The sequence below is a fragment of the Adiantum capillus-veneris genome, chromosome 4 (genome assembly GCF_014529385.1).
Source record: "Adiantum capillus-veneris isolate H3 chromosome 4, ASM1452938v2, whole genome shotgun sequence".
NCBI classification, from domain to species: domain Eukaryota; kingdom Viridiplantae; phylum Streptophyta; class Polypodiopsida; order Polypodiales; family Pteridaceae; genus Adiantum; species Adiantum capillus-veneris.
Window position 1 is genome coordinate 18,606,770 of NC_140934.1, and position 72,089 is coordinate 18,678,858.

General features: G+C 40.2%; 1 protein-coding gene across 2 annotated transcripts; it reads right to left on the reverse strand.

Moving 5' to 3' along the window:
- Positions 1 to 29,829: 29,829 nt before the first annotated feature.
- LOC147458811 (FT-interacting protein 3-like) lies at positions 29,830 to 34,477 on the reverse strand. 2 transcript variants are annotated; one of them, XM_086510245.1, is made up of 3 exons: positions 34,065 to 34,477; positions 31,085 to 33,803; positions 29,830 to 30,599 (listed from the first exon to the last, which is right to left on the reverse strand). In XM_086510245.1, exons 2-3 carry the CDS (start codon positions 33,799 to 33,801, stop codon positions 30,308 to 30,310), a joined length of 3,009 nt encoding a protein of 1,002 aa, XP_086366371.1. In that variant the 5' UTR covers positions 33,802 to 33,803; positions 34,065 to 34,477; the 3' UTR covers positions 29,830 to 30,307. The 2 variants fall into 2 exon arrangements, with proteins under 2 accessions (XP_086366371.1, XP_086366372.1); XM_086510246.1 differs by having other exon boundaries at positions 31,085 to 33,719; positions 34,065 to 34,288.
- Positions 34,478 to 72,089: the final 37,612 nt, after the last annotated feature.

Below are 72,089 nucleotides of genomic sequence, written 5' to 3' on the forward strand. Positions count from 1 at the left end.
TAGGGGGGAAAGGTAGTCTTACATCTCTTAATGGCTTTGTACCTAGTGAGAGGGCGGGAAGGGGGACCACTTTGGCCTCATTTTTCCCTCTTTGGTTCGGATTTAAAAATACTCTTTAAATTATTTTGAAAATTTTCAAAATTCATATTTTCCATCCTTATAATCTCCACATCTATTTTAAATCAAAAATGCATTTGATGACCTGCTTTTATTTTCTTACACACATAAGGGTGTTTCTTTCAAGTGCACACTAGTTTTCCAAAATTTAAAATACTAGCTTTCTTCTCTTGCATTTCTTGTTGGTGAGTTGGGGGTGAGTCATAACCACTCTCTCCAAAGACAATGGAGCATCCATCAATGCAAAGAATTACTTGCACACATAAACAACTGCTTGCAATAACCTAGCAAGCTTGCCTCTTCTCTCCCAACATATTGAAGAAATGTCAAAAGGCTTTGAATGTTGAATGCAAGCGGCACGTAGGGTTTTAAGGGCATAAATGACCATCCACTCAAAGGCCAACATCAATATCTCTAGCAGCAGAACATTGTTGTGCATAAATTTAATGGACATTAGATTGACAGATATATTTTAATGAGTTAGGCAAAATCAAACAATAAAGAGGGTTAGTCAAAGATTGATAAACATATTTTACATGACTTGGGAAATATCAAACAATAAAGTGGGTTAGTCAAGAAATATTTTGATGAATAACATTTAGAACCTAGCCATACCGCTAGAACACCTATCATATAAGAGTTTGAGGGTTTGGTTCCTAGATGGCTCCAATAGAAAAAAAAATCAAAAGGAGTGAAAAATAACTAACTGCAATAGACCTCCAGTGATCTTGCATATAAAGGTTTGAAATTGCAGCATAACATGAATTATATAGGTGGTAGCTCTTATGAGAATATTACTAGCTATAATGCATCAAATTAGAATCTAGTGCATCTAGAAAGAGAAAGACAAAAAGAACAAGAAGAAAAAAAATTGGTTTCTTGTCAACTGCAAGAGTTGGCATGCTAGAGGTGGCACACATGAAAGTAGACAAATAGTATGAGTTGTTTAAAGTACCTATGATGCAGCTTTTGAACATGTTTGGAGTAACCATAAATCTAGTGTAGCTTTTAGGCAAAATACCAATATCTCTATGATGGTAGCAAACTCTTTAGATCCTAAGAAGGATGAGAAAATTAAACCTACCTCGTTGACATCCACTACAAGGGGTGAATCACTTGTTGTGTCTTGTAGAAGGAGAAGATTAAGTGTAGATGGAGGTAGCATCCAATTTGCAAGTGGAAGAGGCTGAGGTCAAATGGACTGCAACTACTACAACTATGGGGGAACTATGGTAAGTATGGCAAGTTTGTTGTGGCATTTCTTAAGTCTAAAAACTAGCTAAAGAGACAAAGCTATAGAAGTTGAACTTATTCAAGTTAGGGTAGTTATGTAAAGCTAAGGTGTTATCATAGAAAAACTTATTAAAGAATCTAAGAAACTAGCAAAGGTGAGCCACACTAACAAAAAGCTGATGCCTAGGAGACCTAGTGCAATATCTGCCCTTGGAAATCCAAGGGCAGATATAAGGTTGTTGACATATGGGCTAAAGAGAGGATATTGGTAGCCATAGTATCACTAAGGATGGGTTTAAATCTACCATAAACATGCACACTAGCAGGGATTACATGAGTAGAAGAAAGTTCTACTTTGCACCATCTTGGTTGGAAAAGGTGGGAGAAAACCATCACTTCAATCTTTGCTTGTAGTGCTTTGAATGTGCCCAAGAGTCTTTGGAATGTCTACTCCTCCGCCAATGTAGATGGAAAATGATTGCACAAGCAAGTAGACATACAATCAAGAGAATGAAAGGCCCTCCCATGTGATACCACACAAAACTCCTTGTTGTCACATAAGAGGTACTCCAATGTGGTTGAAATGCCCTTTTGCATGCTTAACAATGAGAAAACAAGCTGCACAATGGCTACGGTCCCCATGTCCTTTTGAGTTTTAAAACCAAGGATGGTGGTCCAAACTTCCACAATCACCAACGTGATGGGGACCAAAAGTAGATGGATGGATGCATGTCCAAGCACTTCTGGTGAAGTATTGTTGCACCCTTACCATTCACACATTCATTGTATGTTGTGGCATACAAGTCCCGTGATCTCTCAACCACCTTTGGGGAGTAGAGGTTCCCATGTAGTATGTGTGAAGCAAAGTAAGAGGAGGGTTATCATGTCATATATACAATTAAGGATCAAGGAGCACACCTAGCATGCATAGATAGTGTTGGAGGTAGTCATAGCATAGACCTAATTGCAACCCAAGACCAACAAAATAATCAATCCGTAATGCTATAACTTGGCTAAGTCTTGGAGGCATGAGCGTCATCCGATGCATCAAAATAGAGGATTCAAGGGATCACTCTACCCATCATATAGAGAAGCCATAGTACGGGCTTCCTCTAATCGAACATGCAAGCCTACTTACTAATCACTTTGCACACATTATGTGATTAAAATTAACCTCTATATTAATCACCCTATTCACAACTCTCAATCACATGCATTTACAATCAATGTAATTAACATGTCTACTTCACATTAGTGTGGAAACTCCGGGCCATCCCCTCAATGCTACTTTGCATGCAGAAACACCTATTACATACTTTGTAGAGAGAGAAAGAGAAGGAAGGCATAGCCCTTACATACCATAACCAATGGTGTGGCTAGAAGAGATTAATTAGAGAGAGCTTAGAGATCTAGAATTCACTAATACAACTTCACATGCACATAATTAATAACAAAGTAAATTACAAGAAAAAATGATACTTTAATTAAAAGAATCAAGAGTTACAAGGGAGAAAGCCCAAGAACTACAAAGAGAAAGGCTCACCCAAGAATGCCTTATCTTTAAGCATAAGCTACCTTTATAAGCATGGACTCCAAGAATTTCTATAATAGAGTTAAATTGATCCCTTTAGCTTATAGCTTAATACAAATTGGAACTCAAATGAGCCCATGACTTATACAAAATAAGTAGAACATATTATGGTGCACATCCTTTGCTTGTGCTCAATCGCTTATGTGTTAGCTATTGCTGCTAACATTCCTTCTTCTCCTAATTTGGTGCACATCCTTGTGTGTCACTAAAGCAGATCACAGTGACATGATGGAAAGTATGTCCTTGGAGGAACGTTGAGATATCAAGAAATAAAGGAATTTGTAAACACCAAAGGCCGACAATCATACATAGGACATGAAGTGAATGAGCAATCATGCAAAGTAAATTTGTTTTCAAAAGATGGATCCAATCATAACCAAAAACTAAATAACATAAAGCGAAAAAATGTATAAACTATTATGAAGAGTAAACCACTAAAAATAAATTTCATATTTATGAATGTAACATAAGTAATCAAATATGAGGCTATGCTAATGCAAGTTCATAAACCTACTAGTCTAAAAACTATATACTCATTCTTAATACAACAACCAAGTCTATGCATGTCTATGGGTTTCAAAGGAGCTCAAAAATCTATTAGTACACTATCAATCACTAAGATTGTGTGCTTAGCATTTCATAGAAAAATAAAAGCATGTCACGAGGAGACCACCCCAAGGCAAGTCAAGCTATGACTCTTGGCTCCTTGAACCCTCAAGGTGTCCCAAAAGTCTACTAGCCTACCAAGGCAATGGCTAATCCCTATCAGCCTAGGATAGTGGTTTAGGGCCTTGACCAAGCGAGGCAAGGTGGTTCCCCTCACCTGCAAAGTGCCAATAAAGTGCTAGGCCTAACATAGATGTAAACTTAACATAAAGATGTAATTTTCATTGTTTAGGGTAGCATTTGTGCTACTCTTTTGAGAAACATTTTCAATTCATTTGTTTGTTTTTTAGCACTTTTTTATTGCTTCCATAATGAGAGATGCGCATGACCAATGGACTAATGGAATAAAGTCAAGCATAGCCCTAGGTCATGTTAGAAATGAGAGAATATTAAGGTGGTCATTAGGAGTTTAAGACTAACAAGAAATGATCCCATATTAACCAAAGATCAAGGTGGTCATTAGGATTTTAAGACTAACAAGAAATGACAGAATATTAAGGTGGTCATTAGGAGTTTAAGACTAACAAGAAATGATCCCATATTAACCAAAGATCAAGGCCCATTGCCTATGGTTAACAAAAATAAAGTAATATTTCTAATGAGTTTAATTTTTATAAAGCCAATCGTTGGAACTTAGTGTATGCCCAACCTTGGGAACAACCAGAGCCATAGCTAGAAGCAGCTTCACTTGATCCAAGTAAGCAAGGAGATGTAGAGATAAGCAAACGATCAATCAATGAAATCGAAGGATTTCACATATTCATGCTCTTTTGAGCATCCTTGAGCAAAGCATCCATCTTGTATAGAGAGCTCTTGATTTGTTTTATTGCAAGCCAAGTTTTTTGAAGCAAGCATTAAAGAAAACACAAGCTCCACAAAATTGTTGATTGAAAGTCAAACACAAAACACACAAAAAATATTATTAAAAACCTAAAGCTAGGGTCTTTGCATAACCAAATATGCCAAGGGAAAGGACCCTAGGGGGAAAAAAGTGCCTTTGGCTACACACATGATGCTCTATTGTAGAAAATGTATGCATATATATCAAAAAATGAGAGAGATAATGCTTCTACATTAGAAAGTTTGCAATGTGAAAGTCTCTCATGCACAATTAAAAATTGGCAAATCACTAGCCCAAGTGAAAAAATATCATTCTAGACCAACCTAAGAGCCAAGGCTTATATAGGTTTATACAAATGAAATGAATTAATAGCTCTAGTCAGCCAAATATTACCATATATTGCGATGCTCTCCGTTTTTCAAGTCAATTCCACTTGTGCCCACAACATTCAAAACAAAGCTCAATCATTAGTGATATATAATCGTATGGTCATTCAACACAAGCACTAAAAGACTTCATGACCAAGTACAAACCCAGAAGTTTAATACTATCTCATGGTCATTCAAACAATCTCAATGGTTAGTGCTATGCATTGTTTTTGCATTCAAATCCAGCACTAAAATGCACAATCAATACAAAGCCCAAATTTTAATGCACACACTCCAACCAGCATGAATGCATCGTTCGATAGATCTCAAGCCCTCATGCATATCAAAAGAATTTTGCACATTTAGTGCAAAGAGAATCTTTCTGTCAATCCAAGCACTAAACTATGCATAATTTCTGCAATGAAGTTCATTTATGCATGAGAATCTTCACATGCTCATAGCACACACTCGATGCTCACATCCTAGTTCTCACATAGCAAACATGACATACATAAAAGAAAGAGACTGTTTAGCATGAAGCAAAAATTGCAATTTGTATCTCTCGTAAATGTTCAACACTAGCTAAGAAGAAATTTTGCAAGTTTGAGATTGAATGTGTAAGCTAGAGATGACATCAAATATTGACAAAAATTGGGTAGCTCTTGACATCTAAATTTGTGAAACTTTATAATATCCATTCCTCTACAAGTCCAATAAACTCCCAAGTGTCAGCAACCATTCCATAAAATATAAATTATTAATGCAAGAGAAGATTTTTCATTCAAACCAAGGACCAAAATGTCCAAAATCATTACAACGCATGGTGCAAAGTGTAATCTCTAATTTGTGCAAAATCAAATGGCGCTTGAGAAAATCCCTCATCTCAAATGAAACAAATCCTTTGAGCCACATAAACAAACTTTTTGTTGTTTTTTGTTTTTCTTCATCTCCATTTTTGTGGCCTAAAGTCTACTCGAGGCCCCTTTGAGGCTTTACTTTGTGTATTTTTTTCTTCTCTTTTTTTGTGTCAAAAAGGAAGGGTGGGAACCTCCCCTTTTTCTTATAACAAAAGGTACCTTTTTTATTAAACAATCTTTTATTTTATTCCCATGCACATGGCTGCAGACTTGGGAAAGAGCAAGAGAAGAGGAGGCAAATAGAAAAAGGAAGAGATGGTGGGATTGGTTAATTGTCTGTGTCACGGTGTGTTGGTGCAATAGGAAAAAAATTAGAGACTTTGAGTCCAGGATGAGGGTGGGTGTTGACCATGTGGTGGGCTCACTCATGGAGCCAAAAGATGAGGGTTTCCGGCTCAATGGCATGGCATAATCGAAAGCTTGTGGGAACGGTAGAGAGTGCGGTTTAGCCTTGGTGGGTTGTTTTGCAGGCAAAATCTTCACAAGCCTATTAAAGGCATGATTTTAGTGACCATATTAGCGCAAGATCATGGACCGTGGAGGTAGGTATTCATGGGCAAGCAAGCTTGGTTGGGCCTAGCGAGATGCACGGGATGAGGGGTCTAGCCTTGAACATTGAGGGTGTGTGTGCCGCTTGAAATCCGGAGGGCGGGGTGGTAGTAAGAGGGAAGGGTTTGGAACCAAATTGGTAGGAGGTCGAAGGTGAGCATCGGAGCAAGTATGTGTGTGTGAGTTGTGCGCAGACCCGGATGAGAGAGAGAGAGAGAGAGAGAGAGAGGAAGGAGCCGGGATGAATTTGGACCATGAGGCTTTTGGCTGCTACCTGCATCCAACATGAGACCAATAAGTAATTGAGTGTCTCGGTGAGTATGAGTGGGTGAGTATGAAGGTCTCGGTGAGTATGAGTGGGTGTGTGTGGGTGTGTGTGTGTAGCTATTTTAATTTTTATAAATACACACCACGGAACAACATTCAAAAGACGACTAGCTAAAGATGTTTATGCAAACATTAGTACAGAAACAACTCAGTCTTTGATTCATAAATGTACAACATAATAAGAATGAAGTATCATTCCAAATGAATTTATACAAAGGTATCAAAACTATCCCAGTTGAATCATCAAGTGTTTTCAAAGTCGGACTGCAGCAAGCTAAACCTTTTTACGCCAAGATAGAGTTCTCACGTGCATCCATATAGTCAAGACAACAAATATGTCAGACTTGGCTACGTATGGCAGGCTTCAAAGAACCTATCAGTTGTTATCCATGTCAAACTTAAAAATTATTAGACTAGCTATTGTCCTATACAAAGTAATCCTATCAGAATTCCTTCATATGTTAAAAAAGTTCTTCTTTAAAATAGCCTTTTACTGTGAGAGGAAGTTGACTACTCCATATCATCTTATGTAATTCCTTAGTTTAAACATTGTATGAAAAAAACCCAGGTTTAGGTCAGCCAGCAAGAACCTTAGTTAAACGAGTAATCTTTTGCAATAGACCTGCTTACCTATCAGGACCCCGCACCCATTTAAGTACCATAAAGAGATTTTCTTTGGTATCAAAACAGCAGTTGGATTAAACTTCCCAGGAAGTATCAGCCAGAGTCACAAAAAATGGAGCTCATTCTCAATGGTAAAAAAAGCTTTCAGCTTATCCCTTAATCAGTGCCACAATGAACCATCAATAAGGTATAACAACGAAAGTTTTTGGATAGATTTTTACTCAAGCTTTAGTGAGCATGCCCGAAGTATCATTATCCAGATTTCAGCCATAGTTGGCCAAAAAAATTACAGCCAGATGTAGTGAAAAAAGGACTAGTATTAAGCCGACAATCTAAGTACCAAGCAGAAGGTACAAAATCTGGCTACAACCAGTTATGCTCAAACCAGACCAGATCAGTATTCACTAGTTGTAGTGGCATATGTATGTAAAAAACCAAATCCAAGACAGACATCCAAGCAGCAGCTGAAGGTCAGATTTTAAGTCAAAATAGTCTCCCCCAAATCATAATACCATAACAAACTTAGGTATTAAAGCACCAAAAATCATATCATTATCCATAAGTAGAGACCAGGATTAAAAGACCAGCAAAATGAGTTGTAGACCTTTAAGGTACAGAGCAAATACTAGGACCTATACACCCATCAGCATCACTCCAAGTATTATAAAGAGTTTCCCGTGGCATCCAAGTAAGGCTGCAGTAACAGCCCAGAGCTAAAATTGAAATATCATCCCAGAGCCAAAAATTGAAATATCATCCTCAAGTAACATCCGTAGTCCAACAATGTACAATTAAGAAAATTTATCTAATCCATTTAGTTTAGTCAAGCCCAGTAAAATGGGAAGGAAAAATCAAACTCTGCCTAGGTCAATAGTCCAGGGAGAAGAACATCATTTATCCAATTAATAAAATTCAACCAGAAACCACCTTTATGAAGCAACTTGTGGGTAATCTATGAAGCCAGCAGGCTTGTAGTGATATATGAAGCAAGCGAGTGGGTATAAAGCCGAACCAGCTAACATACCTTAGAAATCCCAAAAAAAACCAATGTTAAATCAATAAAGTGAGCCATTCTGATCAGTTATGTAAGCAAAATCAACTCATCCAATTTGACCATCCTCCGAGTTATTCTAGAACAATAATTATCAATAAGTAATCATTCAATATGATGATAGCATGAGAAGTAATCTATCAAAGCAAAACAAGCTAGGGCAAAACAAACATCACCATCAATCAAGTGCTACATTACACCAGCTATCTTGAGTTTTTTCTTTTAAACTTTAGTCAGCTCCGAAACCAAAAATTTGCAACCAAGCTAAGTGAGGGATGAAGAATCCCTCACCTTGTTCTTTACAGGAAAAGGTAGGAGAAAGTTCCTCGGTTGTACTACCCCAGCCACGCCATGAATCCAATCAGTAGTAGTATGTGTGGGGAGGAAAGAACCTCTATAAGTAGCATGCCAAGATGTAGAGCTTGTAGCCCAGAGATGTAACCCCATGTTGTCCCATCAACTCGCCAGCCTACTGAAGAGTAGCAACATGATATCAGAAAATGGAAGGGCTAAACGCCGCGCCTAGCCGCCCACCATCATGCCAAGAAAAAACCATGAGAGAAAGGGGTAGGGGAACAGTCACGATGGCGACATCTTGCAATAACCTTGCATTGGAGAGGATACCATAAATACGCCATTATGAAACATAATGGAAAAGGGGTTAACCCTTCCATCATGCACCCTTTAAGGGTTAAGGCATTAAGGAATTGCTCCCACGGAGCCCTTTTCACTGAAAGGTGGTATATTAAACCTTGCATAACCCTTCAATCATGCACCCTTAAGGGTTGAGGCATTAAGAAATTGCTCCCATTGAGCCCTATTCACTGAAAGGTGGTATATAAAACCATGCTTACCAGGGTAACATAGCCCTAATCTATAACAATAACTAAAGAATAATGTTAGTGTAGCTAGATGCCACAATCATAATTATATAAAGCTAATTAAGTGTGTGTGTGTGTGTGTGTGTGTGTGTGTGTGTGTGTGTGTGTGTGTGTGTGTGTGTGTGTGTGTGTGTGTGTATCTTGATAAATCCATCTTAGTCAGATGCAATGATTGTGTGTGTGTGTGTGTGTGTGTGTGTGTGTGTGTGTGTGTGTGTGTGTGTGTGTGTGTGTATGTGTGTAGCTGTTTAACTTAAATAATTAACACACCAATGAACAAGAAGTTCAAAAAGGCGACTGGCTAAAGATGCAATGTAAAGATAAGTACAAAAACAACTATGTCTTTGAATCATAACTGTACAACATAATAAGAATGAAGTATCATTCCAAATGAATTTGTACAAAGGTATCAAAACTATCACAATTGAATCATTAAATGCTTCTGAAGTCGGACTACAACAAGCTAAACCTCTTTAAGCCAAGATAGAATTCTCACCTGCATCCATATAGTGTTGCATCAAGACAACATATATGTTAGACTTGGCTACGTATGGCAGGCTTCAAAGAATCTATCAGTTGTTATCCATGTCAAACTTAAAAAAAATTAGACTAGCTACTGTCGTGCATATTAAAAATCTCCATCATATTACAAATAAATTTAGCTTCTTGTCAAATAATATCTGTTAATGTAAAAAATGTCAACTATTCCATATCATTGTAAGTAAAAATCTTTTGCAAGCAAAGCTTAGCTAAGTAATTTTATCCTAAAAATGTGTTCCGATGTCGAGCCCTTCAAAGCAAAAAATAACCATGATTATCTTTTGACCAAGCAAGCCATATCCAGAGACTAGGTAAAAAAAGAAGAGTGTATTGTAGATCACTTATCCCGCAAGATCTTGGAAGAATCCGTAATACGTATGATTATCCAAAAACTAACAAATCATCAGTAGCAGTTGGGTTAGTTTTCCAAGTATTCCCAGTACTATCATGCTATCAAAGAAAAACACGCTAGGACCAAACAACTATCTATCAGTTGAGAGCAACTATATAACCGTTATCTTGAGTCATTTCCCAAAGTAGCTTAGTTAACTCGATGTCAGTTCTAAGAAAAGAATCCACCAGAATGTGACCCATATAACATTTTGGTAGCATAACAGCAGTGCCACCAAGCTTTCAACATAAAATTAACTAGGGTTATCATTCATCCAAAACTTAAACCTGATGTCAATAAGTTAATCAATAGTATGCACCAGGTAATTCATTTTTTTATTATATTCCTAGAATGAGTTTCTTTTGAAACTTTAGTAAGAGTTGAATCATTAGTCTAGAGAAGTATCAACCAGAGCCTCATTATACTCATACCGGTCATAATCATTTTTTATGCCCAAATTTAAGTGAGGTTTTAAAGGCAGTAACATCAACAAGAATAAGATGGTGTAAGAAAGACCAGAATTAAGCCAGGCAACCAAGTAATAAGCAGAAGCCGGCAAAAACCAGGTAATAGGATTGTAAGTCAGCATCAGAGCCAGATCCGGCTATCCCCAACCATACCCAAGAGAGTAGGATCTTGTTTTTTTTTTTAACCAGGATCGTACCACAAATCCAAGACCCAAAAACCAGCTGGTGGCCAGTAACCAGGCAGTATAGTTTACCAGACAGTGGGCAAAATTTTAACAAATTTCTACATTCAGTGAGCAAGACTGGAAGCCAGTAAAAATAATCATATTCTTTCACTATGCCGAAGTAAAAAACCTGTCATCATTCTCAATAGAGCAAGATATGTCTAGACCTCCTGAAATTTTGAAGGAATGTGGAGCTAGTGAGCAGCAGTAAACTCACAATAGTCTCCTAGGAGCCAAGATAGGTAAAAATCCAATGACAACTACAACTATAACTATCAGAATATGGCAGCATTCCGGTAACCAGAAAATCCATGCAAAACCAGCACCACCACCAGGCTTTTATTCTTTATACTCACTATCTGATTGAAAACAAATCCAAATAGTATATATATGATAAATTTGATGTCATATTCTAGCACAGTAGCAACCAAACAACTAGAGTGAATGTATGTAATCAGTACCATGCAAAAAGAAGGCCCCATTTGTGAAAATCATGTATATCATCCCAGCTTTGTTTAATGGAAGAACCAGAACCATCTACTATTCAATCACACCTAAAATTAAGCCTGAAGATGTAGAGTCTATGTATAACCAGCTAGACCAGGACAAGTATAAGCTCCCCCCCCCCTTTTTTTAATTGTGAATGTAACATAACCCACTGCAACCATCAAAAAATTGCAGTATGACCAGTATCTCTCCTTCCATTAAACAGAAAAAGCATGTATAACTAGCACCCCCACCAGGCATTCAGCCTTTGTATTCACCATCAGTGTCAAAACACCAAAATAATAACCATATGTATGAAAAGATTTGACGTCATCTTCTAGTAAAAAAGCCATCAGAAAAATGGTCCCAACCTATGAGGCACCGAGCGTCCAACACCATGTATTCAAGAGATGAACCAATAGAACAAGCACCATTCCTTCCAACCAGCCGATGCAACCCAGCAACTACAAATGAAAAGAACAGAACCTCGTTTAAGTGAGGGGAAGAGCCCCTCACCTTATATGGTAGAGGAGGCAGGGAGGATGTACTCATATGCGGGGGTGCTGCATCAACCGAGAATCATTCATCCTTAATAGCTACATGTCCCTCCAAGTGAGGTAGGTAGAGACCTCGAGCCAGGTAACCCTAATATCCAGCTCGGTTAGCAGAGCAAGTGTTATGCGCGCCGCGATATAATGATAGAAATGCATCGAATAAAATCACCACACACCCAGGTAAGGGCCTTAAAAGGGTATTAAGTGAAATTGCTTGGAGCTAGAGTAGAAGCCGATACCCATAAAGTAGCATTTTATCAAACCATGCACAAAGTAGGTTAGCAGTACCCATTCCAAGTTCTTTTTGGAATCCTTTAGGCTATGAGTAGGTATACTATGGTCAGCTATTGTGATAAAGTGTGTGTGTGTGTGTGTGTGTGTGTGTGTGTGTGTGTGTGTGTGTGTGTGTGTGTGTGTGTGTGTGTGTGTGTGTGTGTGTGTGTGTGTGTGTACACGCCCTATCCCAGGCGCCATACACAATGGGTTTCGGCAGAAGGCCCATTGTGTATGGGCCTACTGCCTTATTAGAAAGATGAGTTTTAAAATTCTTAAGCATAGAAGTGCTAAGTAGGAGAGTCCCTGAAGAGGGTAGAATTGTATGTACTAATACAATACCAGATATCGTCTTCAAGAAAGACATTACTCCTGTAGGAGTTTTAAGAATTTCTCAGCTAGTTTGAAACAAGTATGGTTGTCATTGAGTAGTCTTTGGATGATAAACACCAAGCTTGTCCTCTTGTTCCAAAAAGCCACCATATGTGTAATAGGTAGCATGTTCCTATAATTGTCAAAATAAAATTTGCTTAAGCATAGGTGAGTAGAATTGGATTAACCTGCTACTTAAAACCGACTGAGCCATAAAGACTACAATAGTCGTGAGTAGGAATCCAGTCTATAGTCAAGGAGAGACCGCCTAACACCTGTCAACAACCAATCAAGGAATTATAGATAGTGGGTCAATCCAATCCTATAGACAAGAAGTATCCAAAGCCAGCGTCTCGGTCCACCCAGTTGCCTGGGAGGGCCTAGTGTTTAGGTGTGTGTGTGTGTGTGTGTGTGTGTGTGTGTGTGTGTGTGTGTGTGTGTGTGTGTGTGTGTGTGTGTGTGTGTGTGTGTGTGTGTGTGTGTGTGTGTAGTTGTTTTAATTTTTATAAATACACACCAAGGAACAAGACGTTCAAAAGACGACTGGCTAAAGATGTTAGGCAAAGATTAGTGCAGAAACAACTCATTCTTTGATTCATAATTGTACAGCATAATAAGAATGAAGTATCGTTCCAAATAGAATGCCATTAGACATGCTCAAGTCATTTTATTCCATAGCCGACAGTGTCAGACTAATCCCCTCCAAAAAAGATATAACATACAAAACCAGTTTTTTCTTTCCCCTTCCACTGATTTCACGGACCCATACCACATAAGTCAAAGCAAAACCATAACTTGCATCGATGACAAAGCAAGCCAATCTTATATCTCCTCTTACACCTTTTACACATGAAAGCTCAATATCCGGCAACGATTTAACTGGGTTTTTTTTTAATTTCCCAAAAAACAGTCTCAGCAAAGCTACACAGTGTTTAAAGAAATTCCCTAGAGCAAGACAGAAAATTTCTGTTAACCTGAATATTAGGAGACAATGACGCCTCCATAATGGCTTTCTCCGATTTTTTCAACATCTTTGAGCCACAGCAACCAGTAGATGGAATACGCACATTTTTGAACTTACACACGCAGAGAAATGATAACAGAGACACAGCTATGTGAGTATGATACCTCACCTTAGAAGTCATGTTTATATAGTTGATGCTCCTCTGCAGCAAACGAGACAGTCGAGTTGGACAGGTTATGCCCACAATCGAGGACGTCAGTCCAGGCACGTACACCAGTATCCCCCATAGCCTAAGATCCAGAGGCAGAATCCAGAGGTTTAGCAGGTAAGATTCCACAATATCAGCACCTAATGCTCAAGAAAAAATGGCGGGGAAGATTGTCATCGCAGACCTTTCCTCAAAAACCTAAGCGGTGGCGTGCAGTAGATGCAAGAAGGACCACAAGCCACGCTTACAGAAAATTAAAGATTTGTACTGAGACCAAACAATGTGAAGCCAAGTCGGACAGTCCACCTCACCCTAAGGTATAAGATAGCATATATTCCCATAGTCAAAGCCCGGTTTTATCTACTAGAAGCGATATATTCGGTGTCGGGTATTTACACCCCAATAGGTATTTTTATCTGTTGTCCTAGCCTGACCTTAAGTTTTAGCATTTCCTTAGTGTAAAACACCTTTCTACACTGTGAGTATATGATATTTTTTTGGGAAAACTTTCCAAATCATAATACGTCTCAGGAGTTAATAAACTGTTTTTATTCTAAATGGTTGGTTAAACAAACGAATCTCGAGTATCATTTCCAGAGTAAGTGGTTTTCAACTATTTTGTTTTAATTTAAATGTAAAGCCCGGTCAGACAGACTACATCACCCCAAGGTAAAATTTAAATAGCAATGATTCCCATATTCATACCGAGGTCTCTAGACTCATAGCTAGTAAGCTGTATCAGGTCTCGGGTATATATACACAGTAGGTATTTATACATGCTATCCATGCCCTATGCAAGGCTTCCACCCGCACAATAGTGTGAAAAAAAACACCTTTTAAAGTGTGAGAGACAACACCATATTAGGCACACTTTCCTATTTCAAAAAATGGTTGTATTAGAGATGGTTGGTCAGATATAAAACCCCAAGTATAGAGTATCATTTCCAGAGTTTGGCATTCTTCATCTATTTTGCATCCTTGGTGTATTATGGCCTACTGTCATGACCAGGTTTTTTTCATAGCAACTACACATCTCTTTATGTCAAATGAATCTATACGTCGAGCAACATTACTCCGTTATGAACAGCATCTATTCCCGCAATTAGGAACCTCTGTTTCTCAAACAAAGTGGTGGACATATCGGGACCGAGTGACCAGAGTGACACTTTGGGGTCGTGAACATTTCAAGAATAATATCCGATTGGCGATGCTTACTAAAGTAGTGGGTCTAGGGCCTAAGTATTATTATATCGAGCATTCCATAAAGCCTAGTTTTTCAGATCGGCTATATCTGTTAGCCCAGTTTCTACCTCCTCAGAAGATTTTCTTATATCATAGTTATGGTCATCAGCTACGACGATATTTTAACCGTACTCACCACACTCGGGAGTATGGGGTAGCCTTGGCGACTCGTATCGTGCATTTGGCAGAGAGGCCAAATACTTGCTTCTACTGTGATAGTTGTTTGTGTGATCATGTGATGGGCGGCATAATAGAGATGTAGCTGCAAATCTCACTAGCTAAGCTTTTTTTTGTCCCGTGACATCTTTTGTGTGTGTGTGTGTGTGTGTGTGTGTGTGTGTGTGTGTGTAGATGTTTTAATTTTTATAAATACACACCAAGGAACAAGACGTTCAAAAGACGACTGGCTAAAGATGTTAGGCAAAGATTAGTGCAGAAACAACTCAGTCTTTGATTCATAACTGTACAGCATAATAAGAATGAAGTATCATTCCAAATAAATTTATACAAAGGTATCAAAATTATCCCACTTGAATCATCAAATGTTTTCAAAGTCGGACTGCAGCAAGCTAAACCTTTTTAAGCCAAGATAGAGTTCTCACCTGCATCCATATAGTCAAGACAACAGATAGGTTAGACTCGGCTACGTATGGCAGGCTTCAAAGAACCTATCAGTTGTTATCCATGTAAAATTAAAAAATTATTAGACTAGCTATTGTTCTATACAAAGTAATCCTACCAAAATTGCTTCATGTTAAAAAAATTCTTCTTTAAAATAACCTTTTACTGTGAGAGGAAGTTGACTACTCCATATCATCTTATACAATTCCTTAGTTTAAACATTATATGAAAAAAACCCAAGTTTAGTCAGCTAGCAAGACCTGTAGTTAAACGAGAAATCTTTTGCAATAGGCTTGCTTACCTATCAGCACCCCGCACCCATTTAAGTACCATAAAGAGATTCTCTTTGGTATCAAAACAGCAGTTGGATTAAACTGCCCAAGAAATATCAGCCACAGTCACAAAAAATGGAGCTCATTCTCAATGGTAAAAAAATATTTCAACTCATCCCTTCATCAGTGCCACAATGAACCATCAATAAGGTATAACAACAAAAGTTTTTTAGATAGATTTTTACTCAAGCTTTAGTGAGCAGGCCCGAAGTATCATTATCCAGATTTAAGCCATAGTTGGCCAAAAAAATTCCAACCAGATGTAGTGAAAAAAGGACCAGTATTAAGCCGACAATCTAAGTACCAAGCAAAAGGTACAAAATTTGGCTACAACTAGTTATGCTCAAACCAGACCAGATCAGTATTCACTAGCTGTAGTGGCAAATGTATGTAAAAAACCAGATCTAAGCTAGACTTCCAAGCAACAGGTGAAGGTCAGATTGTAAGTCAAAACAGTCTCCCCCAAATCATAATACCATAACAAAATTAGGTATTAAAGCACCAAAAACCATATGATTATCCATAAGTAGAGACCAGCATTAAAAGACCAGCAAAATGAGATGTAGACCTTTAAGGTACAGAGAAAATACTAGAACCTATACACCCATCAGCATCACTCCAAGTATTATAAAGAGTTTCCCGTGGCATCCAAGTAAGGCTGCAGTATCAGTTTAGAGCTAAAACTAAAATATCATCCCAGAGCCAAAAACTCAAATATCATCCTCAAGTAACATCCCTAGTCCAACAATGTACAATATAAAAAATTTATCTAATCCATTTAGTTTAGTCAAGCCCAGTAAAATGGGAAGGAAAAAGCCAACTCTGCCTAGGTCAGTAGTCCAGGGAGGAGAACATCATTTATCCAATTAAAAAAATTCAACCAGAAACCACCCTTATGAAGCAAGTTGTGGGTAATCTATGAAGCCAGTAGGCTTGTAGTGATATATGAAGCAAGCGAGTGGGTATAAAGCCGAACCAGCTAACATACCTTAGAAATCCCAAAAAAAACCAATGTTAAATCAATAAAGTGAGCCATTCTGATCAGTTATGTAAGCAAAACCAACTCATCCGATTTGACCATCCTCCGAGTTATTCTAGCACAATCATTATCAATAAAGTGATCATTAAATATGATGATAGCATGAGAAGTAATCTATCAAAGCAAAACAAGCTAGGGCAAAACAAACATCACCATCAATCAAGTGCTACATTATACCAGCTATCTTGAGTTTTTCCTTTTTAACTTTAGCCAGCTAACTGAAGTATGTCACCCATGACAAAAAACCAGAAGCACTTATGAGAAGGACATGTGTGTTTAGGCAACACGGTAGAGCTTTTTTAGATTCAAGCTAAATATTCAGTTAATAAGCATATTCAGTTGAGAAAGAAACCTGATACAAGGAAACAATCTCAACAAGTTCCCTATTAGCACAGGGATTGATTTCATCAGTAACTACTTTACCACATTCTCTCTCTCTCTTTTTCTCAAGAAAGACAAAAACCAAAAATTTGCAACCAAGCTAAGTGAGGGATGAAGAATCCCTCACCTTGTTCTTTACAGGAAAAGGTAGGAGAAAGTTCCTTGATTGTACTCCCCCGGCCATGCCTGAATCCAATCAGTAGTAGTATGTGTGGGGAGGAAAGAACCTGTATAAGTAGCATGCCAAGATGTAGAGCTTGTAGCCCAGAGATGTAGCCCCATGTTGTCCCATCAACTCGCCAGCCTACTGAAGCGTAGCAACATGATATCAGGAAATGGAAGGGCTAAACACCGCGCCTAGCCGCCCACCATCACGCCAAGAAAAAATCATGAGAGAAAGGGGTAGGGGAACAGTCACGATGGTGACAACGTGCAATAACCTTGCATTGGGGAGGATACCAGAAATACGCCATTATGAAATATAATGGAAAAGGGGTTAACCCTTCGATCATGCACCCTTTAAGGGTTAAGGCATTAAGGGATTGCTCCCACGGAGCCCTTTTCACTGAAAGGTGGTATATTAAACCTTGCATAACCCTTCAATCATGCACCCTTTAAGGGTTGAGGCATTAAGGGATTGCTCCCACTTAGCCCTATTTACTGAAAGGTGGTATATAAAACCATGCTTACTAGAGTAACACAGCCCTGGCTATAACAATAACTAAAGAATAATGTTAGTGTAGCTAGATGCCACAATCATAATTATAAAGCTAATCAAGTGTGTGTGTGTATAGCTTGATGAATCCATCTTATTCAGATGCAATGACTGTGTGTGTGTGTGTGTGTGTGTGTGTGTGTGTGTGTGTGTGTGTGTGTGTGTGTGTGTGTGTGTGTGTGTGTGTGTGTGTGTGTGTGTGTGTGTGTGTGTGTGTGTGTGTGTGTGTGTTTGTGTGTGTGTGTGTGTGTGTGTGTGTGTGTGTGTGTGTGTGTGTGTGTGTGTGTGTGTGTGTGTGATTCAGAGCACGATCAGAACCCCTCTAGATGCTATCATGGCCAGATGTTGTGACCAAGTGTGTGTGTGTTTGTGTGTGTGTGTGTGTGTGTGTGTGTGTGTGTGTGTGTGTGTGTGTGTGTGTGTGTGTGTGTGTGTGTGTGTGTGTGTGTGTGTGTGTGTGTGTGTGTGTGTGTGTGTGTGTGTGTGTGTGTGTGTGTAGTAGTAGTAGTTACAAATAGATATATATTCACAAAAGAACACTACCTGTTCATTTTTTTAAAAATGATTTATTTGCTATTTTAAAAAAACAAATGGTACAAAGATGAGGGGAAACCCAGTGGGTAAAGGACAGAAGAGATCTTCCTAGATGGAGTCTTGCCACTCCATGATTTTAAAGAAGAACTTCAACTCAACAACCATAATAGAACAGTATATGTTTTCCATTAGAGAAGGTAGCCCTCACCTGCACCCATAGAAAACAACACAACAGTCTGTTAGCATTGGCTCTGTATGCAGGTGATGCATGGGCATCCCAGTTGTTATCCATGTCACTGTGATGTAAAAAAACAGCCTACTGTACGTAAAGTAAGAAACCATGTGTTAAAAGAACTTAGTCTCAAATTGGAGAATCACAACTCTTATGTCGTAATTGCAGCTATTAGTAGCATAATCTAACAGAAAAAATTCCATAGATTTACCAAATCTGACACATAGTAGTAGACCATATTGGTATCCTATATAGCAAAGAAAAGAAGTTCTTATCTAGACGCATCATCAGCCAACTTCATTTCGTTAGCTAACTCTTCTTACAAGCCAAAGCTACTCTAATTATCAGTAGACAATCCCTAAGACTTCCAGGAGAAGGTAGATCTCAGCATGACTGTTGTTATGACGGCTGTTATGTCAGATGGTTGGATCATCCGTCATTATTTTGTACACGGTATATAAAACAAACTTAGCAAATGTAGTAGTGTCATTCCGCTTTAGTGAGCAAAGTAACATGTCAGATTAGCATGGCTTCAGGGCATGGCTTCAAAAGCTCTATATCCATACTAAGCTATCTTTCCAGGTAGGAGTGGAGATACGAATGGCCATGCATTCTAACCTTAAGATAAGTGATATCTTAGGTCCTAATCTTATCCACAGTAGGCCATAGCCCAGTCTTAGAACTGTGTTTCCAATGGTCATACCAATATTAACATTAACTCACTAGTCTAACAGTGGATTCTAGGCTCACAACAAGGAAGACACAGTAGCTCAGCTCAAAGCATAAAACAGGTATCTTTTGCAAAATATTAACCAGCCATACATCCAACAATTAGCCAGCAAACAGCGTGCTCTCTATGCATTCTTGGAATCACCATCTATAATGTATAGAGTCAGGAGGTTAATTCAAAACAGTAGCAGGTAAAGAGCTTGCATAGGGCAAGTAAATCATTCAAACTAGAGCCACAGTCCTCAGCTCAAGGAGTCATCACCCCATATGAAAGATCCAAAGCTAGCCAGAAGTACAAGCCCTACTTGAGGTTATGTCAATATAATTTAGCATATTAATAGCAACGAAACTTAATTCAAGAAGCACCCTAAAAGAACCAGCTCATCGTGAATGCTTACCACCTCTATACCAGGTTATAGTTTCAGTTGTAGTATAATGCTTCCAACGACTAGGATAGTAAAGAGCATACACCATTGTCAATACCATACACCTACAAGTTTAGGTTACCATTTCCAAAGCTGAGAGTCAAAATTATATCATTTAGAGGGAATGACATTTGACAGACCTTATAGGTCCATTATCATATCAAGCATAGTGTAGACTACCTTTTGATAGTGTATATCAAACCTTATTCATGCTGGCGAAACCAGAGTTCCCTTTCATTTAGACCTGAATTAAAGTGAATAGAAACCAACTGAAGTACTCATGTTGTAAGTGATTACCTAGTGTGAGTATCTAAAGTCTCATATGCTGCTCAAATACCATAAGGGTCTCTAATGCTGCTCAACATCAGCTATGGATATGTGGAATCCCACTTACCTGCCTGCTATACACACCAGCTCTCCAGAGAAATTCATATGAATTCATTTGAGCACTTTGTAAGTTACTGCCTATAATTCATAGCTTACATCCCAATAATATAGTGGTCCATCTAATATAGATAGATAAGAGACATCAAAGGTTAGTGTATCAGATTACAGAGACTACAATCATGACAAGCTTGAGGAAAACCCTCATTTAGTTTTTATACCTGAAATTTCCATAATCTCATATCAAAACATCTACATCCCATCCCATGAGTATACTACTCAATCAGACAAAGCCTTCTTGGCAATCTCCCTCGCTTGTATCATATACGACAATCATGTAGCATCCCAATTCTGCAAACTATATTCATATCCATATAATCTACTACATGGCTTATGGTAAAAATATCATCCTTAGTATACCTTAATATAGGTTATAAAAAAAACCAGTAAAAGAAGTTAGTATACTCTATTTCATTGTTCAAACTAGATGGTATCAACAGTTGTTTTGGCAATTTAAGAGCATACAGCTCAAGACTCAAGTAAGCTAATCTAAAGCAAGTTTTTTTTTTAATGCAGAGCTGACCCATGTAGTTGTCCCATCTTGAGACAGCAAGAGCATTAAGCACGTTAGTTTAGCCTTACCCAAGAAAGTTGACCAAAACACCAGAAGCATGTTAGCAACTGTAGGGATCAAAAAATATGTTATTGCATCAGCATAGAGATTTATTGTGTGACCATGCATCAAGATTCAAACCTTATACCATCCTTCACTATTCAAATATCATCAAATAAGAGTAATGTTAAACTAGAGTAACGCATCAGATTCTCACATGGGGCTATATGCCTATATTGATAATTTTCCTGGTAGCTCAAGTCTATGGTCAACTCAGAAGGGAACAGATGCGATTAACAATCTTTTAGGAGCCATCATTACCAGATGTTGACCTCTTACATGTCATAAGAGATAGACCAAGTGAGAAGGTACTATAGTTGGCCAAAATCTTTGACTATTCCTGACCCAGCAATCTATTATAGCAAAACAATTTTTTATCCATTGCCACATTATCCATCATGCGATACCAAGTCATAAAAACCAAAAACTTAGCAGCAAACTAGAGGTGACCATCAGTGAAGAACAACAAGCTTCAGTGTATAAAAGGAAAGCTATGAACTATGTTCTAATAGTGTATACTAGGAAATCTATAAACTATGTTCCAATATATAAAGAAAACATAATCAGACCATCTCCGCCTCATTTGTGATGAGTTTAGAAAATTGGCAGGCTTCAAAGTTATCAAGAGCAATCAAATAAATGTCAAAGACTTAAGTTTCTCTCTTGTGATCCCTCCACTAGTATACAGAGTTGAGCTCCTCAACTCAATCCTACAGTATGCATAATTCTTATAATTTTTCAAGACACGGCAGAGCCCAGCATGCCACATACCTGATCCCGATCATTAAAGATGTATAACTAAAAAATTTCTATGTTATTGAAATCTTCGGGTAAGGTTTTTGGGCCATAAACATGCACTTAGTGACTCCCGCTTATCATACACTTTCATTTGACAAATTTATGCAAAAACTAAATAACCTGTAGACTCAGAGAAGACGACGACTCCCCCACAGTTTTTTCCTTTCCCTTAGGCATGTTGTAGTCTTAACTTCTTACAGGGTAGACACAAGGTGAACACACAAGCTGAAAACACAGAGAAACAATGCTAAGTGAGTGTAGTACTCACTTGTTCCAATTGTGTGAGGGTTTTATAAAGTTTGGTACCAAGCTATAGCTGAAGGGACCCGAAATTTGTAGCCCTCTCTTTATCGCAGGCTTTCTTCCCGTCGTTCCTGCAGTTGAGGTAGCTCATAAAGCCCCTGTTATCTAGGATTTTATCAGCACCAGATCTGGTGGAGCCTAGTGTGTGCAATTGAGTTGTGTATCGTGAACATTCAGGTGCTGTGCAGAGAGTGGAGTGTGACAGACAATATGAATGCGTAATTTTTATGTTGAAGAGGGTTAAAAGGCCAAGCTATATGAGATGTTATGAGGCAAAAGATTTGAAAGTATCTAGGGTCTTTAGAAAGCAGAAAAAAACTAGTTGAATAATCTTGAGAACAAGGCTTCAAAGAACCACGGCTTTTTTTAGTTAGAGGAGACTAGTAATGTAGATCTGAAAACTTTGCAATAGTAGTAACTTGAACTCATCAGGTTATTTTAGCCTAGTCTATGCGAGGCTCGATTTATCATAAAAAGTTCTTATGAGGTATAGTCTCCGAATTTGGATAGTCATTGGGTAGAGGTTGCTTTGTGGGTTTATATAAAACAAGAGTATTATACTCCAGAGTGCATTATAACAAATTGAGCAATTTTTAAGAATTTAGTCAATATTTTACTAGTTTTTTCAATATATTGTCTTAAGCTGTGCCTTATACTTCATCATCTATGACTTATAGAAAAGATCAGGCATTAGTAATAGCCATTGCTCATCTGGAGCAGTCAAGTGAGTCTATCAAGAGAAACACCATACTCCGATATGAGTGTCTTCTATTCCCTCAATTAGGAACTTCGGTTGCGCAGACAAAATGGTAGACATATCAAAATAGAGTGACACGAGTGACCCTCTGGGATCGAGAGCATTTCCGGAACAATATCCGTGTGGAAATGGTAAAGGAGGCCCTAGACTTAGGGCCACAGTATTATTATGTGAAACATATAATGAAGCATGGATTTTTCGAGCGGTTATATTTGCTAGCGCAGTTTCTACCACATCGTAAGATATTTTTGTATCCCTATTTTGGCCTACCCCTAATTGGATATTTAACCACTCATGCCGAACCAGGGAGTTTAGTGTTATTTCAGTCAATTGTATCTTACCATTGGCTGAGCGTCCAAACATGTGTTATTATTGTGGGAGCGAGCTGCCTGTGTGATCATGTAATGGATGGGCTAATTGAGATGTAAAGGTGATGACAAAGAGTTTTTATCAATTCTAAGCCATGCTCTTTCTGTCCAATTATGTAGTGAGGCTTGAGAAAAGACTCGTGCAATTTTGTGTGTGTGTGTGTGTGTGTGTGTGTGTGTGTGTGTGTGTCGCGAGGGCAATTGACGTGCAGTGAGCATGCAAGTGGGGTCAGCCACCGGTTGGCGTTTTTGGGAAAAACAAGTGTGTCTTGGAGTGGCGGGTTCTACGAATGATAGCGAGGAGCAAGGAGAATGGCACAAGCTTTTCAGCAGAGGGCCATGGCAATCAATTGACGAGCAGTGAGCATGCAAGTGGGGTCAGCCACCGATTGGCGTTTTTGGGAAAAACAAATGTGTCTTGGAGTGACAGGTTCTACAAATGATAGCAAGGAGCAAGGAGAATGGCACAAGCTTTTCAGCCGAGGGCCATGGCAATCAAATGGCAAGTACCCCATGGGTGTACTTGGCTAGCTGTCTCACTACCAAAATCCACGGAGTGGAGAGAGGAGTGTTTGTGTTTATATATATATTTATATATATAATTTTATCCAAATTTTTAGTTTCTTTTGGGGTATGTTCTCACCAACAACAATTTCATCCACAGAAACTATAGCTGATTATTGACTTGCACCTGTGTTTTGCCGAAGTTCATTGTAAACACATATTTCAAAAACTCAACGTGTCACATGTGCATCAAGAGCACTTAATGGGTCATTAAAAATGTGGATGCCAACAAGGCAAGCCGAAGCAAAATATGAGAAGTGATACAACATAGAATAACGCACGAAAATTTGGAGGAATTCAATGCACCTTTCATTAATCTCTCCTCTAATTGACTACGATTATGCTTGATTGATCATACAAGCAATCTGTAAATCATGCAAGACCCTATTTTCCCTTCACAATCGATTCAATTTTACACTCAATTGAGTCTTGCACACACACATGTAAGCCAGATCTACTCTTGCACACACATTATTCATTAAAAACATAATGAGATTTGAAATTAAAACTTTCCCCATCAATTAGTGCACAATATGAATCGCTTTCAATCTCATTGATTCCAATGAAAGATTACTTGAACATACACTTTGAGTTGAGAGCATTCATAAACAAAATTGGTTTCCAATCCGTCAATTGAATATTGCATGCTCACAAGATGAGTGATCTTCTTGTTTTTTGCCATTCCAAAACAAATTTCAATCATTGTAAAATCAATTGCTCATATGTAATAGCCCCTAATCATCCAAACCCGATTTGACTTGTCATTAGGTTTGCAAGGCTATGCATATTTGTTGTTCAGTCTCAAGTTGACATACAATTCGATGCAAAATTACCATGTCCAATCAAATTTCACCATACCTTCTAATGGTAATACTTATAAAATCATTTTGAACTGAGTACCAATTGAATCATCCCAAATCATTAATCATACACACCAATCTTTAGGTCTTGCAATCATCATGATTAGTAATGGACACCAATCAGTCATCATTAATGTGGGTGTCAAATGTCATTTTGGGTAGGCACACACACCCAAATTTAGACCATTTTTTATGAAATTAATCCATCAATTTCACATTTCATTTTCCAATTTTGTACTTGAGTAATCATAGATGAGTGCATGCATGCTTAGTTTCTCCAAATTTAATCCGGATTCAACTTAATCAACCAATGCATGTACTCTAAAATTAAGCACACAAGTTCAAATTGGGTTAATTGGCAATGCAATCAAGATTACACCTAATGATTGCACACACATTTGATGCACATTCACCAACAATCAAAAATCACTTAGGTGTTCCAATTGACCATCAATCATTGAAAATCAAGTGGTCTTGAATGAGCACACACACTCAATTTTTGCCCCTTTTTTTTCCAATTCGGCATATTCATTGATTGGAATTGCCTAACGTACACACTCACATTTCATCAATTTTATCAACTTTTATACGTACACACACTCAAAACTAGGAGCGCACGCAATTGAATTTATGACAGTTTTTTACATTTTTTCTTGCACTACACACGTTGATATTTATACACTCATGATTTTAAACAAAAATTAAGCACAAATTGACACATACATGATTCTTTAGTAAAAATTGACCATCAATTCATTTCAATTCAAGGGAATTAAGCACAAAATGTAGATTGATTTACACACCTATTTTCAGCAAATGATTAGCACATTGGAACCACATTAATCAATCAAGAATTCAATTGAGCAAATAAGTGCACTTACATTATCAACGCATCACAATCCATTTCTTGCTCCTTGCGATGACGCATCATTCCCACACGTATACACCACCAAATTGAGTCCAAAATTGACTAATGTAGGTCAAAAAATCAATGACTCAAATCATAAGATTAAGCATGGATTAGCACAAAAGACTCGATTAAATGATGAAATCATTCTCTAATTAGAGAATTACACATAGAAATTAGTAGTTAAGTTAGTGAAAATTAGTAAACATTAGCATGAAAATGAAATGAATTTAATAAAACTAAGAGTGGAATTGGGTGGTTTTGAGTATCAAAACTCAAAATTAGCTTTCGATTTCTTCCACACAGTCAAATTAAACTACAACTAAGCTACACACACTGAAAACCAATGAAATTAGCAAGAAAATTGTTCTATTCTTAACATCCTCTACTCATTAGCTTAGGTTAATGAATCCCAACAACAGTGCCAAGTATTGGGGATAGTCATAGCATAAGCCTAATTGCAACCCAAGACCAACAAAATCATCAACACGTGGCACGATAACCCGGCTAGGGCTTGGAAGCATGAGTGTCATCTGATGCATCAAAATAGAGGATTCAAGCATTCACTCTACCCATTATGAAGAGAAGCCATGAAACAGACTTCCTCTAATCAAACACACAAACCTACTTATTAATCACTTTGCACACATTATGGGATTAATATTAACCTTTACATTAATCACCCTATTCGCAACTCTTAATCACACATACAAGAGCAATGTAATTAACATGCTTAATTCACATCAATGTGTGAACTTCCCCATCCCCTCAATGCTACTTTGCATGCACAAACACTTATTACACACTTTGTAGAGAGAGAAAGATAAGAAAAACATAACCCTCACACACCGTGACCAATGTTATGGCTAGAAGAGATTAAGTAGAGAGATTAGAGATATAAAATTCACTAAAACAACTTCAAGAAAGAAATCTAATTTAATTAAAATAATCAACAATTACAAAAGCGTGGAAAGTCCAAGAACCTCATGACCATCAACCTTACAAACAAGAAAGCTCACCCAAGAATGCCTTATCTTTTAGCATAGGCTACCTTTATAATCATGGACTCCAAGTCTTTTTAATTAGAATTAAATTGAGTCCTTTAGGCTATAGCTTATTACAAATTGAAACTTGAATAAAGCTAAGACCTATACAAAATAAGTACAAAATATTATGGTGCACATCCTTCACTTGTGCACAATGGGTGACGTGTTAGTCGTTGCTATCATATAAGTGCATAGAGCACACCGTACCGTGTATGCAGAGCTCGAAGGTGGAGTCCACACACGATTTCAAAAGGCTTAGACGGCCATAGAGATGTTTAGTATGTGCCACACCATAGGTTTGGGTCATGTCAATCCAAATGTGAACAATCAAGCTAGGATTATATAAGCATGGGACTCATATGGGTAGGTTAGACGGTTTTAGGCAATGCTCCTATCTATGCTAGAGAGGCTCTTAACACTAGGTTGGTAATGGGACACTTTTATGTCCTATTAAGTGACCATTTTCCTTGAATTATGTGAAGAGTTTCAAATGGATTTTGAGGTGCTTTATATCTAGAAAGTTGTCTTATGAGCTGAAAAAAACTCGACATTTTTTTGGAATATCAATTCCATCTTTAACCTTGTCCTTGGACAATATTTTGCAACCTCAACAGTGTGAAAAAATGTGTCCTATTTTTGGCTTTTTTCAACTTTTTGCAACTATACCACTCCAGAATTCATGTTTATGAGGTCTATAATGCTAGAGAACTATCTTTAGTAATCCTCAACATGTCCTGATGCTTCTAGGGAGAAATAAATGTTAAAGTTGTAAGTTATCATCAAATTACAAAAATTGTCAAATCCTGTTTTTTAACCAATTTTAGCTCTTCTATGATTTTTTTGGTGGCTTTCATGATATCCAAATACAATTTTGATTTTCTATGTCGCATATTGTAACACAAAGCTAATATTTCTTCAATTTTGGGACATCTAATATCCTATTTTGCATAGTACACAACGATAGTTGATTTTTTTGATTATAGAAGAAAACAAAACATTCTAGTACATCAAGTATAGCTTTTTCAATATTCCTAGTTTCTTGTGACAATTATATGCATTTTGTAGGTAGTAACCATATTTAGTCATAAGTATCAAATTTGACTAGATATTGAATAATTTCTATGGGATTTTACAACTCATAATGTTGAACCCAGTTTTTTGATGTTGATGTTTGCTATATTTAGCACTTCATCTTTGTTCCCAAGATCCCCCTTGGTAAGAGATGTATTATGCTTTTGGCATGCTTCATGACTCCTTATGAACCTAAAGGCCGACAAGGAACTAAGAAAACATGCATATATTATTTGTATTGAGCGTGGCTATAAAAACTCTGATGATAAGTTCACAGAATGGTAAAAATTCAACTTTTTATACCTGTCTTTTGCCAAAACAAAAAATAGTGAGTGAGAAGCAATCATATGTTTTAATCACCAACCTATTGAAGTTAACTAGGGAATTTATCTCAAGTCCTACAAAAATCCCTAATCTTATTTTTATGCGACAAAACGTAAGAAACGACTGTTCTGATGAAAATGTACTAGTCCATCAACTTCGGAGGTTTGGTGTGACCAATTCATGAAAGGATTTTACAAAATGAGTGGATCTACTATGGTTTTGGAGGTTTTTTTTAAAACCCTGAAAGGACACTTTTATGTCCCGTTAGGTTACCAACCTAGTGTTAAGAGGGAGAGCTATTCTTGGAGGTTTTTATGAGAGGCATACAATGCTTATAGGGCATAGGCCTTGCTTAGTGCTACAAAGGAGATGGAACAAGATTGGTAGAAAGAGAATGTTTGCACAGAGAAGGGTGAGTGTGCTTGTTTCAACAATGGTGGGCTTTGGAAGGGTTTTTTAGAGAGAACCTCATGTTCTTAACCATAGGATAGGTTGGAAAAGTTTGGTGAGAGGAAATTAATTTTAAATCTTTTTATCACTTTTGTTTTTGGGTGCAACCTTGTAACTTTCAGAGATCAAAAATTTGTCTTTTTGAACATAAAACAAGTTTGGAGGGATTAAGGCAAGGAAAAATAAGTTTTGAAAAAAAATTAACAACCCCAAGCCAAAACAAAGGGGAGGAAAGAAGGATCTCAAACCCCTTCCTCTAAACACTTCCACTACCTTCTCAATGCATAATAAGTCATTAATAGGGCATGATGCTGATGCACCAAGATGAAACCACGTCCATGAATGTTTGGCCATAGGGATGGATCAAGATGAAACCCTATCCACGATAGCCATGTATGGTGGGCTTTGTGATAGCAAACACCTCACAATGCTCATTGCTTTTAAGTTGATGTGGGCAACAGCACATTGATAAAGATGCTTACATTCCTTGAACATCACCATCGATGAAAGATCTTGTCGTGGAAACCCTTGTCTACATAAACAAAGAGGTCTCCGAGACTTTCATCAAAATGTACAAGAATAAAGCTTTCAATCTCATTAAGCTTTGGGAAGCATCAACTTGGCCAACAAGGGAATTAGCTAAGATGGATAAGGCCATGGCGGCAAAATTTACTTTGGAAATCTTGACAAATGTTCCATGCACAAGTCAAGGTTGTTTGTATACCTACAAAACACAATTAGTGGATTAAATCCTAACCTTTAAGATGCATTGGAACTTTCGCCATGTGAAATCATGATGCTCTAGTATATAGTATATGGACAAAAAGAAGACAAAAGATTGGCGAGTGACTTAATTGTAATTGACTTAGTCGTTGATGATTTCTAGTCTTTCTTATTCACTAATTGTAAAAGTTTGTCGTTGATGATTTCTAGTCTTTGTTATTCACTAATTGTGAAAGTTTGTCTGCTTCTCCAAATTTTCATTATCAACCTTTCTTTTCAATCACTTGTGTAACTACATAATTTTCCTACTCACTTATCCAATAGATGCAAAAGTTAATCTACTTCTTCAAATTTTGGCCACTTACCGTTCCTTTTCAACCACTTATCTATCCATCTATTTGACTGTTTAATCTTCCTATTTAAATTTTTATGGACAACTATTTTTTTGTTATCACAAATTTCTCTACAAAGAATTCAAAGATAATACATTGGAGCACTATTACATCGCCCCTATTTGTGTCGAGTTATCTAATCTATTGAGTAAATCTACCTATTCTTTCATAAAGCAACTCAAATATTTCATTGAACGTTTTATATAGATCCATCCACCAATAACTGTGCATACCTATTGAAAAGAGCAAATGTTCTACTACATTAAAAGATGTAATTATATCTTAAGAGGGGGTGTAGGATGCGAATAAAAGCCGTGGAGAACTTGGTTTTTTGGTTATAAAAACGTAGCACAGGCTCAGATCGAATCTATTATCAGTATGCAAAATCTTTACTAGTGTATGTACACTAGAGATCAAAACATGACCACGATACTGTTTGGTTGGGGTTTTACTTTCATCAACTGCTTGCTTGCGGCTCAACATCGATTACATACTACTAGGAGTAGGGTCGCCTCTGGTTTAACCCAAAAAAAAAAAAAAAATTGTAGTGTCCGAGTGTAAATGCCGAGGTAGGATACAAAAAGGGCAGGGTACCGGTACCGCCACCCGGCAGTCGCAGCGCAAAAAGGACGGCCAGGTCCGGCCGTGGCAGGGAACGGTCACTGAAGAGGAGTGGCAGGGACAGTTAGAGAGAGAGAGAGAGAAGAGAGAATGTATCAGACAGGCCTCGGCGTTCACGCTACAGTAAAGCTGTACAGTAGAGTGTGTGTGTTTGTGACTGACTGATAGTAACTCAGAGCATGCGGTCTGAGAGGGCCGGCAGGCGGCGGAAGAAATTCATGTGCAGGCCCGGCACCTTGTCGCGGAAGCGTGGATGGCGCAGCACATAAAACCCATACAGCACCGCCACCACCTTGAATGGCGTCACATACAGAATGACAGCTGCCAGTAAGCAAAACAAAATGAACATGCATGTCGCCCTCGGGTCCCTCCATGACAGCAGCGCCTGCAGCCTCTCCCCCTGCGTCGCCATGTCCCCAAGCACTGTCTGAATCCTCCCGGATACCGCCCGCAGTCGGTCATATCTGCCAGTTTGATAAAAGTAAACAACTACAGATTTAGCAAAGGCAAACTGCATTTCCGTTGAGTCTGTACACATTGTGCCAGTTTGTCTGCTTATGAATCACATCAACACATATGGATGTGTGAAAGAATGCAAATTATGTATGTATGACATGAAAGCTATGTGTTTCTGCATGTAGGTGTCTGTCTTGTAGGTAAGAGGTTATGCATGTATTTATTTATATGCATTGGACATATGAGTACATGCCCTCATGATGCACTGCAAGAACAATGCACAAACAGAAGTGAAAGTGGCAACTTGCTTGCACCAAAAATTTTGACATCACTCACTCGAACACCGATCACTAAATGATGCCCAACCCACTCATCTAAGCTAAGCCGTATATGATGCACATGGGAATTGACCCTCCTCACAGTATGATGCAAACAAAACTTTCATCAAACATGTCAATTATTAAATAAACTCCGTGGTCTTCAAAATAATTACCTGGCTCTCACAACCTCTTGTGGCTTTGATGTGGGGATGTTATCAAACTCCTCATCCAGCTCATCCGGATCAGCAGCATCAGCATGAGATAGGCGTGGATCCATGTGTGGCGGATGGCGCTGGCGGAACCGATAATGCCAAGCACCAATCAAGAACATATACAAGAAGAGAGTTGGCAGGATGAGCTCAGGGTACCAGATTAGTATGAGGAAGAGGAAGTGCACAAGCACGGTGGTGACCGGATTCTTCCAGCGGCAAATGTCAGAGAACCACCTGCCAACAGCAATCATGCCAGACAGTACACCCAAAATTCTGAACCAATTTGCTTTGCTTTTTCTCATGCTCCACAAGTTGCTATCTACATCAAGCATGTATTGCACCACCTCTGTTCTGAAGGGGGGCTCTGCCCTGGTTAATCTAGCAGCCACAATCCTCATCGCATAGTTTCTCAAGGTCTCCAGCTGAGCAACACCCAAGGGGTGCAAATAATGCATCTTGGGGAGTAGGGGCCTTGTGTAGCATGCCAACACATTCATCATTGATGAGGAGGAAAACCTCACAGCAAGCTCAAGCTCCCCCATCTTCTTCACCCCAGAAGGCTGTAAAAGCAACAGGGGGTAAGAATGCGTGTACACTCGATCACTCTCTAGCGTCGAAAGCCTTATTCTCACTTTCCCTATCCTTCCATCTTTAGGGCCTCCCCCCTTCTCATTCATTCCATTCATCAAATGTGTGTTATCAAACACACCAACAGTCAAAACTGTACATGGGTCATACACCTCCCATGTGTACTGCTCATTCCAGCGCGGCGCAAAGCTGTCCACTATTGTCCTGCTTCTCACCCACTTCTGCCCATACTTTGCAACCACATAGGCATCAGTTGTGCCTCGCTGATCCTTGGTTTTCATAGGCAAGAACCCAGAACCAGTTAAAATCCCAAGCTCCAACACTCCTATCGGAGCCTTCCATATCTGCTTTGCACTTGGCCTCATGTCACTACTGTAATGTGTAGACTCATCCAAAACATGATATCCACCATCTAAGCAAACCCGGAGATGAATTCTACTCATGAACTTGCCAGTGTCTTTGGGCTTGGGAGGCTGATTGGGATTCGGTTGACCCTCTGCAGGCTTCTCTTGCACTGTATGCTTTTCTAGATTGTACCAGCGAGAGGTGACCTGGCGATGATCCACCCGCCTTTCTATAGTCCCAACAGCAATCTGCACTTTGCCCACAACCTGGTCCTTGTTAGCAGATACACGATCCTCCACAGTGAGAATCAGCTGATCCTCGAAGGGCTCGGCAGCGACAAACATAAGATCCTCATTCCAGAAGGGGTTACTAGAGCGATTACCCGAGGGACGTGTTTGTCCCGTTTGAAAGCCCAGTTGTACCTTTACTCTGACATCAGGAATCCGGTTTTTGTCACCAGGAAGAAGGAGATCCTGAGCTTCAATCACATTTACTCGAAGATACCATAACCGAGGGGACAAATAGACCTTTGACTTTGCAGCAGGATGTCCGCCAGAATCAGATTGCCAAGCTTCTGGAAAGGCCTCATCAGCTTGAGTGCCTCTCCAGACCGAGACCATAATCTCCCCAAGGTTTGCAGAATGTCCCTTCTTGCCCTCCAGCTTGTACCATTGTGGTGCAAGAGGGCTATCTGGTGGTACCCGCGTAGGCACCTCTGCAATCTCAACTCCCAAATACCCAAGAAAGTCATCCTTGATAGTATCCTTGTCTTTGACATAGAGCTCCAAAAGAGGGGCCTGGAACTTGTCTTTCCCAAAAGCAAACACTTGATTCCAGTCGGGGTTGAGTGTCTTCTCAAGGACGCGGGTCCTTGCTGAGACATTACCAACCTTGATGAGCACATAAGGGTCAGAGCTTCCAGTGATATCTTTGGCTGCCAGACCTCTAGCTTTTACCACCTTCACATAAAGGTACTCCATTCTCTCAACAAGATCATAAGTGCTTGTTTTCTCTGAGTGTAACATGTTCATCCTCCGTGCCGTTGCTGCTAGCTTGGGATTGGTCTCCCTCAAGTTAAAATCAGCCGGGGTGCTCCCAGTTCTACCTTGGGCAGCCATGACTGATGAGTAATTACCTGGATGGCCCTGTTGAAGGTGCACCTTTCTCGCCTCTGATTGTTGCTGCTGGGCGTATTTGATCTGCGCTGATGGTTTCAACTCAAATACAGCCTCCTCTACAGAAGAATCGAATGTAACAGAGTTTTGCTTCTCTTCAGCTTGTTTGCCTTCTCCTCCACCTCCTCCTCCTCCCTTGTTCTTTTTCCCCCCTTGGTTCTGGCCACCAGAATCCTCGGTGTAGTAAGCCTTGATATAGATCTCGCCACGCACGTTAGAGAAAAGGCTGCGCTTATCAAGAGTGTAGCTGACGGGGTCTGCAGCCTCTTTAGGCAGGTTTCTGCAGGGGATTTTCACTCTGCCAAGGAAGCTGCCTCTGGTGCTCTTCTTGTCATTGTACACATTGACCTCAATGATTTCATCTTCAAATGTGGAAGGGTCACTGATGTTGAAGATGAGCTTCTCATTCCAGGTAGGGTTGAGGTCCCGCGCCTTTGTTTTAGTTTGCTTCCGCTGGTTGTCGAAATCCACCTCCACAAACGCGCTTGCTGAACCTTGCCCATCTTTTGGCATCAGACTATTTGCACGGCACACTTCCACTACTACTGAACGGGCTCTACCACTTCCCATTCCTACAAATCACCCACCAAAGCAGGGAAAAAACACACTGTTCTCTCCACCCCTTCTACCAAGCTAGGGAAACAACGCCCCAAAATGGCAAATAAAGAGCAAACACGAAATGGAAAATACACACAGACTAGGCTCTATGCTCCACACAAGCTCACTGTTAGAATGCGTGTAACTAGAAACATTGATCCCTTTGCTTTGCATCTACAGTGGTCTGGAAATGCATTTAACCAACACACAGAATAGAGAAGAGCTTGAGTTCTTACCTGATGGACTGGCCTTTGCTGCAGAAGATGAGGGTCTCCAAAAGCAGAGGGGGGGGGGGGGGGGGAAAATAGTTGAAGTTGCTTGCTGTTCACTCAGAAGGTCTGCTTCCTTGGGCGTCCCAGCATACAAAGGAAAGTAATGCGCTTGAATTGCGTGTGCGTGACTACAGTGAATGGAGAAGTTGGTAGTCGGAGGATTTTTTGCTAGAATGGCAGCTAGCTTACTTCACTGTGGAGAGAATGCCTTCAGTTGGAAGAGAAGCTATAAAAAGCAAGGAATGCGTACAAAGCAGGGAGAAGGGGAGGGAGCAGAAGGGCATGCAGCTTTGCAGTGGTGAGGTAAAGGAGCGGTGAAAACCATGAGATTTTGCAAATACAGGGTCAAGCTCGACCATGGTCAGGGGTTAAGTACGCATGAGCTAGTTTTAGAGGGGGTAGGCCAAGGGGAGACTTTACCTGACTATGGTTAACAATGGTTAAAGTACATCTTCTCAGGACTCAGGAGACAGTGGCTTGGTTACCTTACCATGGTTACAGTCGAGTAAGCAAAAGTTAAGCGTCGATAATAAGACCGCTTTAACCATGGGTAGCTACTCTCCTATGCTTTTAACCCTGATCAGTGATCACCTCTCAGACAATCCCTGGTTCAAAGAGCGTAGGGTACGTAGGCACGTGGAAAGAACAGAGTTGGTAGAATTGTGAAGTGACCGCCAATAGCCTTTTTTGAAGTTTTTCACCATACCCTAAATTTCAAAAAACAATTTTTTGTCGATTTGTATTTTCATTCCCAAGCAAGGCGGGCAATCCGAAATTCCCAGATCCTAATTTTCAAAATTAACACTGGATATTTGACTACGGAGTACTTTTTTTCCCCAAAATTTGAAAATGTGGGGACTGGGCAGTTGAGGCTGGGCCGTGGGAAGGCTCAACGGATCCTTTGCTCGTTTCAATGCAAGATGGGTTTGGTCTTTATTCCATGGGCCCTCGTCTCTTGAGCTGAGCCGCCCTCCCCTCATAAAATAAAGAGCCATCATTAAGCCTTTTCAGCCTGGAGCGTCAATATAATATTCCGAGTTCGAGTGCCCGCAATAATGAATGTCTCGTGAAATTTGCCAAGTTAAAGTAGACTTTGAACTTTCCCCTTATTTTTTGCACGCAGCCAGACTCCCAACTCCCGAGTCCCCACCCGGCCCGGCTATGCCTTTACGAGCAAGAAGAGAGCTTTCTCATTCCAGGTAGCGGTCAGATCCATTTGGTCCACTTGCCCTTTTGCACCGCACACTTCCACTACTTCCCATTCCTACAAATCACCCACCAAAGCAGGGAGTGTTCTCTCCACCCTTCTACCAAGCTATGGAAAACAACACCCTAAAATGCCAAATAGAGAGCAAATACTAAATGAAAAATACACACAGATAGGCTGAGCACGTGCAGCAAGCCCGACAAGACAACGGTCAGGGGAGAACGGCAATCCTCAAATCGTCCTCTCGAGCACATGCAAAGTGGTCAGCCATAAGCTTCACCATTTATGAGCCTATCACAACCTTTTCAGTGTGTGCAGCCCTATCAGCCAACCATACACGTTCCCACTTCGCCAACGGTGCTCATCGGCTACAAATGGCATAGAAGGGAGGAGTCATTCCGATAGGCCTGGTGGCAAAATGATAGGAATTGTGTAGGGGTGTCGTGGGCCCATTCCATAGCCAAGAGTGTTGGAGTAGGCTCTCAACTTCTCAACAAGCTTGGAGAAGGAGATGGAGTTGGGGGCGGGGGGGGGGGGGGGGTCTAGGCACGCTGGCCAAATTCAAAACTTGGACCAAGGGACGCATGGCGACTATTGGTTCGTTGCATGGCGAGCCCGCGAGTGGAGTGGATACCGGGGTTTAGGGGGGAGAAGGGCCTTACAGAAGCTTGTGTGAGTTATATACAACAAACTGGTATCCCGTCATCGCTCAAGCTCAGCATCGTTTGAGGCCCAAGCGGACAAGCAGGTATTCAGGCATCGAAGGTGAGCACAATCCCTTTTTTCGCTGAAGGTTTGGATGCATGCAAGCTTCTGTGTGTGGTTCCATGCATGTTTTCTGCCAGCATGGATGGGCTTGACCATGGGGTTCTGCGCAAGCTTGGCCATGCCATTCTTGAAAACCCATAATAGGGAAAAGGTTTGCCTTGCAATTGAATTGAGGGAATCCTTAGTTAGGGAAAGGGAGTCCGTTGTGTGTGTGTGTGTGTGTGTGTGTGTGTGTGTGTGTGTGTGTGTGTGTGTGTGTGTGTGTGTGTGTGGAAAGTAGAGGGAAAAGCAATGAGCGTCAGCCCACGCAGCTGAGATGAGTGTGCCCCTACATTCTTTTAGCAATCTTTGTCACAATATGTTGAGGTTATTCCCTGCATTTTCCAAAAGCTAAAGTATTCAAGGGAGCTATTTGGGATGAATTGGTCGATCAGAAGTTCATGGGTTGCAACTTTGAATTTCTTGTTTTTTTACATATAGTGCCCAGGGGATGTGTAAGACAAGGGAAGCTAGAGCCTCAGAGTCCACCACCCAACCACCCATTATATAGCAAAGCCCCTGGCCCTTTGCCCTAGTTGGACTCCCCGTTCCACACTACCTAGCCCGGCTCGGCCCTGCCCTTGTCTAGTCCGGCCTTGCCGGTGTCCTGACATTATTCCCCCCTTAAGAAGAGTTTCCGTCCTCGAAAACAAAAGTGGGGAACTTCTTCTTAAGAACACTAATGTTTTCCCAAATGGCACCTTCTTCAGGTCGGTCTTTCCACTTGATTAAGACTTGTTGACGTACGTGATGACGTGTACGCAACTCATGATAATCAAGAACACGTTCAGGTTCATGCGGTAGGGTAGGAGGTTCAATGAAATCAACCAAAACCTGTTGGTCAATGACATTGTCGTCCCCATGTAACTGCTTACGTAAACGACTTACATGAAACACCAGATGAATGCAAGACTTCGAAGGTAGTAATAATTTGTAGGCACGATCACCTACTCGTTTGAGTCTTTTGAAAGGCTCACAATATCGGGGAGATAATTTAGGTGTCGACCCAGTTTCAGACTTTCTGAACGTTCTGGCACATGTAAAAATACTTCCTCCCCTTCTTCGAAGGTAACTTGCTGACATTTCTCATCAACGTACTTCTTATACCGATCATGTGCTTGCCGGACATTCTGACGAGCAAGTTTTAGCATATCCATGTGGTCTTGGAGAAAATCCTTAACCTATTTGAGTTTTTCGGTTGCCAATTCCACCGTAACTGGTGACCTAGGTTGAAACCCGTACATGAGCATGAAAGGACTAAAACCTGTTGTGACATGCTTAGCACTGTTGTAGGCAAACTCGAGAATAGGTAAGTATTCTTCCCAGTCTGACTGTTTTTTGTTGACGTATGCTCTTAGCAGATCCTCTAGCACCTGGTTAACCCATTCCGTTTGACCATCCGTTTCTGGATGATCAGTTGTACTGAGGTTTAGTTGTGTACCCAATCGTTTAAATACGGCTCTCCAAAGTGGCTGTTAAACTTGGGATCACGGTCACTAACAATGTTACTTGGCAAACCATACAATTTGTATAGATTGTCCACAAATAACTTGGTTAGTTCTAGTGTCTTAACTGTTGATTTGGTCTGAATAAACTTACATAGTTTAGTCAACCAGTCTACAACCACCCATACTGAGTCATGACCTCGTACAGTGGTTGGTAAACCTACAATAAAATCCATAAAGATGCTTTCCCATTTTCCATTGGGAATCTCCAAAGGATGTAAGAGTCCTCCTGCTTTCAGGCGCTCTGCTTTGTTAACTTGACATTTTTGGCAATGCAAGACATAAGCTTGAACAAAGCCATTTAGACTTGGCCGGTAAAACTGTCGTCGTACGAGAGCATAAGTTTTTCTAATCCCCGGGTGACCTGCACTTGGACTATAATGACATTCATAAAGAATTTGACGCCGAATGTCTGGGTCCATCGGTACACAAATTCTCCCCTTGTGGAGTAGGTACCCATTGTCGATAGTAAAATGCTTCCATCGTTGTAGTTCATCACTTGATAAAGATAACTAGGTGTGGAGGTTAACTATACACTATCGTCATTGGAGTGAGAAGGATCCCTCTTTTGAACATGGCTCCACACTTTGGAATATGCTTCATCATGCTCATATTTGCCTTTGAGAGAATCTAAAAATTCACTATGAAGTTCCATGAATAAGAGCGAATTGATCTCTGGCATTCGACTTAGAGCGTCTGCCACTACATTATATCGGCCTTTGTGATACCTTAGCTTGGCGTCATATTCCTGAAGGATCTCGGCCCACCTGGATTTTCGACCCTTTAAATCCGTTTGTTGTGTAAACCATTTGATGCTTTCATGGTCAAACACAATCTCAAATTGAGCACCATACAGATAATGCCGCCATGTTTTTAAGGCAGACACTATTGCATAGAGTTCGCATTCGTAAGCAGAATAGTTCTGCTGAGCTGCATCAAGCTTCTCGCTTTCAAATGCAAGACACTATTGCATAGAGTTCGCATTCGTAAGCAGAATAGTTCTGCTGAGCTGCATCAAGCTTCTTGCTTTCAAATGCAATCGGATGTCCGTCTTGTAACAGGACTGCTCCAATAGCACGGTCACTGGCATCTGTTTCCAAAACGAATGGTTTCAAAGGATCTACAATATCCAGTATAGGAGCTGTAGCTAATGCATCCTTGAGCGTATCGAAACTGTGCTGTTGAGCGGATCCCCACTGAAAAGCTTTACCTTTGCCTTTTAGTTGATCCGTCATAGGAACAGCAATTTGAGCATAGTTTTTAACGAACCTTCGGTAAAAACCTGCAAATCCTAAAAATATATGTAATTCTTTCAGATTTTTAGGAGGAGGCCATTTCCGGATGGTATCCACTTTGGATTGATCCATGTATAGCCTGTTGGCTGAAATAACATGCCCTAAATAATGAATTTTATCTTTTAGAAAATCACATTTAGATTCCTTGGTATATAACTTGTTTGTGCGTAACAACTCAAACACCTGCCTAAGATGTTGTTAATGTTCTTCTTCAGAAGCACTATAGACTAGGATGTCATCGAGGAAAACAATGACAAATTTGCCCAAATATGGCTTCCAGACACTATCCATAAGTGTCATGAATGTTTGCGGGCGCATTGGTTAACCCAAAGGGCATCACCAAAAACTCGTAGTGTCCAAACCGTGTTCGGAATGCAGTTTTAGGTATATCAGCAAGTCAAATACGGACTTGGTGATATCCTGACCGCAAGTCTATTTTCATAAAAATGCGAGCATGAGTAAGCTTATCAAACAACTCATCTACTCTGGGCAATGGGTATTTGTTCTTAACTGTAACCGCATTTAAGCCATGGTAGTCTACGCACATACGGATACTGCCATCCTTTTTCTTCACTAAGAGGATAGGTGAAGCCCATGGTGAAGAACTGGGTTGTATAAACCCTCTGCTAAGGTAGTTAGCAAGCTGACGTTCCACCTCAGTAGCTTCTAAATAACTCACACGGTAAGGTGGTTTACTAGCAGGTTTAGAGCCTGCAACCACGTCAATGCTATGTTGTACTGATCGTGTCGACGGTAATCCTGATGGCAAATCATTAGGAAATACATCTTGAAATTCCTTTAATAATTTTTGTAATTGATTAGCAACATTTGCTTGTTTAGAATTAGCAATTGGTGGAATAGAGGAGAGAGAAGCATGCGGCGTTGAGGAATGTTCAACAGACTCAATGTTAGAAAGAAAATGAGACAGTGAGTAACACAAAAAAACCTGATCTATAACGAGCTGCATAAGCTCAACGGTACAAATCAGCGGTGATGAAGGTATATATTTTTTTCCTAACAACAACACATGTGCGCCATGGGATTCAAACATCAAGTTGTTGTGCTCATAGCTACGCTTCAATGATGGTCCTAGGCTATGCAACCACTCCCTACCAAGAACCACATTAGCCCTTTCCATGTTCATAACCTGAAAATCCAAACATATAGAGTACCCTTGTACTTTCAATGGAACAGCTCGGCATTGAGTATCCCATATTTCAGTATCATGTCCATTCATCATTGCTACCTTGTAGTGGTGGGTACTCCGAGTTTGAGGCAGTTTGAGCTTTTTCACCAATCCGTAATTGATGAAATTGTGAGTAGCACTGTCATCTACCAAAATGCGCACCTTGTGCCCTTGTAGATATCCGTGCATACGTACTAACTCATGTGGTCCAAAGGTTGGTTGCCATATGGAAGCTGTGAGACAGGATTCATGCACCACCTCAATGTGTGTGTGTTACTTCCACTGTAGAGAATCTTGAGGAAGACTCAAGAGGCAGCAGTTGCACCGTGTGCACTGCTTTCTCCTTGCCCTAAGCAACAGATTTTCCCTTGCGACAATCCTTTTTGCGATGACCTCTTCTAAACATTGAAAACAAAATTTTTCTTTCTTGGCTTTATCAAAGTCCTCAGGAGAGAGAGGACCCCTGGACCCCTTGGGTTTTTTAGATGCATCTGAATTGGCAACTAGAAATTTTCTTTTATTGTGCCCATACTGAGTGCGTGTATTACCATGTATATTAGCAGGCACGTGACTATTATGTGTTTTCTTCTCATCAGGATCATCATGAATATGTGCTTTCACTATGGCTTCCTCAAGTGTTTTAGGATCTTGGGTCTTGACATACTTCTTAAGCTCGGGTGTCAGACCTCGTATGAACCCCCGTACTTGTTGAAAGGTATCTAAGCCTTCCAACTTGAGGATAATGTCCCGATAGTGAGAGATATATTCAAGGAGTGATGGTTATTGTCACATGGAACATGTGTCCCAAGCCGTCCAATTCCGATCGGCCTCGTTTGTAGGCAAAAGTTCCTTGCTAAACATTGCTTCAAAAGCTGCCCAACTCTGTGGTATGATGTTCTTCTCCGTGAGAGACATCCACCATTTGTAGGCCTTGCCTTCCAGAGTTAAGCTCGTTTACAGAGCTCTGACTTCATCTGGAGTATGCCGTAAGGCGTGAATTCCATCCCACTTGCTGAGAAAGATATTCACTGCATCCTTATTGCGGTCTCGGTCTTCTCCCTTAAAAATCGGTGGTTTAGTATTCTTTAACAATTCATCCACCTCTTTTGCAGTGAGAGCATGCAACGTATCAGCATTTGGGCCTTGCCCTAGATTAGAAATTGCCCTGCCCTTGTGTGGCAACGTGCTCATGCATGTGCGTGTCAGCAGGACTCTTAGATTGCTGATGCATTAATTGAATTACTAATGTGGATAGTTTAGTAACATTTTCATTTAAAGCTTTAAAATTTTCATCCATGACTGTCATGCGTGTCTGAAGTGCACAAAATTCTTGAATATCGAGCAATTCGTAAGTATCTTCACCTACCGTAGCTCGCGGGTACTCTCCTTGAGAGGATCCGATCGTGGGCCATCATTGGCAGGATCAGGAGTACTTTGCTCAAAATCGAATTTCATATTGATATCCGAATCCATGGCTACACAGTGCGGTGCAAGGAGTACTCAGAAAAAATACTTGATATTGAGAGCACGTGAAAAGTATAACGAGCCTTGCTAACTCCGTCAAAATCGAGAGTAGTCCGGTCGAGAGTGATTCGAATTGTCCGCCGTGTATGGAATTCCACAAGTTCTTGATAGCCGAATCAATTAGGCTTGAAAGCGGTAATTGATTTCACCAAAAACTTGTACTGCAACTCCGCCAAATTGGTGGTCTTGAAATCTCTAAGTTTCTGCGTAATACGCAGAAAATTTTTGTCGGAATGTGTGCCGGATTCGTCAATGCCGTCCTTTCCGGCCTTGCCGTACTTGCACGTAGAGTGGAGTAGGGGGGGTGGGGTACCCACTGTGGGTACCGCCCCTTATGCTTAAAGTTTTTGGTGTATGGCCACTACCCCTAAGGGGGTTGGGCGCCCTCAAGTGGAAATACACGCATAGCCGGCTATGGCCGTGAGCAGGCAGCGCGCGCAGGGGGTTGGAGCGCTTGGGGCGGACGATGCAAAGCCTGAGGGGCTTCGGCCCTGTGTCGAAAAATGCCAAGCAGGACCTTGCGCCTCTAACAAGCCCACGCGCCGTCCGTTTGATGCTCCTGCACCCGACGGCTCTCCATGCCAAGCCCGCGTGCCCACGGGGCTTCGTCTTCGTCGGCTGCCTTAGCAAGGGGTGATCCCCACTGTGTTGGACCACGACATGCAAGGCTTGTGTGGCTAGAAAGAACCACGCCTTCCCCTTTCCCAAAATAGGCACTTAGCTCTGATACCAGTGTAAGACAAGGGAAGCTAGAGCCTGAGAGTCCACCACCCAACCACCCATTATATAGCAAAGCCCCTAGCCCTTTGCCCTAGTTGGACTCCCCGTTCCACACCGCCTAGCCCGGACCTACCCTTGTCTAGTCCGGCCTTGCCGGTGTCCTGACAGGATGGCTCGCTCACCCGCTAAAAGGGGAAGAGAACATGGCAACTGGGTGGTTGCTCTCGCATCACAAGAGCAAGCACACGTGAATGGGAAGTAGGAAGGGCCGATGTTTCACCAAAGGCAAAGAGTGGGGAGGATGTCTAGCATGCGGAGAAGTTCAAGAAGGTGGACATAGCCCAATAGCAAGAAGAGGTATCCTTGTGTCATGAGGAGAGTTTCACTACTCCTCCTACATCTCCTCATGTAGAAGGGGCTACTTCTCAACCAAGGAGAAGCCCATGGAAGCACACCTTGCTTGAGATGGGCACACCCTCGAGCCTAAACATCTGTCCACGAAAGAAGTTGGTGGGCTCAAGGGAATGTGGAGTTGAGGCCAAGCAAGTGGCAAAGGATGCAGCAAAGGGAGAATCATAGGAGGTATTTGAGGATCTTGCAAAGCAAGAAGAGGCAGCCAACATCCAAGATCCGAAAGTCTATCTAGAGATTGTGGACGGCTAGCATGCCAATGCCGCGCAAGTGCGGATTGCCCAAAGCGATCGGCCTTCATCTTCAAAAGACTGCGATGATGTCTCACCTTAAGACTTTCCATGGAATCACTGTAAAGATTGAAAAGCGCCCTAAAGGTCGCCCCCTCCACAAAGAAGCTGAGAGAAGAGCAAACCTCATGCCCAATCCGGAAGTGAAGCTTGGCATAAAGCAACTTTAAAAAGATTTGGCGACAAGGATAGGAAGTTTAGGCAAAACTGTAAGAGGTATCATTGCATCATGCTCATACGAGCTCACCAGGTATGGAAGGACCTCAGAAATCGGTATAAGCACATGTCAAAGACCACTTTTATTGAGGAATTTGTGGCTGGGAAGATGCGAGACTACATGGCAACCACATGGCAACCAAGGCTCTCCAGTTGGCAAAAATTCAAAAGTGCATTGATGAAGGTTACAACGCACATGTAAGTTTTTGATTTTTCTAATTCGATTTTCTTTTGTCATCAATTTTTATATTATGTTTGCACACCATGTTTGATTAATTCAGTTCTACTAATTCTTTAACTACCATGCTATGGACATTCATAGAAGAGGATGCATGATATTCTTCCTTGGCTTGAGGCAGCCTTGGAGGACACTGACAATGAGGACCCTTTCCAGTATGCTCCCGAAGGAGAGGACGACAATGAGAATTATGAAGACAAGAGAGAAGAGGGCCCATGACTTGCAGAGACATTAAGCAATCTTAAGCTCAATGAGGATGTATGTGTCTAGGATTTGTAACTTTTGCTTTATTGTGCATAAGTAATTTTGTTTAGGTGTTGAGAACGGTGAAAAAACTCCAGCATGCTGATGTGTTCTAATAAATGTGCATTCCTTTCTAGCCTACGTTACTTGCAACTCCAACAAAGAAAAAGCTTCCAGTTCAAAGAGGGAACACACGAGAGAAAGTTATTGAAATAGGCTCCCCCGATGATAACTCTTTGTCGGCTCTCCTATTTTATGTTGGTAATAACCAGCTGACAGTTGAAAAAATAGGCCATGAAATCAGCCCCGCCACTCCGACACGTAGTAATCGGGCCTTGTATAGGTGGCTTTTGTCAACCATCCCTATGTTCATAGTTTTCTAATTGTTGTTTGATACTCACTATGTTCATGATTGTGGCATGTTGGATGTAGATTCTCTTCATGTGTGCCTATGTCGCTCAACTCTCTTTGCTTTGGCCTATGAGTGGACATTGATGATCATGCTCTATGCTTCATCTTATCAAATAAAGCATCCACACGCACGATGAATCTATTTGCAATGTAATCACTGCCATGTTTTTGTTATTGAGTTGGTATGCATTGTGGTGAGTAGCAACGTGCTTAACATACACTTTTACAGTTGGATGGAGTACACACTAGGCTCAGATTTCCTCGTGCAAGTGATGCTTGTGGACTCTATGTGGTATTCATTGTGGTTGCTACTATGGGCAAACGAGATTCCATGTGGGTCTTACATAACTTCTTCGGGGAGAGGGACTTTGGTGAATGCGTTCTTACATTTTTTCCAATCATTTACAGGTGGTTTGTAAGGAGAGGACAAAGGATTGCTAGGTATGCTACATTGTGGCTTCTCATTGACATGCTGATGTTGTCTCTCTTTGCAACAAGGAGCACTAGACATGTTGTGTTATGTATCTTGCCACACATGCTAAGATTGCAGGGCTACGTGGGAGAAAGAACCACATTCTCTACTATGACCCACTTGGGTGCACGACCATGATGGATATTGTACCTATTTTGCAAGGTACATGGGTTGACTTTGTTCATCACGGCTTGGGGAGGTCGGTATATGAAACAAGTTGATATGGCTATCAATGGCTTTTTATCTTGCTTGTTATGAATGTAGTGCTATGGAGGCTTGTGGCTTCTCATTGACATGTTGATGTTGTCTGAGCACTTTGTCCTTTGCACCGCTTGCAAGGAATTGCTTCATGATGGAAACTCGTAGAGTTTTCCATGTCTTTGGGGCTTCACCGTTGCCATGAAGGCTAGCCCACCATTGACGAGCAGATTTCTGGAAGTGCATAGCTACATGGCGTAGCTTGGAGGACTTTGTGAAGCCCTCGTCTCCAAAGGCCGCATCAAATTGCTTGATGAAGGCCAATACTTTGTCGGTTGCACCAAGGGTGCCATCATAGGTAGGAAAAGAGAGACTCTTTCCTCTCTCTTTGAATTTCTTGAGCTTTTGGGACCTTCTCCACGTAGGGTAGGATTTGGGATGTCCTCTCCTCTTGTATTCTCTAGGAGAATAGCTGTTGCTTTTGTCGGAAGAGGAGGAAAGTGAAGAAGAAGGAGAAGAGGGTGACCTCTTTCTTGCCTTGTTATTCCTTTGTTTCCTCTCTTCCCTTTCAGAGTGACAAGGAGAAGGACTATGGGTTGCCATTTCCTCTTGGAAGGAGTTGGCAATTGTCTACAGCGCCATCTTCGTGGAGCCACATCTTCAGAGGAACTTAGTGATTCACTTCTTTCTCGTTCTTTGGATTCCTCCTCTCTTATGGGAGAGAGTCTTATTCTGGAAGTCTCATCAAGAGGCCTCCTCAGCTCTCTCTCCTCTTGGAGAGAAAGGGAAATCCCGTAAGCACAAAGTTGTTGAGTAACTTTGGCTTGCAAAGCAGGGCTACCCATAGCGTGTTGCAACCTAGTAACACGATAATTAACAAACATGGGGGCATCATCATTAGCACCTTCATGTGCAAAATCAAAGTTGTCAATATGCATTCTACTCTCTTGGTTATTGTCAGCCATGCTAATTAAACTTATGTATAAATTACTTTGTGTTTTGGTACCCTCAAAAACTTTAGTCGTTACTCTTCTTTACCTTTGAAAATTAGTTCTCAAGCAGCCACACCCGTGGTTAGACACTGTTGATTGCAAAGACTAGTGGAGAGGGTCTCACATTGCTTGGTTGATTATGTTTCTTGTTGAGCTTGCTAGTAGCTCAATAATGGTTATGCCAAAGGGAAGCCCCGAGAGACTCCATTATTAAGACTATGGTTCCCAATGGTGTACCTCAAACTAAGTCCTTTTCAACCAAGATAATAGATCCCTGTCCCACTTACGTTATTGCAATGAACATGTCCAACCTTTCATGGACAATTTAAGGACCTCTCTTCTTAAGCAAGAAAAGAGAAACCAATAGCTCTGATACCAATGTAATGGAAATGGCCTATGAACATTGAGAATAGCGGAATTAAGAGAATTCTAGTGAGCATTTTTATGAGACTACTTTGAGAACATAGAGGGTGAACTTCATTAGCGGTAGCAACACAACCATTATACTTAATTAACTTGGCATAAACAATATTTTTGCAAGAGAGATAATTAGAGAACATGACAATAGTTGAGGACCGGATTTATGTGGAGCCCGTCCCCCCTCCAATAGGCTTTTTTATTATAAGATTTTCCCATAAAGAGAGACTTGGTGCAATACAATCTTTGTGTTCCTTGTGACCTAGGTGATGCAATGAAGATGGAAAGTTTCATGCATCACAAGCATAGCATTAACTTTGTAAAAGAATTAACCATCCCCGGCCTCAGTCCCAAGGCCTTAAACACCTTCGAAGGTGGAGAGAGCTAGCGGGGAATGAGGGTAGGGAAGAGGAAGAAGAAGTAACATACGAGAAAGAGATAGTTCCTTACTTATCATCACTCCTCTTGCATAGCATAGCATAATAGCATAATAATGATAATAAAGAAGATGGAAAGCTTAAGCATTGGAGCATGGCTCTTGGTTGGATTTGCATTCCATAGCCAAGAGTGTTGGAGTAGGCTCTCCAACTTCTCAACAAGCTTGGAGAAGGAGATGGAGCTCTTGCACTTTGCACTTCACACAATGAATGAGAGAGAGAGAGAGAGAGAGAGAGAGAGAGAGAGAGAGAGAGAGAGAGAGAGAACCCTGCAAGCAAGCCCCTAGCTTCCTTGGTCGACCCCTCATTGTAGCTCAAGAGTCAAATTGATTGGACCCCTACAAGATTAGCCAATTACATGCAGAGTGCATATCAAGCAACCATGCTAGCCTTAGGGCAAGTGTCCCCCTTTCCCCTTTGAGAGAGAGGACTTGATAAAAGCATACACAATTAATTGAGGGCAACATGGAGAGGAACTTGACATGTGTCCTTGTTGCTTCTTAAGACTAGGCTTGCTTTGTGTGAGGGTGTGTGTGTTCTCTCTCATGCCCCTACAATGAGGGCTCGCCCCCCATGAGTAGGGATACTTGTTGACTTTTGGAACACCTTAAGCTCCTCAAGCACCTTAGTAAGCAAGCACAACAAGCACCTCAAGCTTGGGCAAGGTTCCCACATCAAGCACAACCCTAGCTTGGCTAAGGTCTAAGGACTTTTAACACTAACCTTTGGAGGTCTGTAACGAAGCTAACCCTAAGGTCCTTAAGCTCCATTCTAGCATTGCTCTTTGACTAAGCATCTCTCATTTGGACCCCTTTAACTTTGGTCCCTCGTTGAGGTAGATCCATAAGCACATGTCTATATTCTAACCCTTGTTCCCATTTATTCTCCCACATTAAATGATAATTTTAATTTAAGAAAATCATTTGGGTTGGTTAGATATTAGATTTTATGACACTTGCTAACAATGTGTGTTGATGCACCTTGTGCATGCTTGTTTACCTTCTACTCCTAACCCCCTTCTTTGCATCAACATCTTCTTGGTGCATTATGTCAAACCTTGTGCTTTGACACCGTCATTCCACCCAACTCAATCTTCTCAATGGTTTGCTTAGTGCATTTAAGGGATGGTCGCCACATAGTGTTGCTACTACTACTACTCTCTCTCTCTCTCTCTCTCTCTCTCTCTCTCTCTCTCTCTCTCTCACACACACACACACACACACACACACACACACACACACACACACACACACACACTCATTTGGAAAGTTGGCATTTCAAGCAAAACTTATATACGTCATGGGTAATGACAATACATATTACCCTTGTTGGGATTAGGTTTGTTTGCAACATTAGTGACAATTAAATAGTTTCTTGATATATTTGTTTCTTGTAAAGAAAAAAAATCACTAAGAAAAAAGAGAAATTTCTTAGTAATAACTCACGTGATACTAATTTGCTCATTAACAATAACATTAACAGGCTAATACATTTGAGTGTGTGTGTGTGTGTGTGTGTGTGAGAGAGAGAGAGAGAGAGAGAGAGAGAGAGAGAGAGAGAGATTACCTTTAGTGATTGAGCTCAAATTCAAACTTGAGTGTGTGTGTGTGTGTGTGTGTGTGTGTGTGTGTGTGTGTGAGAGAGAGAGAGAGAGAGAGAGAGAGAGAGAGAGAGAGAGATTACCTTTAGTGATTGAGCTCAAATTCAAACTTGAATAACAAAGGTTAGAAAGAAGACAAAGTAATTGGACGTGACATAGATTACCATAAGGAATGGCTTTCAACTTGTGTCATAAGACACGTACTTGTTGTCAAGCTCTCTCTCTCTCTCTCTCTCTCTCTCTCCCCCCCCCCCCCCCCCCCCCCCCCCCCCCCCCAGCCCCACCTCATATGATGCAAACCTCTTGTTGCACTCTTGCTCTTGCACTGCAAACATCACACAATCAACACTAACCAAAGGATGGGCATCTCTCTCTCTCCCGCCCTCCCCCTCCTCTTCAATATTAACTAAATTTACTTATAATATTTACTCTATTAGCACATTGATCAAAAGGTGATTACATTCTAAGAGGTTCTATTTGAATTGTCGTTGCTAAGAATACTTTTGTTGTTTATTGATTATAGTTGATAGCTTATGATTCGTACACCATCTAAATGTGGCAAGGCAAGTATCTCTCAAAGTAAGTTCAACTATACTAAGCTATTTGTGGTCTTTTTTTAATTTGTCACTATATACTAAGCTAGTTGTGGTCTTATTGTTTTTTGCTTTTAGGAGTAGGATACACATTACAGTCTGGCATTACAAGACATAGGGCCAATGCACGATCTTCCATTGCTTCTTCCAATGTCCGTCAGAAGGAGGATATATGAGGTGATGCGCATGAAGGAGAGGATATATCGGGTGATGTGCATGAAGAATAGGAGCTCATAGATATTCATGCTACACAAGGTGGAGTGGTGGCCCAAAGTGTGTCTGAAGCAATGACAATTGTTGCTAAACCTGTCGATCATCATACAATGTTTGGAAAGGATGTTCATGGTCGCATATATGGAGGAGATTGTAGAGGGTTTTATTGTAAAGAGAGGTGGGGAACCTCCTCGCATTCCTCTCTGCAAATTGATGGAAAACAAATCCATTAGAGTGGTGGGTCCAGGCACTGAGGGCTTATTGAAAAGTTTTGAGACGTCTGGATATAGTGTGCTTGGAGCTCCATTTCTTGTGTCATTTAAGAAGCCTGGCCATAATCAACATTATGTTTCCGACTTAGACAAAGAAGAATGGGGGCCTATTTGGCGAGAAATTAGCGATGATTTTGATAATTCCCTTCCTCTTGAGTGGGAAGACTTAAGGGGAAAAAAATTTATTGTTTGGGATGGCAATCACTGCTTGAAAACTTGGATGCGCTTGATAAAAACACGTAAGTGATTTGATTTTGGTTTAATAAAAGGTTGTCTTATATTACTATATGGTGTCTAATTTGCCCTTTTGTTGTTGTAGAATTTTCAATGATAAGGTGGAGGCATTGTTCTGTCAAGTGTCAATTTGTCTATGTTGATAGAAGTGTAGAGGGAGAGCTTATGCTAGCTTTGCGCTCTCAGAATGAGTAAGCTCATTTGTTGTTTTTTAAGATATTTCTATAATATGTCGATATCATTCTCTTGCTATCTAATTTAAGATATTGTGGTTTAGGATTGGTAGAACCACTGTGAGCACACATTTTGGTCAGGAGATCTTCTTGTTCCAAAAACTAGTCGTGGCAAGCAAAGATTCTCTAATGAAAGACTTTCCACAAGATTGGCTTCGATGGATAGAGGTAGAGCTTGCTTGAGAAGAAGGCATTTAAAGAGAGTTGGTACAACACTCCTGCTCTTTTATTGGCAATGCTCATATGGAAGGTATATTTTTTTACCTTAAAGTATACTTTTTATGTAATTTCTAAAGCTAGGCATAATTTTGTAAAATCTTACTTTTTTTTTCTACTTGCTCTACAAAAAGAGTTTGACATGTCTCTTATCAAAGAGATGCAAGAGATCAATGATCCATCGATTTCAATGCTAGAAAAGGAAATGGTTGCTGGAGGAAGAGTAGAAAAAATATTCAAAGAAAGGGCTTATAAGGTAAACACTTTCTCTTCTCACCATTTATGTTTGAATTTCTACAAAATTGTAAGTTGACATTTCATTTGGATTGGATTGATTGGATTACAAAATTGATTGGATTTTATTTGGTGTAAATGCAACATACATGTTGGCTATTGCCAACCCCGCCAATGACCAAGGGTTCTTCTCTTTGTTATTTAACTTCAATTGGATAAGAGAAAAGGACCAGGTGGGCCTTACAAGAGACAAGGTCCACTCTTTGGAAACTTCTAAAATATCACCGGAGAGCCATGAAATTTAGAATGTACTTGCGTAAAGAATGGTATTGGGGAAGTATCTTGAAGCAATGCTTAAGGATCAAAGGGAAAATGATTGATGAACTACTGAAGGGCTTTGAAGCATGGTTTCATCATCGGTTGAGGGAGCACATTGATAAAGATTTTATGGAGCTTTGGAGTAAGCCGGTATTAGTGCCATGAAATTTAGAATGTACTTGCGTAAAGAATGGTATTGGGGAAGTATCTTGAAGCAATTCTTAAGGATCAAAGGGAAAATGATTGATGAACTACCGGAGGGCTTTGAAGCATGGTTTCATCATCAGTTGTGGGAGCACATTGATAAAGCTTTTATGGAGGAGTAAGCTCAACACAAAAGAGTCGGATGAAAATATACCGGAGCTCATGGAATCTTTGAGGAGAGTATTATTCAGGTAATACAATTGATGTCTTTATGGTTGATATTCTATTTTACACTTAGAGTTTGTATAATAAATAAGTCACTAGGTAAAGGAGCTCAAAGAAAGTTAAATGCATTTTATGTAGATGGCTAATTTAACTTTACGATCAAACTTTGTTCGAGAAGTTGTCAGTTGTTGTTGAAAGTTGGAGGGACCTCTCTTCTGAGGAGTGTATGTATCCGCTATGGATGAGAGATCATGGTTTGCTTGATTGGAAAATTGAGTATTAGCCTTGGTGGCTAGATTACACTCAAGGCACCTACCGACGCAACAAAGGGAATTTATATAAAGGTCATTTTTTGGCATTTATAAACAATACAAAATTGTTAAAGTGCTCATAATATTTAAACTATGTTTGTGAGAGAAACATATTTTTGTTTACTTTAGAGCACATTCTTGAAAGAAATGAAGAGGGTATTGAGGAGATTGGCTCAGCTTTCAAGAAAGCCACCTCTTCAAAAAGAGTAAAAACTAGTACAATCTCTTCTATAAAGAAACGATTGGAATTTGTCAAATCCAAGAAGCCCAAGAAGTCCCCCAAAAATAACAAAATAGGTGCTCAAGGTTCCACAGGTAAACTTGCTTGTAAAGATATCTAGCTGTCACTTTCTGTCTACTCAACAAGTCTTGATGAAATAATTTATTTTCAGATTATGCAGTACCTTCCATAGATTATGATGTGACCGTTATTGGCAACATGATAGATGTTTATAAAATTTCTCTTGATAATGAGAAATGGTAAATACATGTGAGAAGAAAGATTGACTATGTGTGGTGTGTGTTGTGAATGTTTGAAATACATGTGTTTGATCGTATGCAGGATCTTGGATTTTCTACATTCAGCCAATGTTGATGGGGAAAAGAGCAATGAATTGACCTCTCTTTTGTTTGCGGATTTTCCAACAAATTTTAAAGTTGAGAAATTTTTGGAGAACAAGGTATGCATTCTTCAAAACCTCAATGGGCACCTCTAGTCTATGACAGTTTTGGAACTTTATATAAATTAACAATGTGTAATATGCAGGTCCCTCCATGTAGTCAATCTCTCAAAAATTGAGTAAGAAAATGGCCATAATAGCTTTTAAGTATGTGGCAGACAATGGGTGGTGCATCACCTTAAGCTCCACTGATCACTTTGGCATTGTGTCTGGCCATGCCATTGAGATGGGATTCAAAATGATTCATACCATCCTTATTTTGATCCCCGATGGTTATGTGCGAAAGACCATTGAGATTGAGAGAGTAAGTAAAGTTATTTGCTGATTGAAAAAGCATGCTCGTAGTTTTCTTCAATTAGATCACATTCTAATTGTAATTTGTAGGTGGAAACACTATTGCTAGGATTGTGTTACCATAAGGATCAACGTCCTATATGCGATCGACGAGACGGAGAGAGCGTGGACAACAACTCTTTCGATGCCAAGTCCGGAATACTGGTGGAGCGTGCTGACGGAGAGTACATTGGAGGACGTGCTCTTAGAGGTTCCACTGAGCGTAGCCTTGACTTCTTTCGGTAAGAAGATATGATTCCTACTATGCCTTAATAGACTATGTTACGTAAAGTAAAAATGCGCATGTTTCTTTTCTTTTTTCAGCTGGCTCGTGTGGGCATTTACTGCAGAACATACCTACATTGTTGATATCTTTTCTAGATGTGGTGGCTTGGGCCATGTTTGCGCTGAGTTGTCTAGACACTGCCTCTGCATAGATAGTGATCCATGGGTCTTTCAGCAGCATCTTTCACGCTTCAAGGCTCCATGTGTAAGTGCTATTCCAGCAGCAGTTGATGCAGATAAGGAGACCTACTGGCAACAATATGAGCTCGGATCACACTGCCCTTGATTGACATCTACATTGGTATTGTCTATGGTGTTTTCTAATCTATGATATGTATGGGACCATGTATGACTATGGTGTTTGGGTGCCACTTTTTTGGTATGATTGAAGACATGTTGTTGGTGTTGACCGTCTTTATCAATGCAATCATGATTTCATGTTTATTATGCTAAACAGAAGTTAGGTGAGAACTTTGGATTTACCAAAGTAATATATCATCATATATTTTTTTGAGTATGTAATTTCTTCTTCTCGTGAGCATTGGGCTGCTGCACGGAAGCAAGTATGGAATGGGGAATTTTTTTTGTTTGCTTTTCACGCCGTTATGTTGCCAAAATTTTGATAGCTTGTCAATATAATATGCTTTTTGGTGTTGATTAAGTTTGGAAACGTAATCATGGCTTCGTGTATACAAAACTAAAAAAAAAGTTAGGCAAACTTTCACGGAAGCAAGTATAAAATGAGGATTTTTTTGGTTTGCATTTTCACGCCGTTATGCTCCCGAAATTTTGATAGCTTGTCAATATAATCATGCTTTTTGGTGTTGATCATGGTTGGAAACGTAATCATGGTTTCATGTATACAAAGCTAAACAAAATTTAGGCAAGCTTTCACGGAATCAAGTATGGAATGGGATTTTTTTGTGCATTTTCACGCCATTATGCTACTGAAATTTTGATAGCTTGTCAATGTAATCATGCTTTTTGGTGTTGATCATGTTTGGAAACGTAATCATGGTTTCATGTATACAAAGCTAAACAAAAGTTAGGCAAGCTTTGGATTGGTGTGCACAATGATATACCAACACATATTTTTTTGCGTATGTATTTTCTTCTTCCCGTGAGCATTGGGTTGCTGCACGGAAGCAAGTAAGGTCTTATTTGCTTTAAAAAGTCTATATGTTTTTGTCTCTAATGTGTGTGCTGCAAAAAGAATTTCTTTACAATGTCGATATAAGAATATATATATATATATATATATATTTATATGTCTGTGTTTATGTACGTAAGCAATTCTTCAACTTAGTAAAGTGTTTTTAAGTACTGGTTTATCTGCATCCAAGGTCCCACCCCTAATTCTTTCAAGTTAAATATTAAAACATGAAGCAAAGGTTTGAATTAATACACCCACAAAAATATATAAGTTTTGTTTAGTGCATCATATAATTAAAATATGTTGTTTACAACATTAGGCGAAGGCATCAAACTTGAAAGTACACTTTATTGATTGCTAGTGCATAATTATTTAAATATATTAGTTAAGAATAAATCTTGCCACAATCTTCCATCACGTTAGAGCCAGAGATATCCACCAGATTGATAGTACGTTCGCACACGAGCAGATGGTCAATCTCAGCCTGCAAAGCGACGTTTCGAGTGTTGTCAATGTAGCCCCATGTCTCCCACTCTGCTAGAGCACTTTTCATTGTCTCATAGCCTTGATTGAGTTCCTGGTCTCCAGTGTTGCGAGCACGGTTTAGATGGTTGAACATTTTGATGTCTTTGTTTATGTCACGCTCCCTCTGGGTGAACATCTTCTTTTCTTCAAGGGGTGCATTGGGGGGAAGTTTATGAAGCTCTTCGTGGATTTTACCAACGACCTCATTACCGGTAGTTGCATACCCTATAGGCATTGTGATAAGAACAAGGGAAATAAAGAAATCTCTCTTGATTGGCAAATAGAGTCACTTGTGTTGCATATGCTTCTTGACTCTATCTCATTTATATAGACTGAAGCAGCATGGTCTCAAAAAGCATCTGATAGTGCCCTGAGTGGCGCAGGGTCTCATAGGCATGTGTTAGTGCCATGAGGGGTCCCAATTCTAAAAAAGCATATGCTAGTGCCATGAGTAGTCCAAAATCTTGAAAAGCATCTACTAGTGCCATGAGTAACCACCACTAACAGCTTTAGTGAAGCGTGCAAGAATATATGCTTGATTTATGCACTATGAATATTATGCCCCTATCATTGCACAAATGACAATTCGACTATTGTGCAAATGATTTTCTCTCTTGGTTTCCTCTTCCACTTTGGCATTTTCTCTCTCTCTGTCTCTCTATCCCTCACACCCTCTCTCTCTCTCTCTCTCTCTCTCTCTCTCTCTCTCTCTCTGATACTCTCACACCCCTATCCTATCTCTATTCCACAAGTATGTTTTTCTCTCTCTGTCTAATCCTTCTTCTCTCTCCTTCCCTCGGTACTTATTTCACCTACCTCAATGCCACCATAGAGAGCGTACATATGAGAGAGATCCATGCTTATATAAACTAAAAAAAGCATCACCTTTAGCCAAAAAACACGAATTGATTAGCTTGCAAATAAAATTAACCCCCTCTGAAGATCTGGCTCCACAAAGACGGTGGCCTAGACGATCGCGAACTCCTCCCAAGAGGAAATGGTCAACACATAGTCCTTCTCCTCGTCACTCCTAAAGGAAGAGAGGAAACAAAGGAAGAAAAGGTCAGGAAAGAGGTCACCCTCTTCTCCTTCTTCTTCACCTTCGTCCTCTTTCGATGAAATCTATGGATATTCTCCTAGAGAATACAAGAGGGGAGGACATTGCAAAACATACCCTGCATGGCGAAGGTCACAAAAGCTCAAGAAGTTCAAAGAGGGAGGAAAGAGGATCTCTTTTCTCATCTCTGATGGCACCAAACCGACAAAGTATTGGCCTTCATCCACCAATTTGATGCGGCCTTTGGAGACGAGGGCTTCATGGAGTCCTCCAAATGGTGTAGCTATGCACTTCCAGAAATTGGCTCATCAATGGTGGGCTAGCCTTTGTGGCAACGACAAAGTCTCAAAGACATGGAAAACTCTACAAGTTTCCATCATGAACCAATTCCTTGCAAGTGATGCAAAGGACAAAGTACTTACCGAATGGCATAGTTTGAAGCTTCTCTCCCATGATTCTATTCACAAATACATGGACAAGTTTTGGGATTTACATCTCAAGGCTGCTGTCTTTCAAAAGATAGACTTTGCCGAGAAAAAGCAATAATTTTATGCGGGATTACCTGAAGAAATGACCGAGTATGTCAACTCCCAACGGCCTGGTTCTATCACCAAAGTAATCCACCACACCATGGTTGCTTCCCACATCAATTTCCAAAAAGGGGCTAGACGGAATGTCAAGTCCATGGAAAACGAAGACAAAAGTGATGCAAAAGGAAAAACCAATGCCGAAAATTATTCCCAAGGCAATACCAACAACACCAACAACAACAACAATCGGTCCAAGGAGAAGGGAGTTTACAAGGGTAACAACAAACTCTCTTTGAAGAGCTTGAAGCTTTTCACAAGGACCATAAGTGTTTTAAGTGTAGGGAGCAAGGACATGGTTATTGTTCTTGCCCCAAGAGAAATGCCTGCTATGAGACTCCTAGAGCTTCCACCATCAAAGCTCCAAAAGAGGATGCTCATTGCTAAGGACCTCTCTCCTATGCTTGGGGAAAGGTAAGGGAACATGATGCCTTCATCTTGTTTGACCATGGATCTACTCACGACTTCATATCAATGGAGTTGGCCACCAAGTTGGGCATTCAAGCTTCTGAGATGGGAGATACTGTAACTACTGACATAACTTTCAAGGGACAGCAAGCCTCCATTACTCCCTTGATTGGGAAGTTGAGGCTTCATGTCCAAAGCTATGTCGACAAAGAAGACTTTTTCATCTCTCCTCTCCAACATGAGGATGCTATCCTAGGGGCACCATGGTTCAACCACATGGATTCCAACATGAAGTTCCCTAAAAGGAGAATCTACTTCACCTACATGGAAAAGACCATGTATATAGATGCTAATGAGTCTGGTCGTACTATACCACTTGTAAATTCATCGGCTTTTGAAAAGTCAATGAAAAGCTCGGTTTTTGCGTACATGATTTTTGTCAAAGAATCCACTATTGAGGCTCATGATTTATCAAATGAAAATGGTAGCAATCACGAAGAGTTAGACTTGTCTACTTTTCTATATGGATTCTAAGATGTTTTTATTGATGATATCCCTATGGAATTACCTCCAAAATGAGGGGATGATGACCATTGAATTGATCTCCTACCAGGAAGCTCACCGCTTAACAAGCCTCCTTATTGAATTTCCCTAGCTCAACAAGAGGAGATCATGAGGCAAGTATAAGAATTGGTAAGCAAAGAGATGGTGAGGCCTAGCTCCTCTCCCTTTTGTTCTCTAGTCCTTTTAGTGCAAAAGAAAGATCGTACATACCGTATGTGTGTGGATTGTCGAGCACTAAACCATATCACTTAAGAAAAATATTTCTCGTGCCTCGGGTGAAAGACCTGTTTGATAAGCTACAAGGATCTACCTACTTCAATAGGATTGACCTTAAAAGTGGGTATCATCAAATAAGGATAGTGGATGAAGATATCCTAAAGACCGCGTTTCGTACAACGTTTGGTCTTTATGAATATCTAGTCATGCCTTTTGGCTTGACCAATGCACCAGCCACATTCAATTGTTTGATGGAGAAAATATTAAGACCCTACCGCAAGTTCACTGGAGTGTTCTTTGATGATATCATCATCTACTCCAAGACCTTGGAGGAACACAAGCAACATCTCCAAGTGATTTTTCAAGCATTGAGGGAGAATAAGCTTTTTGTCAACCAAAAGAAAAAGCAAATTTTTCCTTCAAGAGATTCAATACTTAGGTCATATTATCTGTAATGGAAAGAAATTGCCTATGAACTTTGAGAGTAGCAGAATTAGGAAATTAGGTGAAGCACTTTTGAGAGATTCTTTGTGAGCATAGCGGGTGAACTTATTTGATGGTAGCAACATAAACATGGTACTTAGTTAACTTGGCATGAACAATACTTTTGCAAGAGAGAGAGAGAGAGAGAGAGAGAGAGAGAGAGAGAGTTTAGAGAACATGACAATAGTTGAGGATCGGATTCATATGGAGCCGGTCCCCCCTCCAATAGGCATTTGTATTATAGTTTCTCCCATCAAGAGAGACTTGGTACAATACAATCTTTGTGTTTCTTGTGACCTATGTGATGCAATGAAGATAGAAAGCTTCATGCATCACAAGCATAGCATAAACTTAAAGAAAGCATTAACTATCCCAAGCCTCAGTCCCAAGGCCTCAAACACCTTCGAAGGTGGAGAGAGCTAGCAGGGAATGAGGATAGGGAAGAGGAAGAAGAAACATTCCATAGGAGAAAGAAGTAGTTCCTCACTTATCATTACTTTTCTTGCTAGCATACATAATAGCATAGTAATGGAGATGGAGAAGATGGCAAGCTTAAGCATTGAAGCACGACTCTTGCTTGGATTTGCATTCCATAGTCAAGAGTGTTGGTGTAGGCTTTCACTCTCACAAGCTTGGAGAAGGAGGTGGTGTTCCTCAACTTTCACCAAGTGAGAATGGTGTATCAAATGAGTGTGCGTGATGGTGTATATCTCCCTAGCACCCCCCCTCCTTGATTAGGGCGAGTGGAGACTTTTCCACATGCTACAGGCTCATTGGACCCCTCTCCCCCTAGCCAATCACATGTAGCATGCAATCAAGTACATGGGTAGTCTTTTGACAAATGTCCTCCTTACCCTTTAGAGAGAGAGTGCTTGAAAATATCTAGATATTTGTTAGGTGGAATTAGAAGCTCATTGGACCCCTCTTTAGCCCAACCAATAGCATTCAAGCACACCATGTGGTTAAGCTTAGTGAGAGTCTGACATGTGTCCCATGTGCTCTTTTAGAATTCCCCTAACTTTGAGATTTTTATGCATAGGAAGTTTCTCAAGCAACTTCCTCATTAAGTGAGTAGGTTCTCTTTTTGACTCAAGCATCTTACCCCCCATGCATAGGAAGCTTCTTAAGAAACCTCCTCATTAAATGTGACAAGTACCTCAAGTACCATAGTCATCAAGCATGACAAGCACCTTAGGTGGAGTTCCCACCTCAAGCACAGCCCTAGCTTGCCTAAGTTTAGGTCGGGTTCCCACCTCAAGCACATCCCTAGCTTGCTTAAGGTTCCCACCTCAAGCACAACCCTAGCTTGCTTAAGGTTACCACCTCAAGCACAGCCCTAGCTTGCCTAAGTTTAGGTCACGTTCCCACCTCAAGCAAAGCCCTAGTTTGCTTAAGGTTCACACTTCAAGTACAACCCTAGCTTGCTTCTTGAAGTACCTGAAGCTAGGGTTGCTTCTTCAAGTACCTCTTCTTGATCTTCGATTCAGGAGGGTCTTCAATAATTGGTTCATTTGGAGGCTCTCCTTTGTAGGGCTTGAGTAGGCTCACATGAAAAGCATTGTGTATGAGCCAATGGTTAGGTAACTTGAGTTGATAAGCTACCTCATTGATTGGCTTCAAAATTTGAAAAGGACCATAGTATCTTTTTGCTAGTTTAGCATAATACTTTTGATGGCCCGTAGGATTTTTGCCCGTCGTTTGCCTCAATTGAGCCTTAGGAAACTTAAGTAAGACCCAATCATTTTATTTAAACGTTAAGGCCCTTCTGTGCTTGTCAGCAGTAGCTTTTTGCCTTAGTTGGGAGATGGATATAGCCTTCTTAATCTTTTGAAAAGATGTTTGCAGGTCACGGCTATACTCATCGGCAACGAAGATCTTTCCCATGTACTTTAAGTAGCAAGGGACTTTTAGGTCTTCCTTCTATGATTTCAAAAGGTGCTTTTCCCGTAGAAGTATGGATAGTATTATTATACGCATACTCTACAAGAGGTAAGTACTTTTCATGAGCGTTGATCTACTTCTGTAACATAGGTCTTTAGTAGATCAAGAATCATAAGATTGGCTATCTCACTTTGGCCATCCGTTTGTGGGTGATAGGCTGAAGAGAAATTCAATCTTGTACCTAGATTTTCAAAGAGACATTTCCAAAAATTACTGGTCATTCTAGGATCTCTATCTGACACGTGGATGTTGGCAATCCATGGTGTTTGAAAATCTGTGATATGAAGAGAGTTGCCATTTGGTGTGCCTTAATAGTCTTCTTGACAGGGATAAAGTGTGCTTGCTTGCTAAACTTGTCACCTATTGTCCATATTCCCATATTCCCATGGATAGATTTTGGTAATCCAAAGATAAAATCCATGGATATACTCTCCCATGGTGAATTAGGAATTGGCAATGGCTGGAGTAATCCAGGTTGCTTCCCTCTATCATACTTGGTCTTTTGGCATACTATACATTTTGAAACATACTCTTGTATGTCCACTTTCATGGTAGGCCAATAAAAGTACGTCTCTACTCCTCGAAGAGTAGGTTGAATGCCTCTATGCCCCGCATAGGGAGGAGCATGGGATTCATACATGACTTTCTCACGAAGGGAGTGGGTAACACATAGCCTATTTCCATGGAGAAGATAACCATCCTGCAAGGTGAATGGTTCCTCTTTCTTTCCCAAAGCAAGGGCTGACATTAAGTCTTTAAAGTCAGGGTCAGTAGCATACTCATCTATCATAGAAGATAGATCATTGTGAGTTGCTATTGACACAACATTAACTTTTGGTCGTCGTGAAAGTGCATGAGCCACTTAATTGTGCTTACCAGCAGCATGAGCAATGTGGAAATTAAATTGTGAAAGAAAATTTTCCCACCTCATTTGTTTGTCGGAAAGCTTTGCTTGTGTCATGAATTACTTGAGACTTTGATGGTCTGTTCGTAAGATGAATAGAGTCCCCAATAGATAGTGCTTCCATGTGTCTAGGGCATGTAGAATAACTAACAGCTCTTTCTCATAAATGCCTAAGACCCGTTCATCCGTGTTGAGCCTTCGACTCTCATATGCTATGGCATGCCCTTATTGAAGCAAGACTGCTCCAAGGCAATCACCACAAGCATCACATTGGACCTCAAATGGCTTTGAGAGATCCGGAAGCATAAGGACTGGTTGGGAGATAAGCTTCTCTTTGAGCTTGTCAAAAGCACTTTGCTCCTTAGCAATCCATGAATACTTAACATTTTTCTTTGGTAAGTCATGTAATGGTCCTGCTATTTGAGAGAATTTTGCTATGAAGCGTCTATAGTATGCACACATACCAATAAAGCCTCTTAGCTCATGTAGATTCCTTGGATTAGGCCATGCTTTTATTACTTCCAACTTTGATGGATCCATACGGATACCATCTTGAGAGATAATATGACCTAAGTATTGAATCTCTTGAAGGAAAAATTCGCTTTTCTTTTGATTGAGAAAAATCTTATTCTCCCTTAATGCTTGAAAAATCACTTGGAAATGTTGCTTTTGTTCCTCCAAATAATTGGAGTAGATGATGATATCATCAAAGAACACTCCAGTGAATTTGCGGTAGGGTCTAATTTTTTTTTCCATTAATCGATTGAATGTAGCTGGTGCATTAGTCAAGCCAAAAGGCATGACTAGATATTCATAAAGGCCAAATGTTGTACGAAACGTGGTCTTTAGGATATCTTCATTCACTATCCTTATTTGATGGTAGCCACTTTTAAGGTCAATCCTACTGAAGTAGGTTGAGCCTTGTAGCTTATCAAATAGATCTTCTACCCGGGGTATGGGAAATTTGTTTTTGATAGTGATATGGTTTAGTGCGCGATAGTCCACACACTTGCGGTATGTACCATCTTTCTTTTGCAATAAAAGGACTGGAGAGCAAAAGGGAGAGGAGCTAGGCCTCACCATTCCTTTGTCTACCAATTCTTGTACTTGCCTCATGATATCCTCTTGTTGAGCTTGTGAAACTCGATAAGGAGGTTTGTTAGGCGGTGAGCTTCCTGATAGAAGCTCAATTTGATGGTCATCATCCCCTCGTTTTGGAGGTAAGTCCATAGGGATATCATCAATGAACACATCTTGGAATCCTTCTAGAAAGTTAGACAAGTCTAACTCTTCTTGATTGCTACCATTCACCTTTGATGAAACATTAGGTCCTTTTAGGGATTCTTTGACAAAAATCATGTACGCAAAAACTGAGTTTTTCATTGATTTATCAAGGGCGAGAGGATTTACAAGTGGTATAGTACAACCAGACTCATTAGCATCTATGTACATATTCTTTTCCTTGTAGGTGAAGTAGATTCTCCTTTCAGGGAACTGTATGTTGGCAGCCATACGGTTGAACCATGGTATCCCTAGGATAATATCCTCATGTTGGATATGAGAGATGAAGAAGTCTTCTTTGTCGACATAGCTTTGGACATGAAGTCTCAACTTCCCAATCAAGGGAGTAACGGAGGCTTGTTGTCCCTTGACAGGGGCATCAGCCGCCCGTTACAGCATCTCCCATCTCAAAAGCTTGAATGCCCAACTTGGTCACCGACTCCATTGATATGAAGTTGAGAGTAGAACCAAGGTCAAACAAGATGAAAGCATCATGCTCCCTTACCTTTCCCCAAGCATAGGAGAGAGGTGATCCTTTGTAATGAGTATCCTCTTTTGGAGTTGCGCTAGTGGAAGCTCTAGGAGTCTCATTGCGAGCATTTCTTTTGGGGCAAGAACGATAGCCATGTCCTTGCTCCCTACACTTAAAACATTTTTGATCCTTGCAGAAAGTTTCAAGCTCTTCAGGAGAGAGTTTATTTTTACCTTTGTAAACTCCTTTCTCCTTGGACCGATTGTTGTTGTTGTTGTTGGAATAGCCATGGGAAAAATTTTGGGCATTATTTTTTCCCATTGCATCACTTTTGTCTTTATTTTCCATGGGTTTGACATTCCGTCTAACCCCTTGTTGGAAATTGATGCGTGAAGCAACCATGGTATGGTGAATTACTTTGCTGATAGAGTTAGGCCGTTGGGAGTTGACATACGCGGCCATCTCTTCAGGTAATCTCGCACAGAATTGTTGTTTTTGCTCAGCAAAGTCTATCTTTTGAAAGACAGTAGCCTTGAGATGTAAATCCCAAAACTTGTCCACATATTTGTGGATAGACTCATGAGAGAGAAGCCTTAAACTCCACCATTCGTTGAGCACTTTGTCATTTGCATCACTTGCAAGGAATTGCTTGATGATGGAAACTCGTAGGGTTTTCCATGTCTTTGGTGCTTCACCATTGCCTCAAAGGCTAGCCCACCATTGACGAGCCAATTTTTGGAAGTGTATAGCTACATAGCTACATGGCGTAGCTTGGAGGACTCCGTGAAGCCCTTGTCTCCAAAGGCCACATCAAATTGTTGGATGAAGGCCAATACTTTGTCGGTAGCACCAAAGGTGCCATCATAGGTGAGAAAAGAGATACTCTTTCCTCTCTCTTTGAACTTCTTGAGCTTTTGTGACCTTCGCCATGCAGGGTAAGATTTGCGATGTCCTCCCCTCTTGTATTCTCTAGGAGAATAGCCATAGCTTTCATCGGTAGAGGAGGAAGGTGAAGAAGAAGGAGAAGAGGGTGACCTCTTTCTTGCCCTTTTCTTCCTTGGTTTCCTCTCTTCCCTTTTGGAGTGACGAGGAGAAGGACTATGGGTTAACCGTTTCCTCTTGGGAGGAGTTGGCGATCGTTTAGTCCTCCTTCTTCATGGAGCCACATCTTCGGAGGAATTTAGGGATCATTGCTTTCTTGATCTTTGGATTCCTCCTCTCGTATGGGAGAGAGTCTTCTTTTGGGGGTCTCTTCAAGAGGCCTCGTAAGCTCTCTCTCCTCTTGGAGAAGAAAGGAAATCCCATAAGCACGAAGTTGTTGAGTAACTTCGGCTTGCAAAGTGGGGTTGCCCATAGCTTGTTGCAACCTAGTGACAAGATAATTAACAAACATGGGAGCATCATTATTGGCACCTTCATGTGCAAAATCAAAGTTATCAATGTTCATTCTTCTCTCTTGATTATTGTCATCCATGCTAATTAAACTTATGTGTTTACTTAGTGTATGCTTTGGCAATCCAAAACCTTAGTTGCTACTCCTCTTAGCCTTTGAAAATAGACACTTAAGTATCTACACCCACGGCTCGAATTGGTTAATATAGAGAGTAGTGGAGTGAGTTTAACATAGCGAAGTTGTTGAGGGATAGCTCCTTTCCGACTTCTTATGGCTCAATAATGGTAAAGCCATAGGCAAGTCTAAAAAGACTCCATTATTAAGTCCAAAGCTCTCGAGGTGTGCACCATATTCCACATAGTGGGCTCAACAAAACCGATAATAGATCCCAGTCCCACTTACCCTAATATAATTAACAAAATCAACCATTAATAGGCTACTTAAGGACCTCTCTTCTTAAGCAAGAAAAGAGAAACCAAATGCTCTGATACCAATGTAATGGAAATTGCCTATGAACTTTGAGAGTAGCGGAATTAGGAAATTAGGTGAAGCACTTTTGAGAGATTCTTTGTGAGCATAGCGGGTGAACTTATTTGATGGTAGCAACATAAACATGGTACTTAGTTAACTTGGCACGAACAATACTTTTGCGAGAGAGAGAGAGAGAGAGAGAGAGAGAGAGAGAGAGAGAGAGAGAGAGAGAGAGTTTAGAGAACATGACAATAGTTGAGGACCGGATTCATATGGAGCCGGTCCCCCCTCCAATAGGCATTTATATTATAGTTTCTCCCATCAAGAGAGACTTGGTACAATACAATCTTTGTGTTCCTTGTCACCTACGTGATGCAATGAAGATGGAAAGCTTTATGCATCACAAGCATAACATAAACTTAAAGAAAGCATTAACTATCCCAAGCCTCAGTCCTAAGGCCTCAAACACCTTCGAAGGTGGAGAGAGCTAGCGGGGAATGAGGATACGGAAGAGGAAGAAGAAACATTCCATAGGAGAAAGAAGTAGTTCCTCACTTATCATTACTCTTATTGCTAGCATACATAATAGCATAGTAATGGAGATGGAGAAGATGGCAAGCTTAAGCATTGAAGCACGACTCTTGGTTGGATTTGCATTCCATAGCCAAGAGTGTTGGTGTAGGCTTTCACTCTCACAAGCTTGGAGAAGAAGGTGGTGTTCCTCAACTTTCACCAAGTGAGTATGGTGTATCAAATGAGTGTGTGTGTGTGATGGTGTATATCCCCCTAGCACACCCCCTCCTTGCTTTGGGCGAGTGGAGACTTTTCCACATGCTACAGGCTCATTGGACCCCTCTCCCCCTAGCCAATCACATGTAGCATGCAATCAAGTACATGTGTAGTCTTTTGACAAATGTCCTCCTTACCTTTTAGAGAGAGAGTGCTTGAAAATATCTAGATATTTGTTAGGTGGAAGTAGAAGCTCATTGGACCCCTCTTTAGCCCAACCAATAGCATTCAAGCACACCATGTGGTTAAGCTTAGTGAGAGTCTGACATGTGTCCCATGTGCTCTTTTAGAATTCCCCTAACTTTGAGATTTTTATGCATAGGAAGTTTCTCAAGCAACTTCCTCATTAAGTGAGTAGGTTCTCTTTTTGACTCAAGCATCTTACCCCCCATGCATAGGAAGCTTCTTAAGAAACCTCCTCATTAAATGTGACAAGTACCTCAAGTACCATAGTCATCAAGCATGACAAGCACCTTAGGTGGAGTTCCCACCTCAAGCACAGCCCTAGCTTGCCTAAGTTTAGGTTGGGTTCCCACCTCAAGCACATCTCTAGCTTGCTTAAGTTTAGGTCAGGTTCCCACCTCAAGCAAAGCCCTAGTTTGCTTAAGGGTTCCCACTTCAAGTACAACCCTAGCTTGATTAAGGTCAAAAGGACTTTTAACACTAACCATGGAGGTCTTTAATGAAGCTAACCCTAAGGTCTTTTAAGCTTCATTAGTTAACCTTGCTCTTTGACAGGCTACATGGGCAAAATAGTGCACACACACCTAAAATTAGCATACACACACTCAATTAGAGTGCACACACACTTGATACTAGTGCACACACACTTGAAATTGACCATCCAAGCATGCAATTAACTCAATTAGGCATAAAATTAGCAACACACATTCATCAGTTAGCAATTGAAACTTATCAAATTCATGCGCCACCAATTTTTAAAAATTTCGACATTACGACGGCGTGAAAACGAAAAATCATAAAATTTTCAATTCACATTGCATTACATTACATTGCATCATGGTGGGATTTCTACACAATTCTACACATCCTTAAATTCTAGGGAGGTTGAGAACACCACCTTAATTACCTTTCCGTTGAAGCTCAATTGATCTCTCATTTGGGCCCCTTTACCATTGGCCCTGTGTTGAGATATATCCGTAAGCACATGTTTATATTCTAACCCTTGTTCCCGTTTATTATCCCATATTAAATGATCAGTTTAATATGAGAAAATCATTTGGGTTGGTTAGATATTAGATATTTAATGACATTATCTCTCAAGATGGTATTCATATGGATCCATGAAAGTTAGAGGTAATGAAAGCATGGCCTACTCCAAGGAGTCTACATGAGCAAACTGCTTTATTGGTATGTGTGCATACTATAGACGCTTCATAGCAAAATTTTCTCAAATAGCAGGACCATTACATGACTTAACAAAGAAGAACATTAAGCATTCATGGACTGCTAAGGAGCAAAATGCTTTTGACAAGCTGAAAGAGAAGCTTACCTCTCAACCAGTCCTCATGCTTCCAGATCTCTCAAAACCATTTGAGGTCCAATGTGATGCTTGTGGTGATTGCCTTGGAGCACTCTTGCTTCAAGAAGGGCATGCCATAGCATATGAGAGCCGAAGGCTCAATACGGATGAATGGGTCTTTGGGCATTTATGAGAAAGAGGTTTTAGATGTTATACATGTCCTAGACACATGGAAGCACTATTTATTGGGGTCTCCATTAATTTTACAAACAGACCACAAAAGTCTCAAGTACTTCATGATGCAAACCAAGCTTTTCAACAAACAAATGAGGTGGGCAGATTTTCTTTTGCAATTTTATTTTCATATTGCTCACATTGTTGGTAAGCACAATCAAGTGGCCAATGCAATTTCAATGATGACCAAAAGTTAATGCGTATCTATAAAAACTCACAATGATCTATCTTCTATGATATATGATTATGCTACTGACCCTGACTTTAAAGATGTAATGTCAGCCCTTGCTTTAGGGAAGAAAGAGGAACCATTCACCTTGCAACATGGTTATCTTCTCCACAAAAATAAGCTATGTCTTATCCAATCCCTTCGTTGAGAAAGTCATGCATGAATCCCATGCTCCTCCCTCTATGCGGGGCATAGAGGCATTCAACCCACTCTTTAAGGAGTAAAGACGTACTTCTATTGGCCTGCCATGAAAGTGGACAAACAAGAGTATGTTTCAAAATGTGTGGTATGCCAAAAGACTAAGTATGATAGAGGGAAGAAACCTAGATTACTCCAACCATTGCCAATCTCTAATTCACCATGGGAGAGTATATCCATGGATTTTATCTTTTGGTTACCCAAGTCTATCCATGGGAATACGGGAATATGGACAATAGTCGACAGGTTTAGCAAGCAACCACACTTTATTCCTGTCAGAAAGATTATTAAGGCACATCGAATGGCAACCCTCTCATGTTTCATATTTTCAAACACCATGGATTACCAACATCCATCGTGTCAGATAGAGATCCTAGAATGACCACTAATTTTTGGAAAGGTCTCTTTGAAAATCTAGGTACAAGATTGAATTTCTCTTCGGCCTATCCCCCACAAACCAATGGCCAAAGTGAGATAGCCAATCTTACAATACTCGATCTACTAAAGACTTATGTTATAGAAGTAGATCAACGGTCACAATGGGAGAAGTACTTACCCTTTGTAGAGTATGCGTAAAATAATATTGTCCATAATACTAGGGGAAAAACACCTTTTGAGATCATAGAGGGAAGACCTAAAAGTTCCTTGCTACTTAAAGTACATGGGAAGATCTTTGCTACATTGATGATCTTTGCTACATTGATGAGTATAGCCGTGACCTACAAGAATCTTTTCAAAAGGTTAAGGACGCTACATCCATCTCTCAACAAAAGTAAAAAGCTGCCTGCTAACAAGAAGAGAAGGGCCTTAACGTTCAAAGAAAATGATTGGATCTTATTTAAGTTTCCCACGGCTCGATTGAGGTAAACGATGGGCAAAAATCCTACGGGCCGTCAAAAGTATTATGCTAAACTAGCAAAAGATACTATGGTCCTTTTCAAATCTTGAAGCCAATCAATGACATGGCTTATAAACTCAAGTTTCCCAGCCATTGGCTCATACACAATGCTTTTCATGTGAGCCTACTTAAGCCCTACAAAGGAGAGCCACCAAAAGAATCAATTATTGAAGACCCTCCAAAAGTCGAAGACCAAGAAGAGGTGCTACAACCCGAAGCTATCCTTTGGCATGAAGACAAAGTACTATGACATGGTAAGATTATCCGATGGTATCTTATTAAGTTCAAAAATTATCCTTTTGAAGATGCTAGATGGATGCAAGGAATACAACTTAAGGATAGTATGAACCTTGTCAATGCTTACAATGCTACACTAGAGTATGCAAATGTAAATGGTTTCTAAATGAACAATGTTTTTGTCTTATAAAACTAATCCTCTTTTGTGCACAAATTTAAATAGTATGCATGCTTAGAATCATGTTTGTGATGACGACGTCACTCAAACACCAAGTAGAATTTTTCACTCTACTTTGGGAGTATGATATGGACTAAAGAGCTGACATGCTTACGGCAGCTACGTCTCCCAAGCATCAAATGGACGAGTCATTCATTTTGGAATGATATCGTAGGGTGAAAAAAGATCCTCTACCCACTAAGAAACGTAGACTAATGACTAAGACTTTATCTCTTCTACCTCATAGTCGAGGACGAGTATGATTTCAAAATAGAGTTTATGTCATAAAATCTAATATCTAACCAACCCAAATGATTTTCTTATATTAAATCAATCATTTAATGTGGGAGAAGAAACGAGAACAAGGGCTAGAATATAGACATGTGCTTATGGATCTGTCTCAACACGGGGCCAAGGTTAAAGGGGTCCAAATGAGAGATGGCCTCTTAAAGAGAAATGCTACCTAATGGAGCTTACAAACCTTAGGGTTCGCTTCATTAAAGACCTCCAAAAGTTAGTGTTAAAAATTCATTTGACCATAGGCAAGCTAGGGATGACCTTGGGGTGGGAATCCTACCCGACCATGAGGTGCTTGTCGTGCTTGCTAACTAAGGTGCTTAAGGTGTTTGTGGAAACCTTGCCCAATCTTGAGGTGCTTCTCATGCTTAAATGACTAAGGTTCTTGAAGTGTTCAATTCAAACATGATCTCTCAAGAGGCATAAATGATTTTCATGCTTAAATGACTAAGGTGCTTGAAGTGTTCAATTCAAATATGATATCTTGAAGCATAAAAGACACATGTCAAGATCCTCCCCATTTAAGCCCTCATAATGTGCTTGAATCCTATTGGATAGGCTTTAAATGGGTCCGATGAGAATTTACATGTATAAAAATAAATAATAAAGTTATTTTTCTCAAAGAGGAAAAAGAGAACACACGTCCAAATGATATAATTAAATAATACGAGAGAGAGAGAGAGAGAGAGAGAGAGAGAGAGAGAGAGAGAGAGAGAGATGGACCAAGCATGGGAGAGGGTATACTCTCCCACACACACACACACACACACACACACACACTCTCATTGTGTGAAGTGCAAAGTGCAAGAGCTCCATCTCGTTCTCCAAGCTTTTTGAGAGGTCGAGAGCCTACACCAATACTCTTGGCTATGGAATGCAAATCCAACCAAGAGCCATGCTTCAATGCTTAAGGTTGCCATCTTCTTCATCTTCATTACTATGCTATTATGCTATGCTAAGCAAGAAGAGTGATAATAAGTGAGGAACTATTTCTTTCTTCTATGAATGATTCTTCTTCCTCTTCCCTACCCTCATTTCCCGCTAGCTCTGTCCACCTTCGAAGGTGTTTGAGGCCTTGGAATCGAGGCTTGGGATAGTAAATGCTTTTTGCAAAGTTTATGTTATGCTCGTGATGCATGAAGCTTTCCATCTTCATTGCATCACCTAGGTCACAAGGAACACAAAGATTGTATTGTACCAAGTCTCTCTTGATGGGAGAATCTATAATACAAACGCCTTTTGGAGGGGGGACCGGCTCCAAGTAAACCTAGTCCCTCAACTATTGTCATGTTCTCTAATACTCTCTCTCTTGCAAAAGTATTGTTTATGCCAAGTTAATTAAGTACTATGTTTATGTTGCTGCCATAAATTAAGTTCACCCTCTATGTTCTCAAAGTAATCTCAGAACAATGCTCACTCTAATTCTCTTAATTCCGCTATTCTCAAAGTTCATAGGCCATTTCCATTACAAAAGAAATTTCATTTCTTAAAGCAATAATAATAATAATAAATGAATAAAAGACCCAGCTTGTAATACTGAAAAGTGGTCTTCACTTGTACAAGTTAAATACTCAAGCTATTCAAAATTATGGCCGTCTTATAATATTTTAGATATGGTGATCTTTCCATAAGGCCTTAACACTCTCCATTACTCATCACTCATCTCTCACTACAAAGAATGAGCTACTTGCCTCTTGAATATAACATAGTACCAAAAGTGAAGGATTTTAACCCTATGTAGTGCCACATGCACTATTAACCACTTTTACCTAGATTTGACAATTACTCACCCGATCCAAGCAAATATTTCCATTGGGCATGTTCGTAAACTATGCCTACTTAAAGCTCTCTTGCCCTAGCGAACAACTCTTGTATCACCATTATTGTTTAGATTGCCACATACAGAAAATCTTAGCATAACACTTGTTAGTTTGCTAAGTGCCATACAAAAAGAGAATTTGGTTGAGTTCTCAGGATTCTTTTTAAGAAGATCAAAACGTTCTTCTTTTATCTATCAAAATGCAAATTTTTTGGGCCAAATTTGTCGAGCTTGGTCCAATAATAGATATGCATTTATCCTTTGCTTCACACTACTTGTAGTTTATGCACTTATAGTACAATCATCACTTTTGGCTCTTAGAGAGAGATGCTATTGTCCATGAGAGAGAACCAAAGTTCTCCAAAGGCTGAGGTCTAGTGTATTTTTAACTGGCTAAAAGTGCAAAATCTCAACAGAATTCCGAGCTTGCTTTTAAGAGGAAAAGAAAATGGGAAAAATGGCACAAGTTTTATTGTAAATATCGGCCAAAGCTTCAAAATAATTTTTAAAAACCTAAAGACCGTTAGAGTTTTAAGTTAACCCTTATTTTCTAGTAGTAAACTAGGGAGACAACCATATTTTATTTTTACTTTTTTAATAAAATGCCAACGAGGTCCATTGAAGTTACAGCCGTTTTTTTAAATTTTCAACGCGATATTTATACTACAAACTAGAATATGTGAGCATTGCCAAAGAGAACTCCCTCTCTGTCCGTCCCCCCCCCCCCCCCCCCCCCCCCCCCCCCCCCCCCCTCCCCTCTCTCTCCCTCTCTCTCTCTCTCTCATTTTTTTTGAATTCACTTTCCTCTAGAGACTTGGATTAGCTTTGTGATTATGCAAGCCCTTCAAAGTGGGTTGTAATAACCATAGTTTGTGTTTGCTTTTCTCGAGCTATTGAAAGGCCAGGCTTACGCTCAAATAGCACCCTCAGGTGGACCACATGTGAAGCCAAAGTATCTACTTGATATACATATCAGCCATCAAGAATAGAGTGGTGAACAAAAATATTCACAAAATCTCTTTATTTCCATGGCTTCTTTTCCTTTTGCTCAGCAAACAATAATCAAAACATATGAAAGTAACAAACAAAAAGAAATCTTCTTATCCTTTTTATTGAGCTAATCATGCACAAAAGTTCCCTTGCAATCAAAACGTGCTTTGATACCAAATGTGAGGCACTCGACTCCCTCCATTCCTACAAAAATTGAGAGACAGAGAGAGAAGGTGAAAAATGAGCGTAGTGTGTTTAACTCTCCATGCAAGCTTAGCTTGTAAAAAAGGACTTGCCCTTCTAGAACAATCCATGAGACATTGCCCTTGTGGCTACATTGGAGCTTACCATTAACCCTTGGCATTCTTGTTCCACGTTTACAACTTTTCCTTCTTATAAGCACCCTCAAGCATAGGCTAGATTCCTAGCTACTTACCACAATTCATGGCTAATCTTGGAACCTTTGTCCTTATGTGCTGCAGTCACACTTGACATGCCTTAACCATCCAACCTACTTACACACTTGCCGTTGGTATACCTTTAGGATATATACCTTGTCCAAAGACCCTAGCTATTCCTAATCTTGTGAATTCACTAATTTTTTGCTGCTTGTTACTTTGTAAATATGCAATCTAAATGCGGCCTTTAGAGCATTGGAGTATACTAAGCCTAGGTTTTGTTCT

What these genes read in the sequence shown, in the direction of transcription:
- LOC147458811 (XM_086510245.1), bottom strand. Translation starts at nt 33,801, where the DNA reads ATGGGAAGTGGTAGAGCCCGTTCAGTAGTAGTGGAAGTGTGCCGTGCA. An exon ending in CAAGAGGTTGTGAGAGCCAG is followed by an intron (nt 30,600 to 31,084) that starts GTAATTATTTTG and finishes TCAAACTGGCAG; the next exon opens with ATATGACCGACTGCGGGCGG.